We start from the raw sequence: 72,089 nt of genomic DNA on the forward strand, positions 1-72,089 counted from the left end.
GATGATGGAATACTATTGTTCTCAAAGGAATAATAAACTGGAGGAATTCCATGTGAACTGGAAAGACCTCCAGGAATTGATGCAGAGTGAAAGGAGCAGAGCCAGAAGAATATTGTACACAGAGACTGATACACTTTGGTAAAATCTAATGTAATGGACTTCTGTACTAGCAGCAATGCAATGACCCAGGACAATTCTGAGGGATTTATGGAAAAGAACGCTACCCACATTCAGAGGAAGAACTACAGGAGTGGAAACACAGAAGAAAAGCAACTGCTTGAACACATGGGTTGATGTGTACATGATTGGAGATGTAGACCCAAAAGGACCATATCAATGCAACTATCAATAATATGGAAATAAGTCTTGATAGATGACACATGTTAAAACCAGTGGAAATGGGTGTTGGCTATGGGGGGAGGTATTTAGGGAGGTGAAGGGGAAAGTAAGAACATGAATCATGTAACCATGGAAAATTTTTCTAAAAAATTTTTAAAAATTAAAAAAAAACAACCTCAGTACAGCTGGGACTATTCACCCCTGAGAAAAGTATCCCAGACTTAGCTTACTGATAATAAGATGGCTAGAATTCAACCTTGGACCTTGCTCTATTCCAGGCTATCACTACCCTGAAGACTGAGGTTTTTTGTGTTTTGACATGACATAATTTGTAATTTCTGTGCAGCCGTAAATCTTTCTCTGTGCTTTAGGTGAAAGGGAGCTTGAATTTCATATATAATAAACTTGTGACTCAATGGCACTTCGGAGAAGCCTCTGTGAGCTGACAGTCAAAAAAAATGCCTGGAATTTATTTAGTAGATGATGTTGGCATCTTCAATGTCTGACCAAGCTCTAAGCACTTTACAGTGCTTGCTTCAACTGGAACAAATTGTTATCATCTACCCATTCCACTCCACTTCCCCTCCCTTCCCCAACTCACCATCAGTTACCATCAGCCTGGTTTAGCCCATCTGTATAAATGGTTTTACCAGGATGTGGCTATAACAACTAAGAATGTTGTAGTTTCTTGAAGCTACAGGTGGACAACAAAAGTAGATGAGTATCCCTGAAAAGGCCCCAACAAACCAACATAGCAGAAATGCTAGTGTGTTAGTATCATAAAGTTAGAATTAGTATAGTTATAATAGAACTGAAAGAAGGAAACATACTGAAAAGATGGACTTGGAGGATTTTTGTTATGGCTCCTATAATTGTATTTTACCTAGATTAATATTTGAATAATAATTGCCTAAATTTTTATTTTATTATTGTTCAATCATTAAAGTTGTATCCAACTCTTTTTGACTCATTTGGGGTTTTCTTGTCCTAGATATTGGAATAGTTTGCCATTTCCTTCTCAAGCCTGTTTTATAGATGAGGAAACTGAGGCAAACAGTCTTAAGTGACTTGCCCTAAATCACACAACTGGTAAGTGTTTGAAGCCAGAGATAGATAAACAATATTATTAGGAGGTAACTAGGGAATTCAGACACTCCCTAGCTATGTTACCTTGGACAAGTCACTTAACCTCTAGATTATGCCCAGGAAGCAGCTAAATGGCTCAGTGAATAGAGGGATGGCCTGAGAGGACTTAAGTTCAAACACTTAGTAGCTAGGTGATCCAGGACAAGTCACTCAACTTGATTGCCTTACAAAAAAAGTTTCACTGAATCCACTGGAGAAAGAAAAGAGAAACCATTCTGGTATCTTTGCCCAAAAAAATCCCATGGATAGCTACGGTCCATGGGTTGGCTAAGAGTCGGGCAAAAACATATTATGATATAAGAAACTGAGACTTAGAGAAGTTGTTACTCGCCCCAAATTACACATTTGAGTAAATAAGATATGTGCTAGGACAACAGATAATGGAGGTCATCTGAGCTCAGATCCAAGGATCTTTACGTTATGATGTTTCTAGAGGAGATCAGGTCCCCAAGTTTTAGCCCCCAACAAATAGGACAGAACTCTAGTCAACTGACTCCATAGCTAGTGAGCCAGTCAGACAACATTTATGGTTAGACTTGGAAATACTAACCTTTCGTGGTGTTTAGAAATTTGTGAATGACATTGGGTTTTTTATTCTGGAAGATGGAATTAAGAAGTCCTGTGCTCACCTGCTTTAGGCCTTTCACATTTATCTTTCAATACTGTAAATAGTCAGGATTAGGTTTTTCTATTTTTAATTCACATTTAGTGAATAGCACTGCATAAAACCTGGTTTTAAAGACCATATTTGAGAATTGCTTATTCCTGTGGACAGATAGTTTGACCCTACTTCACAAAATGTATGCTTTTCTAATAAAGAGATTAGTGTTCCATTCATTAAAGGAGTATGAAAAAGTAAATTTTAGAATTCTTTTTTTACCATGAAAATAAGAATTCATTTCAATAAATAAGTGCAAATCAGATGAGAAGCAAAAAGTCATCTAGGTACAATTAGCTGGTTAACTGGTAAGAAAATATTTTTTCAGAGTTGCCAATAAATATACCTACTCAATCTCCAGAAAACTCTTCCCCATCATTCAACATAAAACCTACCTTCACAAAACTAAGGGCTTTGAAAGGAAGACTCAAATGAGGGACAGACTAAAATGACAAAATTCTTTTAAAATGGTGCCAAAGATCTTTCTAACCTGTTCGATGTATTGCAATAGACAGGTCTTGTTGCTTCTAAACAATGTAAAATAAATAATTGAGCATAATTCCAGTTGTTCTCCAGTAGCTATCCAACAGATAAGTGGTGAAAAAAAAATCAAACAGGCAGTTTTCAAACAAACTTAAATGATCAAAAGTCACCTGAAAAACTGCTCAAATTTTCTAACAATTAGAGAAAAGAAGAGCACCTTTTAATACTGCTTTGGCCCGATTAAACTGTGAAATATAGTAAAAAGTGATCAAAGTCAATTTTGGCTGGGCCGTGGAGAACCAGACACACACAGTGGAAGTGGAGCTAGGAATTGTAGTCTTTTCTGTAAACAGAAATATGAAAATGTACTATAAGAGTTACAAAACCTTGGCTCAGTGATATTAGTACAATTCAAGAGTGGAACTAGATCAGGAAAAAAATTACTTAGCCTGTGTAAAAATATTTATAGGAGCATTATTTTATTCTTAATAGCAAAAAACTAAAAACAATCTATATGTCAAGTAGTCAAGGAATGGTTGAACAAAATGTGTTACCTGATGGGATATTATTACAGCCTAAAAAATGAAAGATTTGAAGAATTCAGAGGATTATAGGAAGAAATATGAAGTAGGGCTAAGTGAAGAAAGCAGAATCAAAGGAACAATAGACCTACAACTTCACCTATGTAAAAAATAATCCACCAACACATTTTATCAACATCTGAAAAGAAAACACAGGAACAAAGGAATTTAGAAGGGGACACGGAAGCAAACAAAATGGTAAGTGCCTGACCATGCAGGAGTTGCCTAATAACTGTTTATTGTATTGTTTTCTTCTTAAAGATGCTTTTAACATTAAAGATACATTTTAACATATTACACATGATTTATACAAAATGTATACAAGGCTATAATTTTGTATACAATTATTTTATATTTCTGTTTGTACTTCTAAATGGTTTTTTCTTTTTCTTTTTGAGAGTTAGAGTGAATGGGATGCTTCTGGAGGACTAACAGCTCTGGAATGTTGGCTTGCTGAACCCTTCTCAGGGCTCCTCATCCAATTTTGGTGTCCACTTGTCTCTCATCCCTCGCCTCTGGCTCCAAGAAGCTGTAGCATGCATAGGAGTCATACCAGGTAAAACCATCTTGGCAGACAGACTAAACCAGGTTGAGGGTAACTGATGGACCACAAACCTGTTGGCAAGTTACGGGGATGTCTGCTCCCAAGCATATGGTGACTTCTCTAGCAGAATGAGTGGATGTGAACAATTTGTTCCAGTGGCTATGGAGGAGACTGAAGCATGTGCTGTGGAGAGCCGAGAACCTGGTCAGACGTTGAAGATGCCAAGATCATCCAGTGTATCCCAGGCCATTGCCAGTCATTCTCACTTTTGTCTTGCCCCTGGACATAGAGAATGAAGCTGATGACTTTGTGCAATCTGACCTCAATTAAATCCAATATTTAAATGAGTTAAGACATCACCCTGGGATGGCATTGGTCCTCTTCAAAAACAAAGGACAAATGGTAATATAGACAAACACATATATACATATAGTTAGCCTTTATATGTAACATGAATACTTGTATATATAGTTAAGTCTTTTTATTTATCTATTATGCATTTATTTCTATATTTTCTATATATTTATATAGTACATTTATTTGTTATATATACATTATACATATATGTGTGCATATATATATATATGTATCATATTACAAAACCTTTGGCTCTTCAGTGTTCTAAACATTTTACAGTTTCCTGTGAACACAATTTTGTTGTCATATTTTCTTAGTAGATCAGACATTTGATCCCCTCCCTATAGTGGCTTTGCTATATTAATCCACCCAGATACCATTTTGGTCTCCCTATTTGCCTTTCCTTATTCTCTAAACCATCTTATAAAAACTAATAAAAAGTACTTAGGAAAAAAATCTCTCCAAAGGCAAGCTACTTAATCCCTTCTACCTGTGCAAACATAGCTCAGTCCCTGTTTTACATGTCTGGATTCCCACAGCTCTTGAAGTTACCTGGCGGAGGTTAAGAAAACGGTGGGCTACAATTATTCCCTTGGATGTTAAGGCCTTGAAATTTACTTTAGGAATTAAACCTCTTATTTTTTTCCCTAATAAAATCAGAAAACACTTCCCTCAAAGCCTAGCCCAACCAGGTAGTAAATAAACCATAAAGTTCTTTCCTCCAAGTGAGTGGTATGGAAGAAGAGCTATGGGAGAAATGAAAGTGACTGTCAAGTTGGTTCAATTCGACAAACACGTATTAAGTGTCTACTGTGTACAAAGCACTGTGCTAAAGAGAGAATATGAATGCAAGGTTTAGAGAGCCATAGGTCCTGGCTTTAGTTAAAGTCTAATGGGGCCATGACACATACACAAATAATCAGTGCTAGTCAATAAACATTAAATATTTATTAAGCACCTACTATGTGCCATGCATGGCACTGGGGATAAAAAGAAAGAAGAAAGGTAGTTCTAGCTCTCAAGGCATTCATAGTTTAGTAAGTATAATGTTGTTTGTCCTTTGAAAAGGACCAGTGACATCACTGGGGAAGATCTTGACTTGCTTGTGAATTGGATTAAAGTGGGGCCAAGTTGCACAAAGTCATCAAACTCTCTCATCCAAAGTAATGAAATTCTGGTGGCAAGACAAAAGTCAGGATGACTAGTAATATCCTGGAATGTGGTGATGACCTTGGCATCTTCAATGTAGAGCCAAACACAAAGGGCTCCACAGCACTTGCTTCAGCCACCTTCATGGCTGTTGGAACCAGTTGTTCTCATCCACCCATTCTGTTGGGGAAAAGTCTTCACATGCTTGGGGTAGATACTCCCCTAGCCCACCAACAGGTCTGTAACCCATCAGTTACCCTCCACCTGGTTATCTGCTGCGATGGTTTACTGGAATGTGGCCACTGAGCATGCTGCAGCTTCTTGGAGCCACAGGAGAGAGTTGGGTGGAAGGTGGACACCAAAGGTGGATGAACAGTCCTGAAAATGGCTTGACTAGCCTCATACCAAGGTGTTAGTCCTTCCTGAATACTCCATACACTCCAACAATGTAATATACACTATATTAATGATAATAATTATATAGCAGCATTTATAAATTGCTTTAAGGTTTGCAATGTACTTGATGTATTTTCTCACAAGAAGTACAAAGGAGAGATGCAATATACTTGCTAGACTCAATTGTGAACTAGATAAAAATGAGTAAGTGGAGGAAGGTAGGTAGCTCCATGGATAGAGCCCCAGGCCTGGAGTTGGGAGATCTTGGGTTCAAATCTGGCTTCAGATACTTTCTACCTGTGTGACCTTGGGCAAGTCATTAACCTCAATTGCCTAGCCCTTACTGTTTTTTGGCTTTGAAATCGATAGATACTCAGTATTGATTCTAAAACAGAAAGTAGTGTTTTTTTTAAAATGAGTAAATATTCTATAGCCTGAAGATAAGTGTGTGGGCAAGCATATACATTTCTGGCAAAGGAAATATAAACAAATCCACAAAGAGAAAAGCATAACATACCTGAGAGAGATAGTAATTAGTCCAATTTAGCTAAAACATAAATCATAGGTAAATGGTCTCATATGAAGCCTGAAAAAATTAAATGGTAGGAGAGAACTCAGAATTAGAGATGGAGATTTAATGGTCAAAGGATCCTCAATTTAGATCTGGAAGGCACCTCTGCCACCATCTAGTCCAACACATTTATGAGCAAAATGTCTCCCAGGAATGCTAAGTGAATTGTCCAAGACCATAGGTAATAAATACCAGAAGCAATATTTGAACCCAAGTCTCTCAACATAAGAGTTTTCCCCACCGTAAACCAGACTGCAAGGAATTGAGGTGAGAATTGGTGGAGAAGCAGGGCACACCTGATAGAGACAATTTTTTCATGAGGTCTGCCATTCAAGGGAGAAAGGATAAGGGATAATGGCTGGATGAGGAAGAAGGGTTCTTTTCTAGGACTAGGAAAGTCTGCACTTGTTTGTGGGCAGATAGGAAGAGATGGAGAGACAGAAGATATATGAAAGAGAGAGTATGATTGCTGGAGCAGGGTAATAGAGAAGAGAAAATGAGAAAAAAGACAGAAGTTTCAGTGGAACAGAAGAATTATGATAGCCTCAGTCTTTTCAGAATTATATATATTTTCATAAAATCCACAATTTAAAATTTTGTTTGAGAAAAATTTCAGGGAAAGAAGCTTTCTAACTCCTTGAATCCAGAAAATGAACTGTTTAGAGAAAGATGCCTGAAGAAACCTACACTGCATCAGAAGATCCAGAATGAACTTTGAGGTGCAATTGATTGAACTGAAGGGGGTTGAACACAGTTATTATGAATGTACACTTTTATGCCAAAGGGGACTGTTTCCTAATTGGCTTTTTGTCAATGTGCTTAGCAAACACTGGTTTTGCTGTCTCTCTCTTTTATTTGCCTCTTATCTCTAACTATTTGTAGTTTCCTCTTAGAAGGTGCAATTTTGTATGCTCCTGTAGCTAGAAGATTTTTTGAGGTACAAAATTAATGTAAATGATCAATTGGGGAGACTAGTTTCCCAAATGATCTTGGGGGGGATTATGCAGATGGGATTAATTTTCTTCTGCCCATTTTTAGATTTAATTACCAGAAATGTATATACCTCCCTTATCCTTAAGTATGGAGAGGTCTGTGACCCACATGTGCGATAGTGGGAGATGAATCAGAATCTACTGACTGCTCCCTGGGCAGTCCTAAGCAAAATGATAGCCGCAATTGATCCATGTAAAGTGGAAGGAAGGCACAGGAAGTGATTAAAGGAATGGTCTTTAAAAGTAGCAAGAACCTCCAGTGACCAGCTTTTTTGCCTTTGAACTTGACCTGAAGGAGTGCCAGCTTGGGACCTTGGACTGCTCTTTGATTTTTCCCTTAGAACTACCATGTGGGTGAATGAAAAAGGCGGATTCCCTTTCCTAGCTTTTCTGAGAGGTACTAGCCTCCAGAGAGGCCCCTTGTCTTGGAGGAGGCCTCATGACTAAAACCCTTGTTTAATTTACCTCTGGGACCCCTTTGCTGGGGCCTCTGAAGCCCTGCCTGTTTCAGACTGGGCCAGAGTAATTATCTACTCTCTCTCTGATTTCCTTACTTTCACTCTTTATCCTTTGTAAATAAACTACCATAAAAAGTCATCCTGACTTGAGTAATACTTTTTTTTTAAAACCCTTAACTTCTGTGTATTGACTCCAAGGCAGAAGAGTGGTAAGGGTGGGCAATGGGGGTCAAGTGACTTACCCAGGGTCACACAGCTGGAAAGTGTCTGAGGCCATTGAGTAATAATTTTGGTGATCACATTTTTATGTATTTAGTCCAACCTTTAATTTTTAACCCTTATAGAATGTATGCTTTTGTCATTTAAAAAAATTGTCTTCTGAATATGAAGATTTCAGAGGAGCATAGGAAGACATAAACTGATGCAAAGTAAAGTAAACAGAACCAAGAAACCAGCATACATAAAGATTATGACAGTGCCAACAGAAAGGAGGAAAAAAAGCCAAACAGCCCAAGACAGATGCTATGTAATTATAATGACCATTCTTTTTCCAAATGAAGGGATGAGAAAATACATTTCCCTTCCTTCTTGGTAGAGGTGGGAAACCATGAGTCTAGAATATGTTGATAGGTTGATTAGTATTTTCTCTTACTTTTTAAATCTTTGCTACAAGGGATGGATCATTGGGGAGGGGAGAAAGAAGAGATATATTCAGAATCAAGAGTGCTTAGAAAAAATAAAAGTTAAGACAAAATAAAAAACTAATTAATAAGTTAATAAAATAGAAATATACTTATTTATGCAAATAATGGAATATTTTAGAAAATATATAATAAAAATGAAAATTAAAATATTTTAAAATTAAATTTAAGATGTTATTAAAATATAAATAAAATAAATATTTATATAACTTTATTTTAATATATGAATGCATAATATGTCAAATAAAATTATTTATATAATTTATGTTTTTATATTATATGTAATTGATATAAAGAATAAAATATTTAAAGGATAAAAATAAAGTTATAAGTTAAAACATTAATAAAAATAATATTTATATAATTAATGTTTGTATATTTAAGTATTTACTTTAACTTAATATTTATATAATTAATGTGTAATTTTATGTAATATATGATAAAAATAAAATATAAAAATATTTTTAAAGTTAATAAAATATTAAACATAAATCAATAAATAATTGATTATACCCAGAGTCTGCTCTTTTTCTTACTCCTCACAGCTTCACAGAATTCAAGAGTTGATATGGACCATAGCAATTACATAGTCTAGCCTATACACCAAAAGAATCTCCACAATTCCATACCTTTTAAGTTCAGTCTGTACCTAAAGACTTCCAAGAGAAGGGAAATCTATCACCCCTGGAGATAGTCTATACCCCTTTTGGATAGTTCTAATTCTTAGACATTTTCTCCTGACATCAATCCTAAATTTATGTTTTTGCTACTTGTTCCTTGTCCTGCCCTCTAGGGAGAGAACATATCCAATCCCTCCTCTACATGAAGGCCTTTCATAAGCCTGAAGCCAGCTAGTCTTGTCACTCAAGAATTTTCTTTAGGCTAAACCTTCCTGGTGCCTTCAACTGATCTTCAGAGTAGTGGATAAAATATCAAAACCTAAAATTACCTAACCATAATAAACTACTGAATTGAATGCTCCTGAAAGACATCAAAACTATGATTAATCACCTTGTGCATCCTGACTATCGAATCTGTTCCAGTTAATCAGACAGCTCAAATTTGTAAAGCACCTACTATGTGCCAAGCACTGTGCAACATGCCAGGGATATAGAGACAGACAAAAAAACATTCATGTTCTCAGAGTTTGTTTACAGTCTGATAAGGGAGACAACATGTAAACAATTAAGGACAAGCAAGATATGTAGAAGATAAGAGAGGGAAGGCACTAAGATCAAGGAGTGGACTAGGCTGCTTGCTGAAGGTGAGACTTTAGCTGAGATCTGAAGGAAACCAGAGAAACTGAGAGGAAAAGACGAGGAGGGAAAACATTGGAGGCATGAAGACATGTGAACTTGTCTAGCACCTCCATTGAGTGCAGCCCAATCAGGCAAACAGGAGGTGGTCCCATCCAGACTCAGGTTTGCCTAGGAGTCCTGTGACAAGAGACTGGCTTCTGGGTAAAAATACCAATGCATTGATTAGGCTAGTATTTACCAATGATTAATGGTCAGTGATCTTTCTCAGTGATCAAAGACTCCAATTCCCCCTCAGCAGGTCTATAAATGTAGTTGGGGAGCTTGTTATTCATCCCCTCCCTTGGACATCCCAAGATGTCTCTAATTGGTGAATAGCCAGTGCGGATGTGTTGTTCCATCAAGACTCTCAACTCCTCCCCACACCCTCTCGATCAGAGGTTCCCAAACTTTTTTGGCCTAAAATTTTTTAAATGTTAATAGCAATTAATAGGAAAGATAAATGCACCTGTGGCCATCACCGCTTCCTGGATCGCTGCAGCACCCACCAGGAGGCGGTAGCGCCCACTTTGGGAATCACTGCTCTAGATGATGACAGTGATGAAGAATGAGATTCACTATCTCCCTTATCTATTAAAACCAGGCTTTATGGGGAGGAAACTTCCTATTCCTTGGAGTTCCTAAGAAAAAAAGGAAATATATACAAAAGTCAAAGAACTGACTGGAGTCTCATATTTAAAGCCAATTAAAAAAAAAAAAAGAATCCTTCCACAAAGAGCTATTCTCTTGACAGAAAAGCTCAAGACACAAAACCAAGAGAAGGGAATGACTCCAAAATACCTACAAGCAAAACTTCAAATAAAAATGCAGCTCAGACACAAGTGCAAACAGAATTTCTGGAAGAGATAAATTTTTAAAAATTGCTTAAAGAGAGGAAAAAAATTTAAAAAGAGATGAGAGCCATGGAATAAAGATATGGAAACATATCTTGGAATGAGATTCAAAAACCTTACCCAATAAAATAACTCCTTGAAAATTAGAATTGAGCTACTGGAAGCTAATGATTCATAAGGCATCAATAAATATTTTTTTAAAGTCAAAAGACAAAAAATAGAAGGTAAAAATAATTAGAAATATATGAAAAAACAAGGGACAGAAATAAGGAATAAGAGAGGCCAAAGACTAATAGAAGCCTCATTTCTTCAAATCCTGAACTCTTTCAGAAAAGAACTGAAAGGTGCTAGATGTCAAGAGCAGAAAGAACATCAGAAAGAACAAAATATATTCTATTTTAACAGAAAAAAGGGTTGTTTTTACTGTGAGTGACTTAGTTCTGACACAGTCTGATCATTAATTTATCAAAACTAAGATCAAATTTAGGAAAAATTAAAACAAACCAACCCTGAACTTATCCTAACCCCAACTTTAACTCTGAATTAAAACAAGTAGACAATGAAAACAAAAAACAACAAGAAATGGACAACCAAATGACATAGACATTGACCATAAGAACTTTATCCAGAAGTTTAACAAATATAAATTAATTGTCAACCTATGTGCCTAATCTTCTGTCACTACAAAATCCAATGACAATGAGAAGGTCATTGTCATTGAGGGCATGAGTCAGGAATAAGCAAATATTCAGAGTATTCAACAATTGACCATATTTTTACCATTTCACAATGAACCGAATGACATAAACAACATAAGACCTCACCGAGCCTGTGGTTTGTTGATTATGAAAAAGTATTTGATTCAGTAGAACTTTTTACAGCAATGTGTCACCTGTTCATACATATTTATCCAAGGTTTCTTGTAAGAAAAACAAGGGAAATAATCCTGTTCAATGGTCTTATCATAAACAGGCAAGCCATGAAACCCGAGGATTTATGCTAACCAAAATATTTTGTCATAGGAATATAGGAAAGCCAAATTAAATAGAGATTCCCTGTGGATGGTGGGATCCTGCAATTCTTTCTATTTGTGAATGACATTGTGATGATTGAGTCAAGTCCTAAAATACTATAGATACTTCCCTGGAAGAGAGATCTCTAATCCCTCAAAGGAACAATCCTGGATATGGACAGTATCTAATGTCCAGATGACAACATGCATTTGGAAGGATGCAACCTTCATTAGTACTTATGGCAGGGGCAGAGGGCACATTTGGACAAGTCAGGTGGGAAGGGAAAGGGGGCTGGATTGCTTTAGGGAAATAGCAAAGCTCCATTTCTAACCCCCAAATTCCCATGAAAGTAAAGACCTATCTTTTGTAATGCCAACATTTCATCTGTGTTGATCTATGGCAATAATTGTGAGACATGGAATAATTAATAATAATAACTAACATTTATATAGCATCCACTATGTGCTAGACATTGTGCTAAGGGCTTTATAGCTATCTCATCTGATCCTTGTAACAACCCTGGATTATAGGCATTGTTATTTATTATATTCATTTTATAGATGAAGAAATTGAGGCAAACAGAGGTGAGTGACTTGTCCAGAGTCACACAGCTAGTACATGTCTGACTGGAGTCTTCTGACTCCAAGCCCGGCTATGCCACATAGCTACTCTTATTGTGCTGGAATACAGTCTTTATCTAAAAAAATTAAAGAATTAGTATTACATAGAGTGCAATGGAGAAGCACACGATGGGTGTGGGAACCCTGAGACATAGAACCAATGAGGAACTCAGAAGGAAAGGATTAAAGGTGACAACAAAAAAAGTTTGTGATGGGCAGAGAAGATGGGCTGTCACATGTAGGAAGGAGGGATGACAGGCGGTCAGCTGGGGATTCATGGCTATCCACATGATGTAGGAGAAATTGAAGAAGGTGTCCACCATATTGGGTGAATCCTGGGACTGACTCAAAACGGGCTATGAGCTGCATCACTGGAGGGCTCCTCGGAACTGATGAATCACAGTCCAGTGGAGTATTCAGACCTACCGCATCTGTGTAAGTATTGATAAGCATTGTATATACATGGATGGATATTTCTTCTTGCTGCTTGATTTGGGAAAGATGACTTTATGTTCTCTTGAGATTCTGTTCACTTCCCTTCTATGCATCTGTCTTCTAGTCTTAACTATGAGATCTATGTGGGATCTAGCATAAGACGTTAGAGTTAAATTCCTGATGAAAAAGTTGTCTGACTTGGCTATAATTCTGATGAGCAAAGTGTCTGGGTAATAATTGCTTAATACGTTCAGCACACCTTTGCTGCTAGGTGGGGAAATGGATAGAGTGCTGGGCTCCCAATCAGAAAGATCCAAGTTCAAGTCCAGCCTCAGACACTAACTGGCTGTGCGGCTGAGCCAGTCACTTAACCTCCTTATTATTTTATAGGGTTGTTGTGAGGATTAAATGAGATGTCTGTAGAGTGCTTTGCAAACCTTGAAACACTACATAAGCTATTTATTAATTTATACTCCTATATTCAAAGGGAGAACTATGAGTATGAGTTATTGGTTAAAATGTGCAGCACACTATTAGTCCAGGTCAAAAGAGCCAGTTTCACTACTCCTACGATATGTAAAAGGACATCCAAGAGGAGTCCCGTTAGCATCAAGTTCTATTGTGTTTTTTTTTTTTTAACCCCTCATCTGTCTTAGAATCCATACCAAGTGAGAGCTAAGTAATTGGGGTTAAGTGACTTGGTCAGGGTCACACAATTTAGGAAGTGTCTGAGGTCACATTTGAACCCAAGTCTCCAGATTGCAAGCCTGGTATCCTATTCCTTGTGCTACTTAGTCCTTCTGTAGTCTCTTGATCTCACACTCATTTTAATTCATCACCTGTATATTTCTTCTCTAATCCACTCCCTTTGCAAAGCTTTTTAGTTTATTTTACTGATTGTCGATGCCATGTTTTTAACCCAGTTTTTCTTAAGTACTTGGAAAACTTACTCTGATTAGAATGAGGATGTAATTTTCTTCTGATTCCAGTAGTTTGTGAAAAAGAAACACATGGATGGCAAATTCCATTATGCTAGTTTACATAGTTTCTCCAATAAAAGGTGAGGCTAATGTCTACAAGTGATTCCTAAAGTGGGTGCCACCGCCCCCTGGTGGGTGCTGCAGCGATCCAGGGGAGTGGTGATGGCCACGGGTGCATTTATCTTTCCTATTAATTGCTACTAAATTAAAAAAAATAATTTCTAGGGGGCTAATATTTTTTCTGGAAAGGGGGCAGCAGGCAAAAAAAGTTTGGGAACCACTGGTCTAGAATAATCTGGACGCTAGTTCCAATCATCTCACCAAATGCCAACCCCTCCACTGTTACTTACATAAGACAATTTTTTTCTCTCTCCCTTTTGTAAGTGTAGATAAGCAAAACCAATATTGTCCTTTCCTGTCATTGTCATTGAATTTCAAGGTGCTCTATAATAATAAATGCATTAACTCCACTCTAGTAACATTTATTTGCAGCCTTTTTGGATTTGCCACAAGCTACTGCCCCCTCCTCCCAACATCAGGCATACATTCCCTTCTTGTTGTTTGGTCTTCATCTTCAGACTAATGATATCATGGAGAGATGTGATGACTTGCAAGAAATTTGATTTAAGCAAGGCAAAGTCGCAGTTGTCAGCCTTACTGTCTCTTCTAGCCATCTAAGTTCTGGGGCAAGACAAAAGTCAGGGCAACTGGCAATGGCTCAGGATGATGTGGAAGACCTTGATATCTTCAATGTCTGACCAAGCTCTAAATGCTCCATGCCCCTGATACAGCTGCCTTTCTGGCCACTGGAACAAACTGTTCCCATTTGCCCATTCTGCCATGGGAAGTCTTCACATATTTGGGGTAGACATCCTCCTAACTCACCAATAGGTTTGAGGTCTGATGGTTTAGCACATCTGCCAATGTGGTTATACCAGCATATGCCTGCTGGGCATGCTACAGATTCTTGAAGCCAGAGCTGCATTCCCTCCTCACTGCCAGCCTAGATCCTTAACTTAGTTCAACCCAGGGGCCATCTTCTCTATTTTTATTACTCTTTCCTTTCTTAGTGTATGAATTAGAATCCTTTCCTCCCACCCAACTGAATGAAAGATCTTGTCAAGGACCCCCTTTTTTTTTTTTGCTCCTAGTACCTTGTATATATATTATTCCATTAAAAAAATATGAATGATTGTCAATTTACTAATTTTTTTAAATTCAGTCTCAAAAATTAAAAAAAAGTCCTCCAACATTTAATCTTCCATCTGTTATTCAAAGAGTACAATTATCACATAATTTTCCCTAATTGGAATGATTTTTAAAAATTTAAAGTTTTCCCGTTTGCAAACCTTTTTCCTAGGATTGACTAGTTTAACATTGACATGTTACGTTCTCTAGTAACAGCTGCACTTAGAATAAAAATCCTCAAAATTTCATAACCCTTAACATTTCAAAGAGCCATGGTTTTGTGTAATTCCTTCTACTTATACAGGTTACAACTTCTCCATATCTTAGAACACTATCTTTAAAAGCTGACATGGCCAAAAAGTTTCTCATCCTGGAGCCTCTCATTTCTGGAGGTTGGTCCAAGGACTGCTGCTGGACCCATAGTGGTGAAATCTCTCAAAGCTTGACTGGTATATTCCTCAAAGCCTCAGTCACCTCCATGTGATGAAGCATCAGAGGAATTTAGTTAGCTGATTATTAACTACTAGAAGATAAAAACTTCTGACATTAGCAAGAAATGTTGAAGCTGGAGGAAATTAGATCTATTACCATTCCTGCACATGTATGATAAGATTCTTTGAAAAGAAATGGACAGGGATAATTGACTGAAGGATTATTTTAGTTTCAATAAAACACTTACAAAGTTTTCTCAGTGTGCAAAGTACAGTGCAAGATACTAGGTGAAATAAGAGGTTTCCCTGATGGTATGGAACTTTCATTAGGATGCAGATACCAAAAACATTAAACCAAACTAGAAGTGAATGCTTAATAGCACAGTGGATTAGGGTACAGAAATGTGAGACATCAAGAATGCTATTATATCTTAATATTAATACAATAAAACTTATTAGCATTAAAAAAAGTCAAAGGGAGGAATCATTGTGTTGATTGATGAAAGCATATGGAATGCTACTAGTCTTAGAGGTGGCAGGGATTTTACAGATCTTCTATTTTGAACTCCTCATTTAAGTTTAACTTCTGTTCTTCACCAAAGAGAAGAGAGATGCACAAGCTACCTTACATAAATAATTTATTAGCACATGGAACACAGAAAGCATATTTTATTCAAAGCCTTACAATGGCTAATTACTTTTAACAAACAGCCTGCAACTTACTGATTCCACATTTCTTTAAAATATAATGTAATCTTAGTCACAGAAAAAAGTTCCACATGCTGAATCATCACATTTCATTTACAACCTGATAAAAAAAATGGGGTACTGGAGACTAGTTGACTGAACACCAAACAGCAATGCTGTAAAACCTTCTAAATTGAGAAATAAAACAACTGGAGGCGAATTCTGACCTCAGTCAATTTGATTTCATTGGAGGATTAATTTTTGTAGCTTAGGTACAATTTCCACGAGGACTTCAAAAAACAGAATTGTTTCATATTCCGCGGTAAAGTTAGGTCACTGTCTAACTATAGTAATACCTTTATGATTATTTGTCTAGAGCATGTCAGTTTTGAAAAAAAAAGAGCAGTAGATCTGATGGCAGAAACAACACAGCACCTGTTAATAGCAATTACATCGATTTCTCAAATGAAAAAAAAAAAAACAAAACAAAAATCCAGTGAATATTAAGTCTAATGTGAAGTTATAAATATGTAAAAATAGGAACATCAGCAACATGAATCTCAATTTCTTATGTAGACTTTCCAAAATACCACTCTACTGGTTTCTAACCCTAAAGGACATTGCCACAAAGAAATGTGATTTTCTTTCCTTTTTATATTTGTTAGGACAAGTGCATAAAGTTAAAATTCCTTGAGAATGTCTCTTACCAGACAATAACAAAACACCCATCTCTTTAAAGACATAAAGGCAAATTAAAAGATTAAGAGTGCAAACTTCCAGTGTTGGCACGTGATTTAAAAAAAAAATTCCTCAATAAGCCAAATATGTCCAGATAATGCATCTACTTAACTATTTGTAAACATTAAAATGGTATTTCTCCTGACTGAAAAATCTTAATTACTGGCATAACAAAGTGCAGTGAAAGATTAATTCTGTCTATAGGACAGAACCCATTAATTACAGTAAAGCAAAAAGCAAACTGCGGAAATTGTGGACTGTGGGAAAGGTTACCACTGGGTAATCTGAAGCATGTAAATCGCCTTGAGCACATCAAATAGAAAGGCACTATATAAGTTGATTATTTGAAATAATCATTTACAAACCAACAACCTGTCTGAGCATTTATTTTTAAAAACGGAATTTGAAAATATCAACTTATAATCAAAAATTTCCCTTTTAAATCATCTAGGTGAAATTTGCATTTTCTTACTGGAAATCTGCTGATACCCTGGACTATTGAATTGCTTTCGAGTTTTAAATGAAATATCCATACAGCATTCTCAATCTATAAAGTGTGGGTGTGGGGAAATTAAGAATGTTACAAGTTCCCATTTGGAGAGTGGATTTTGCATAGTGACAAAATTCTGTGATTTGCTTCGAAGGAATGACTTCTAAATGGTGCTCCTTTTCCATTAAAATTAATGGAATTAGTAGTATTTGTCAGTGATTCTTTATGATGCAGGTCTGTACAAGTCAAGGGTTTAAAATTGTCCACTTTAACCCAGCATTAGAGGACCAGATTGAAGAACAATGAAAAGAGAATTTAAGGCTGACCCTTCCATGCTCTTTGCATTGAGATTACTGAAAGCATGTGCCAGGAACCTCATTTATTCATACACACAGATATTTATAAAGGCACATTTTAAAGAGAACTCCTTGAAGACATAATTTTACTGAGATCAGAGTGAACTTCTTTCATTGATTTCTTCTCTCTTTTAAAAAACATTGTGTTGAAGGGTCTTTTTTTAAACATTGAGGATTTTTCATGTTTTAGAAAAATGATGAAAATACCAGTCAGTAACTGTATAATATTAGAGCTGGGAGGGACCTTAGAGATTTATCTTGTTCAACAATTCCACTTTACAGATGTGGAAACTGAGGCTCAGAGAAGTTAAGTGACTTGTCCTAAGTCACATAACTAGTTTGTGGCAAAGGCAGAGCTAGAACCCAGATCTCCTGACAAATCTTAGGCAAGTGATAAATAATGCATGGCATATGACACTTTATGACTTTAAATGAACATATATTTGGGTCAGAAAACTTTATATAAATAGCCTGAGAACACAGATGATTAAAAAGCTGAATGGGAACTTTTTGTGTTACATATATATGGACTATTAGTTTCAGTTTTTTGAAACATTAGTCTCTTAAAAGAATAGTGAATCAATATTATTTATTAATTTCTTGGGGAAAATGAAACTTTAAGTATTGGAATGATTCTTTTCTTACAACAGATCAAGAAAAGTAAAATAGCCATTAAAATTAATTTTAAAATGCACACATACATTCAGCTTTAACACAACAAAGATATAATCCAAATGGGGGAGAAAGCTATTTGATCCTAAAGTGTCAATATGGAATGATTTCATATAGATATCTGGAATTTATGTAAGGTGCAGATTTAAATCCTAAAATAAAAATATCCCTGATTATAATGGAAGTTCTGACATAATTTAACCTACAGAAATGCTACTTATCCCTGCTAGAGTTTCACAGTATCTGGCCTATTTGATGTTATTATTTGTTAAGTCACTGGCACAGGGTGCTGTTTCAGCAGTTGGTATTCCAAAGCCAGAATCTGTCATGCACCATCAAGTGTGACAAGAGAAACACGAAAAAAACTTTGTGACTGAAACTGATGTCTAAACTTTTCTGGAAAATAAAAGTTGTAAATGCTTAGCAGTGACTGATAGCTGGTATAAATATTGGCAGCCTTCTTTCCAAAGATAAATAAGTAAATCAAGAGATCTATGAGAAATATTCAAATATTTTGGCAATGCAGAAGATGTAAATGTCCATGAAAATCCATGAGACGCTTCCAAAAATACTCAGTTACTTGACAATCCAAACTTTACTCTTTTGCTTAAAGAAGAAAAATCAAAATTCAACACACATAGCCAGTGGCAGTCCCAAAAGTGGCTTCTTATAGAGTTATTTCAATGATTAATCTTTGTGGGGTTTTCTTTTGGGTTTTTCTTCATAAGACTCTCCATACTCATTAACTCTGCTCTTATCCACAGGATAAAGCCTGAAATGAGATAATTTAAACAGAATTATTCTTTTCCATATGGCATTTAAGTTATAATTATCATCATCTTGGAGAGCCAGCAGAAAGTTTTACTTGATTCATTTCCCTGTATCTTCTAACAAACTATGTAATCCATCTATTGTAAAGTGGTCCTAGTTAACCAGTTTCAAACACATTAAAAATGTGAAATTTTCAAGACTCTGATGTTAATAAATCCAGGAACCTGAAGAGACATGATTGCTTTTGTTTAAGTCTATTTTCTTTTTAATGAGCAAAGTTAAAGTTATTAATTTTGTACCAACAAACTCATAAACAAAAGAAAAAACCACTCCAAAATTATTTAAAGGAAGGTGAGGGGTGAAGAAAGGAAAAAGTTGGAAAAGAAGCCAAACATGGTCAGGAGAGAGGAAACTGTTTTCAGTCTAAATTTTGCATTCACTTTTCAGTAGCTGGAGGAAAAAAAAAACAAAAAATTCCATAACTTTTGTTAATGGAGACTCATCAACCATTAGAAATTGAATGCAAACAACAGATTCAAACATGACAATCAGTAGGAGAATCAAACCCAGTCCCTACTTCCCATTAACAATGCAGAGCAAAGAAAGTTCAGCCTCCTTATAAAACCTCTTTTCTCTCTTCTGAAGTCTCCTGTATCAACCTCTTCCCATCACCTCAATTCATCCTTTACTGAGAAAAGAGACTATTTTTGCTGGAGCTCCCTCTTTTTCCCTTTTCTCCATCTCAAAATTCTTAAGACATCCCTACCCCATTCCCATTTCTCTTATAATCCAAATTGTAAGGAAGAGATGATGTTTTTTGCTTCCATTTCAAGTCTTCTCTCTCTCTTCTCTACCCTTTGCAAGCTGGCTTCTGACCATATCACTCTACTGAAACTGAAGGAATGGAATTCACACATTCTCTTTCTCACAACCCATGTCTTTTCTTCTAGTCACACTGGTTTACAACCTGCATGATCAGCGAGGTCCCTCACAACTGTCGAATTTTGGATTCTGTGCCTTTGTCTCCCATATCTGCACTGCGCTGTCTCCTCAACGCTGCCTCTTGGAAACCTTAGCTCAAGAATCATCTTTGACAAAAAGCCTTTTCTGATCTCTCCAATGCGTTAATATCCCACTCTAAATTGCCTTGTATTTATTTTGTAAATATTTATATATGTACATTTCCCCCCTAAATGAATGTAAGCTCCTGGAAGGCAGACATATATTTTTGTATTCCCAATAACTGGCAAATGATAGATGCTCAATAAGTGTTTGCTCTAATTGATTATAGTATTAGGAATATATAGCCTCCTAGTTAGCTGTAAAAGATTCTCTTAGACTGCCTCACTGAAGTTATACTAAAGGAAGCAAGGAGTGTAAATTGGTGACTTTTAAATCTTTTGGTTTTTATAATCAGTCCTATCATGTAGACAGAAATAATCCTAGAATGAAGGGCATTCTATAATGCTATAAAAACATAATTCACTTTTATTACCACACCTTCATTTAAAAATATTCAAAACCCTTTTTTCTCTAATTCTGTGCTACTGAGACAACCTTCTAATTTGTGGTTTGGTCTTTTGAGTGGACCTCCAGGAGGCAGTGCCCTATACAAATTATTCCCATTATGAGGTGATAATTTAAGATTCTAATTTCTACTAGTTTTGTGGTTTTTTTTTTTATTAGCTTGCCTAATTAGTATATAGATGGTTTACCTAGAATGGGATCCTAAGTGAACCAATGAAATCAAATCTCTAAACTTGCAGTACTGAAACTAGCACCTGAGCTAGTGGTACCTTTCACAAAGGTACGAAAATCTCATGAGTCCTAATGTGCGCAGAGTCTCTACCACAGCTTTTTTTTTTTTTTAAATAACCCTTACCTTCTTTCTTGGAGTCAATACTGTGTATTGGCTCCAAGGCAGAAGAGTGGTAAAGCTAGGCAATGGGGGTCAAGTGACTTGCCCAGGGTCACATGGCTGAGAAGTGTCTGAGGCCAGATTTGAACCTAGGACCTCCTGTCTCTAAGTCTGACTCTCAATCCACTGAGCTACCCAGCTGCCCTCTACCAGTTTTAATGGAAACTTTCTGCTATATAAAGATAGGTGGGAGCAACATTTCTAAATTAGGAAGAATTATTTTTGAGTCAAATTACCAGTGCTTAGGAAACAAACGAATGTAACTATGTATGGAACCACTGCATGCGAATGCTCATTTTTAAAGTGTACAGTGTACGTATGCTCAAGGTCTCACATAGAAACATACAACAGCACATTAAAAGCACAGGATGAAAACATGGAAGTAAATGGGGAAAAACTCACCATCTTTGGTAAAGGTAAACAAGAAATACCACATCATCCCTAAAACATGCCAGCCTATGTGATGTTGGCATAGTGATGATAAAAGCAAAGATATCATCGATGAATGTATTAAAAGCCTGCAAAAGTAAGAGAAATATATGTTAAATATTTGGTATATCCATTTTGGTAATTTGAGTGAATAAGCCTGAATAATAACTAAGTTGAATATTAAGATGCTGGAGTAGAAATAGAAATACTTCACATAGCAGAAAATGAGCACTGACAACTGTATCTTCTTCCCTTTATATGATTACCTGTCATCTTCTAGTGTATGATATTCTCACTTGTTTTAGTTTGAGAGTAAAAATGATTTTATCACACTAAAAAATTAATCAAAGGCAAGAACACAAAACTCTTTTATCTCTAAAAGTTAAGAAGGAAAAATGTGCCCCAAAGTCTAAAATATTAATAAAGTTCAGCTCAAGTTTTTTTCAACTAAATTCTAAAAGGTATCTCTACCTTTGGCGTACCAGCAGCAATTTCCTAGTTAATTTAGTTCTTACATCATGCAAAAAACCTAAGCCTAACAATACTGGATGTTTCCCTCGTTCTGTTAGACTACATTCCAAAGTGACCAACCAGCAAACTGGTATGACATGCTCTTGTTTTCTATAACCAAATCTACTTAACCCAAAAGAAGGCTGAAGCAATCTGAATCAGTTTGCAGGGGGTGTGCAAAAGCTAGTTTAAGGTTTTTGACAGACAGCAAAATAGTTGTAATCTTATTAATAAGCTCCCAGAAAAATCCAATGAGCTGACAATGAAATACACATTTGGAAATCCCAAAGTAGACAGGTGCTAAGTTGCTTCATTGTTCCTCTCAGATAACTTTCTAGGCCTCAAGATTCAAATTTCTGTATCTTGACAAATTTCTGTCAAAGTACAGAAAACACTGTCCCAACTCAAAGAAATGTTAACCTATCAGCATACAGTTTACTTTGCTAGCTTTTCTAAGAGAAGAAATCACTCTCCAGAACACAAGGAACTACTGTGCTCACCAATGAACAGAATGAATGAAAACAGATCTGGGTAATATTGTGTATTCTTATAAAAACAGGTCATTAACAGGACTTAAATCCCAAAGAATGATGTTATGCTACAATCAAATAAATGACCCTCCCCCCCAACAAAAAACTTAAAAGTACTTCTTATTCTAAAGCTGGGCAGGGTTATGCTTTATTTATTTTTTTAACCCTTGTACTTGGGTGTATTGTCTCATAGGTGGAAGAGTGGTAAGGGTGAGCAATGGGGGTCAAGTGACTTGCCCAGGGTCACACAGCTGGAAAGTGTCTGAGGCCAGATTTGAACCTAGGACGTCCTGTCTCTAGGCCTGACTCAATCCTACCCAGCCACCCAGCTGCCCCCCAGGGTTATACTTTAAATAAAAACTCAATCTTACTATCTCTTTTTAATAGTAAAATCTTTCTTGATTTCACATAATGGTAGTCAACTTTCAGAATTATGCTTGGCACTTAGAAGTATAATCTGTTTGGGAATATGACTTGTTTATTTGGATTTCTGATTTGTGTGTTTTATTTATTTATTTTTTTTAATTTGAAAAACCCTTACCTTCCATCTTGGACTCAATACCTTGTATTGGTTCCAAGGCAGAAGAGTGGTAAGGGTAGGCAATGGAGATGAAGTGACTTGCCCAGGGTCACACAGCTGGGAAGTGTCTGAGGCCAGATTTGAACCTAGGACCTCCCATCTCTAGGCCTGGCTCTCAATCCACTGAGCTACTCAGCTGCCCCTGACTTGTGTGTTTTAAAGAAAAAAAAGACTTTAAAAATACTTTCCTAAAAGAAATTGGGAATGTACTTAACATTTAGAAGAATTTATAAGATGTCAATATTGTAAAATTATTTTTGGTTTAAAAACTTTTCGTGTGTATTTGGTATTAAAGGCTAATGCTCTACAAACCACCAGAATTGGAGGATGATTTATAAGTTATTGTAGCGAATTTCTTAAAAAAGAAAATTGTATTTAAAAATCTAGTTATATATCAAGATGATCATCTGGTTTTGGAATATCCTTGAGAATTACACACACACACACTACTTAAATCTTGCTTAATATCAAAAGACAGACAGTCATAGCTAATATACTAGCATGATACACTAACTTTTAGAAATAAAAAGTTTTCACCCTCTCTCCCTTTTTTTGCAAATATGGGTGACTTTGGGTAAAGAACACTGCCTTATATTATGTCTTCACTTAATTTTAATAAGCTTTCTTTTTTATTCTATAAGTGTAATATTTTAAATTATGAGGCTGCTTGTAGCTCAATAATTTTATTATATCAAAAGTAGTAGTAGTAGTAGTAGTAGTAGTAGTAGTAGTAGTAGTAGTAGTAGTAGTAGTAGTAAAGAGAGGAAAAAGTAAGAGAGAGGTAGAGAGGTACTTAACCTTTCTAAGCTGCAGACGCCACGGTGGACCTATAGCTACAACCCAGCAAGGGTCCACTCTGTTCCTCTATGCACATGCCAAAAGACCAAGACAAGCTCCTGGTCTGAACTTATAAGCTATTTTCTCCACCCACTAACTCTTACACATCACATATCAGGAACCAACCATAGTTTCTTAATTTGCTTGGGCCACCCAGATGGAAGTGCCTGTGGAATCAGTTTCCTGTCTTATTGGTTTCTTGGTTCTTTAACTTCCTCTTCTGAGGCTTGTCTATACCTGAAGTTACTCAGTGGTATTTGACCTCTAGGTCACTGGGAGATGACATAAAAAAAGGTGAAACTGGAGAGAGAAATTTGCTTCTGACAATAAGACCTTCTATTTAAAGGGGAGAGGAAATAAGTTTGGAAATAAAGGGGATGTAGAAACAAAAACAATTAATACCTTAGAAAAGAAATAATGCCTTTACTTACTTTGTATGTAAATGCCTTCCAAGGTAAATGTGCAACAGATTTCATCTAGAATAAAAAGCCAGAGATTACTACTGGACGACATATGGAGAAAGGAGAATTGTGAAATGGGGGAGGTGGGGTGTGAGAACCAAGCAGAAAACAACCTGGAGATGACCTAAATAAAAACATGTTGGTGTCTTACCTTATAATTCACAAACAGCTGGGGCAACATAAAGAGAAAGCCAAAAGCATATACTCCTAAGGAGAAAATACAAACACTTGATGAAGTCTATGAAGTAGTCAACATTCCATGAGGGGTACAGTGGCACAGGGCAGAGAAAGCTAAGTTTGGCTTCAGGCATGACTGTGTGACACGAGCCAAATTTGGATCCTTAGGCTTTTAGTGTTCCAGTCAGCTTTCTAAGGCTGAACTGCAAAGTTTCTTACACCAATGAAATAAAAGGTGCCATGAAAAGAAATTACAGAAAAGATGTATTTCTTTAAATGAAAGATAATATACTTGTCTGTAGTATCTATTGGATATTTATTACCAGTGTAATACTGCAGAAGGTTTACAACTTATATTTCTGGCTTAAAAAAGCGTGCTGACTAGTAGATTTCAGCAAGGTAAAAATAACTTTCTGGAAAGTAATTTTTTACAATAAAAAAAACTTGTATAAGGTAATTGTGATTATGTATATGAGCTATAATTTTATGTAATTATAAATTTTAATGGATTTTTCTCCTAAAGCAGTCAGGAAAAAAAAAAGATCTAAAACTAAATATTTAAACCTTTACCTATACTTATATGTATCTGATTATTTTGCAAAATTACTATTCTAGTAACACCCTGTATGATACATCTCCTCAAGCATCTTATTTATGTAAAGAGTAATTTGATATAATGAAACAAGCTCCAGCAAAGAAATCTGATAATAAAGAGCTATTCTACTTCTCTTTTAGATAGTTTTTTTAGATAGGATTTTCTGTAACTTTCTATAACTCTTAGTTACTGAGAAGCTATCTCAGAATAGACAGTTGTAGACAAAATATAGGGAGATTATATCCTCCCTCTCTGGCAAATTCTTCCTTTTGAAAGCTCAGAAAGGAGTACCTAGATATAAAAGGTTTTTTGTTTAGGAAGAAAGGTTAAGAGAAACTTTAATGAATTAAGATAAAACCCTGGGAGGACCTTACAAAAACAAAGTTAGATACTTATGTTTGGTCTATTTGAAATTTATACATTGGATGAAAATGAGGGAAAGGATTAGGAATAAATGTTAAGTGACAATGAAGAAAGATATTTAATTATACTCCAAAGATCCACCCCCCGCCCCCTTTTTAAACCTTTTTTTCCTTCTGCTTGGTATCACTTCTAATATAGAAGAGCAGGAAGGGCTAGGCAATCAGAGTTAAGAGACTTGTCCAAGATTACATAGGGAAGTGTCTGAGATCAAATTTGAACCCAGGCCCTCCTGCCTCCAGGCTTGTTGTGTTATCTAGTGGGCCCAAGGTTTCTTCTTTTCCAAGTCTGTCATAAAACATTTTCTTTAAATATGACGCTCACAGTTTGCTTTTATAAGCTCTCTCTCTCTCTCTCTCTCTCTCTATATATATATATATTTGATATACATAGGAAAGAGAACAGTATCACAAATCTGTGGGGTCTTCATTACGGTCAGTTTTAGGAAAGGCTTATGTCCTTGGAATTGGACCGACTACCCATGAAACACTGTCTCCTGGAAACTGCTTACTCACTTCTGGCTGTACCTCCATCTAGTGGCTGTAGGGATAATTCTAAAAGAGTTGGGTACTTTTGGGAATTGAATTTATAAAATTAAAATTAAGAAGTGACAGATTTTGCATGTCTGATTATCAAAAATCTAGGGAAACAAAAATAAGGTCACTCAATAAAGAACATAAAATATAAATGTTGAAAGACTCACCATTGACAAAGCTGTTGATTAACCAAGAATACCAGCTAAAAAAAAAAAAAGAAAAATTAGTATTATTTAATTTTGTATTTATCATTTTAATATTCTTTTTAAATTCAGGGAATGGAACCATAAATAATGTAGCAGAGGTATCCTTGTTAGTAGAGGCTATGATATATGAAGATGACTGGGAATAAATCCAATATGCAATAAAAACTCTAGGAAGCAGGACAAACATTGGTTAGATAACACAATGAACTTCATGGGGAAAAAAATCTATTCTGTAAAAAACCTCAAGAACCAAGGGTTAACTTTTTTTACTGGAGTGTCAATGTGGTGCTATAACCTAGTTTACTGATGAAAACATAACCACCTTCCCTCCTAATCTTTACATTTTCTAGTGGTTTGTGTTGCCAATACTAATTGGGCAAGGAATGAAAATGGTTTTTCTTCTCAATATTTATTCAAATTTCTGATTTCATCTGGTTCCCCCTTCACCCAATGGTCACCCACTCACACTAATGAAGCAGCAAGGTGGCACAGTGGATAGTGTTGGGCATGGAGTCAGGAAGACCTGTGTTCAAATCCAACCTCAGATACTTTTAAGATGCATGACCTGGGACAAATGATTTCATTGTGCCTCAGTTTTTTCCTCTGTAAAATGGAGTTAAATAATAATATCTACTTTCCAGAATTGTTGTAAGGACAAAATAAGATATTTCCAAAGTGCTTTCCCTGGCCCCATCCCTTGAAGGCAAGGGGTGGGGCACAGGGTCCCTAGAAAGTTCCAAAAGGTTTGCCATCACTGCCCTAGACCTTAACTACTAGTTTTCAGGATTACTTAATAAAATCCTCCTCAAGACAACTATCTGTTGGTTTTATTATCCAGATTAGTCACCTAGAATTAATTATCTTGGCTCCTTCTGTTCTTGCTCTTACCATGAACATCCCCATCAGAAAATGTGTAAGGAACTAATAAAAAAATGTCTAAAATCAAGCAATTTCACTACCTATGAAATAGCACTGGTTAAAAAGTATGATGGGAGAAAGATAGTAAATTAACTAAAATGAAATGTTTGAATTATTTTCACACCACGAGTAGTTCTGCCAATCGTGCTCATCCTTGCTTGCTCCTGATTACATCACATATTTGGTTAGTAGCAATTCTATTTACCATAGTGATGTTATAACATATCTCAGAATATGATTTTAACAAAGTCACAGTTTACACTTAATCATTTACACTCTCCACCGATTTACCTACAGAATTCAAATAGAATTCAAAGGACGATATTTCAAATTAATTTGAAATTCTTAAAATTAACACCCCTAAAAATCATATGGTAATTCTTTGTGTGTGTGTTACATACATTAACATCCTTCACTTGAGCTCTTGCACAGGGATAGATAAGACAATCTCTTAGAACTCTTTATTTACTATGAAGAAAAACTAGCTCTGTTGTTAAGATTAAAGATTTTTCTCATCTGTAAAATGAAGAGTTATGACCAGATGGGAGCAGTTAGATCTAGAATCAGGAAAACCTGATTTCAAATCCAGCCTTAGACACTTAAAAAGCTGTGCGATCCTGGGCAAGTCACCTAACCTGTTTGATTGAATACACTAGAGAAGGAAATGGCAAGTCATTCTAATATCTTTGCCAAGAAAACCCCATTCAGTCAATGGAGCCACAAAGAGTCAGACATGACTGACAACAAAAAGATCAGATCATCTCTAAGAGCTCTTCCAGTTCTAAAATTCTATGATTCAACCCAATAGTTTAGATAAAGTAACCTAAATTTAGTTATATGCATCAATGAATTATTTGTAGAGAGGACTACTTAATAGCAAGAACACTGTTTTACTATTACCTACACAGGGTAAAGTCATATAACTATGTCCAATTAATCTGTGGATATTCCCAAGTCAACTAGGAAGAAAAAATATTATTACTGATGAATGTATAGAGGTATTTTAAATTCATAGCTATCTCTATATATTGCTACTGGTAAAAAAGGTTAAGCCATCATACCACCTAGTCAGTGACTCAAAATGTATTTTCCACTGAATTTGTTATCAGTATTAAACATGATACTTTAAGGAATCTTACCTTTTATATTTGACATTTAGGAGTGAATAAGCTGCACCTCCAATACATAAAGGGTAAAGTAAATAAGACAAATATTTCATAGCCTGGAAAGGAACAAAAAAAACATTGGATTAACTGTCAGTGAAATGTTCAAAATATTTGAACAATTATGGGTAAGGAGGAAAGAGCCCAATCAATGGCAAATTAGTAATACAGAAAGATAGAATGAGGAAATATCTAGAATCACATTTACTAAAGAAAAAAGAGAATACATAATTTAGCTTTATCACTAGCTATAACTATTTATATTCCAGATTCAATTATTATAATTCCAGGTAAAACTGACATGAAAAGTGAGATTCATTATACACAAAGTAAAATATTTCTATTTGGCAAAAAGTGCTATTTATTACTCAAATTCATAATCATAGCTACTCAAACAGCAGCTGTTAAAAGATACAATAGTCCCACAAATATTGGGACCAGTTTTCTACAGATTACTCTGCCAATATGCTATAGTAATCATTATTTTCATTTCAGTGTTGAATTAGAAAAAATATAAACCTATGGTCTAGACCAATGATGACAAACCTTTTGGAGATCTTAGAGACTGAGTGCCCAGACTGCAACCTTCACACTGTATGTGAGCCTCCCCCTTACCGTAGACAGGGGGAGGAAGCACTCCCATTGGGCTGCTGGGCAGAGGGGAGGATCATGGGAGAAATGTCCTCAGGTGCACATAGAGAGGGGAAGAGGAGCAGCCTCTTCTGGCATGTGTGCCATAGACTTACCAACATGGGTCTAGACTGACTTGTAGTTATAATTTCAGCAAAAAAAGACTGGAATAGGTAAGAGAGGTTATGGAATCTCCCTCAGAGTTCAAGGCATTGGGAAAGTCTAGATAATCTACCAAAGTTCCAATCCAAAATGTAAATAATTTGTTATAGGAATAATTGTGTGGTGTCACTTTTTAAAATGGTCCTCATCTGTGATATATGTATACACATTTAAACAGAAAAATTTTCCAGAGTATACTGGGTAACATTTTAAACATGAATATTAAAATTAGATGTTTAAATTATTAGCATTATTTGCTAAATTATTCTTCCTTCCTAACCTTCTCCCTAAAAAAAGAAGCCTTTCAAATCAGTATCATATTGCTGATTCAATGCCTTGATGTGCACTAATACTCTCATTCAAGACAGTATCTTACCTGAGTATCATATTCCTCAGTTTTTCTTTCAGATTCATTATAAGCTCCAAACTATTTTAAATTAAAAAAAATATATAATTAGTTCATTTACAGTATGATTAAGCCTATTTAGTTATATATCTTAAGACTCAGTGATGTTTAATGGTAGGAAAACTCAATTCTTACAAAACTGTTACATATTAAATTTCATATTGTACATATTCATATCACTCACAGAGATTATCAAAAGACAACTAGAGAATAATTGTGAATCATAATTTCAGAGTTTATGGAATATCACTCTAGCCACTGTTCTAAAATTTGAGTACAATATATTATAACGTACACATATATATGTTAAAGTAGATGAGGCTTTTCTAAGTTAAAAGGTAAAGATAACATACAAATTATATTTTTCTATATGTTAAATTTAATCCTTAGGTGCAATAGTTCAATTTTAAGAATTATTTTTGCTAATTATATATACATCGACCATTGAAAATAGCAAAGTCTAGTAAATTATTACAACCAATAAAAAAAGCAAAACATTTGGTATATTACAAAATGAAAAAGTAATATTACTATATTCTAGTTTTCAAATGAAACTATAGTATTTTAAAATTAATGTTGAAATATTTTCTCAAAGTTCCAGGAAGTACAAATTCTAGATAGCTCAATATGAATAGAGGGTAAAGACGGTATTCTACTTCCTAGAAAACCCTCCAAGTCACAGATGGAACTATCAAGCTAGATTTGTCACTTCCCTTTTTTCTATAATCCTCTCTAGAGCTAGTGAAAATTGTGTGGGGAAGTATTTCTTTCTCTCTTTTTTCTGGTATGTTTCTGCTTTTCTTCTGACATCTTGCTGGCCTTTTAATGTGCAGGTATATACCAATCAACGCACACATGCTAAGTAGTTAAAATCTGCAGGTATGAGGGATGGCATTAAAACAGGATGCCATTACAACATGTGCTCTTAGTTTTTAGTATTTGACTTCTCCGCTTTCTTGGTTTTTAATGCTTAGTATTTCAAATCCATGTTATTATGCTAGATAAAATGCCAGTTTGATCATATAATTCTCTTGCTAAAAAAATTCTTCCAAAGATTCCTGCTGCCTAGACTTTAGATGAAATTCGAATTCGTTGCCTAGGTTTTTGCCTGATCTCTCCTTAACCATGTGAATCCTCAATTATGAACAAGTTGGTCTATACCTGCTGCTAAAACAAACTTTACATTTTCACTTCTGTCTTTGTGCACATTCTCTTCTTTGCTGTTCTTTCTTGAATTTAGTAACAGATGGAGTGAACATTGAATGAGCACTCTCCCACGTGGGGAGGGAGGTAAAAGACAAAGGGGACAAGAACTAGGTCCTTATGGAGCTTATAATCTAATAGGGAAAAAAAAAGAGATTAAATAGAAAAGAACTGGTATGCACAAATTATAGTATAAACTGCTATAAGAATGAGGGTGGGGCAGTGGAATTGCTCGTTGGCTATTGGAGGGGGGTGGGAGGAAGGGATGGAAAGAATATGAATCATGTAACCATGGAAAAATATTCTAAATTAATTAAATTAAGTTAATTTAAAAAAAAAAGAGGGGGCAGCTGGGTAGCTCAGTGGATTGAGAGTCAGGCCTAGAGAGACCGGAGGTCCTAGGTTCAAATCTGGCCTCAGACACTTCCCAGCTGTGTGACCCTGGGCAAGTCACTTGGACCCCCATTGCCTACCCTTACCACTCTTCCACCAAGGAACTAATACACAGAAGTTAAGGGTTTAAAAAAAAAAAAAAAGAATGAGAGTGTGGGAGCCTTCACCTTCTACCCTGCCACCTATTCATACCTATTTATCCTTTAAGTTCATATATCTATATCTATATCTATCTATCTAGAGAACAATTCCCATTTAGGGCAAATAATGAATCCTATGAAATGGTTGCATTAATTCACATTTACACTACATAGTTCTGTTGGGCTGGAACTAATTATATTTTACATAATTATAATTTGAATAGTGTGAATTCAAATATATGAAATCACTTTTAGGAATTCATCATTTGCACTAACTGGGACTGAATTATATAGCTTCATGAAGCTTTCTCTCTCTTTTCTAAACTATCAGTGGCTTGTCTGAACTACTCTTATAGCACTCATGTATATTAAATATTTAAGTTATTTGTGAACACAGCTTTCACCTCCTTTCTGCAAAATAAGGTCCTTGAGTATGGAAACTATTACTTTATTTAATACATTCTCCACAAACTATGGTACACCTGCACAAAGAGTAAGTTTCCAATATTTATTTATTAAGAAATAAACAAACCAGGGGGCAGCTGGGTGGCTCAGTGGATTGAGAGCCAGGCCTAGAGAAGAGAGGTCCTACATTTAAATCTGGCCTCAAGACACTTCTTAGCTGTGTGGCCTTGGGCAAGTCACTTCACCCCCATTGCCTAGCCCTTACCACTCTTCTGCCTTGGAGCCAATACATAATATTGACTCCAAGATGGAAGCTAAGGGTTTAAAAAAAAAAAAAAAGAAATAAACCAACCTCTCAAACCCCCCTTATTCCTCCTCCTTCATTAAAGGTCATGGAGAAGTAAAATAAATCAATACTCATTACCCAGTAAGAACTGAATAAATTATCACTTGCTCTACAGATGTAAATGGTTCATTTTCAAGGCTGTGTACACACACACACACACACACACACACACACACACACACACACACACACACACTCACACTCAATAATATAGATACAGCACATAAAAATGTTCTGCTGCATGTATTTCATCAAAATATTCAACTTTACCTGGAATATAGGTCTCAGGCCTTTCCACTGAACGGTCATTTTCAATGCCTTTTTCACTTTCCAGAGCTGAGGGAAAATGTCAATATTTAATTTCTGATACCAACAAGAACAAAAATAATACCAATATTAAGTAACATTTAAAGAAACAGATATCAACATATAGTCTTTATGGCATTTGGCACTGCTAAAAGGCAATACCCCACCCCACCTCACCTCAAGACTATCTTCCCTTGGTCTCCATGTGGTTATACTTTTCTGATTTCATTTCCTAAACTATTTACTCTTTTTTTTCTCACCTCCTAACTACAGCTATCTCTTCTCAAGCCTCTTCTTTTCTTTCTTTCTGTAGACACTCTCTTTAATAGCTCATTTTTTCTTATTACTTCAATAGTCTCCCTTCTTTGCTGATGATTCCTAAATATCTGTCTTAAGATTTAACCTCTCTTATATGCCAATTCCCTATTTCTGAATGGACCTGCTACTAACAATTCAAGTTTGACATCTCTATTTCTATTACCAGTTCAAACTGAGTTCTGGATTTGCCACTTATTCTGATCATAGCCTTTCTAAATCCATATATTTCTCCAAGTTCTCACTAAAAATTTATGTATTTAAAAGTAACAACTCAGATTTGTAGTACTTTAATGTTTATAAAGCACGGAGAGATACCCTAACTCTTCATCCTAGGAAAATTCATACTAGACTTTTATATAAGTTAGTGACCTTGGAGCTGTCTTTCACTCCTCTCTGTCATCCTTTCTATCAAATTAGATAAGAGGTCCTTTTATTTTTTTTATGCAACTTTCACTTAGATTCACCCCCTTACTCTCTATCCCCATTGCCTCTGTTCTCAAAAAGACCTTCCTCACCTCCAATTATTATAATTGTCTTCAAAATAGCCTAACTCTAGTCTGTTCCTTATAACTCTACCTATACTACTACTGGACTAATAACCTTGTCAAAACACTCCTTTTATAATACTGGTTCTTGCTAAATAATTTATGATGATTCCCTATGTGCCTATGGCATTAAAATTCTTACTCTTTAGCCAGACTCTCAAAGTCTTATTTCTCTTTCTTACTCCTAATTCAACTGTGTTTCCCCATTGCATTTCAACAAAATTTTTTATATCACATGTTGGGCTGCTCAGTTCATTGTCCAGACATGACAACTTGAGTTCTGTTTCCTGTTTATGAATAAGATTATATACATAGAGCTGGTTCTAGATCCTATTCTTTAATTTTCCAGTAATATTTGTTTTTCTTCTTTCAGAGATTTCATTTTGTAAGGGGCTTTATATTCAGATCAATATTATACTTCTTTTATATGAAGTCTAAATACAATGCTTGGTTAACAGGAGTCAACTATAAGTATATGTTGATTGGCTGGTAATTATATTTATATGCCCATAGACTACACAGAGATACTTCAGAAACCTCCAGATTAATTCAACAGTAAAAATTTCAAGACTACTATCTATTTTTCATCAAGGTGTTGGAAAAACTGTTACTATATACCCAATTTCTACATAATCATTCATGGCTGAAAAACAGTGTATTAAAAGTTTTATAAAGTTCACAAAAACATTTACTAAATGCTTTCATGCACACAATAAAAATAAATTAGAACAATTTAATCTCACAAATAAAATGATCTAGAAACTGTCCTCTAACAGCTGTTGAGAGAAACTCACTTCAATAACTGCTCCAATGCCTGCTGGGATCAGCACCAATAAACTTGTCTGCTCATCCAAAAGGAAAAGAAATATCACCACAGTACTGAAGCATCGCCAGAGCACTGTAGAAATAACCACACATTAATTTTCTATAAGAATGGTGAAGATTACAGAGTAATTTCATTGCTAAATCTCATATTTTGCATTTTTATTTCCAGGACCATGGATTGCTTATTTTATCCTTGAAATCAAATCACAACTCATTTTTAGGGAAGACTGAACCTTTCATATTTACACACTGATGATGGGAAGGGAAAGAAAGATAGGGGAAAAAATCTAGGAAAATTCAAGAGTGATTTATTTTCTCATAAAATTATTAGGAAAAATAGCATAGAAATTTAGCATATGTATAAAGCAAAATGTTTTAAAGTAAAATGCACTATGCCTATGAAAAGAGAACAAAGATGACTCATGCTAAAAATAACATATGCATATATGGTATTTTCATAGAAGTTTTTCTTTGCAATTTAGAAATAAATTTTGATTATTTTATTTCTTATTCAAGAGTATGTCAGGTATGATTTGGACCTGCCTTTTCTAACTCAAGAGTTCACAGCCTTCTCTACAATACTGCTGCAGAAATTAAAAGTAGTGAATAGAGGGCCAGGAATCAGTATAACCTAAGTTTGATTTCAACTCCTGAGAGACATAGACACACACTCAGTGCCCCAGGTAATTATTTAAGACTATCAATTAAAGATGAGTTGCTAATCTTCAAGTATTGAGAAAGTTTCCATACAATATGATGACTGGAAAGGTAAACGAGCACTATGTTCTAAAGATTCTATGATGTTAAATTTACATCCTTTCCCCAAATGTCACTTAATTAAAACTTCACGAGTTTCAGAAATAAGATTTAAAAGTTAAGACATAAACACAATTTTTTTAATGACAAAAGAAAATTATTTCTGTCTTTAGAAAGCAATGTAATTAGGGAAGTGATTTTCCAGTCTTTTGTAGATAATCAAACTAAGTTTTGAAAATAATGATCAAAATCTACAGTGACCCAACTGGATTGAAGAGCCATAGGTTTAGAATTGAAGGAATCTTAGATGTTATGCTTAGTCTAAATCTCTCATTTTACAGAAGAGGAAACTGGGTCCCAGAGAAGTAAAAAGAGACTTGCCCAATGTGATAGTTTTTCTGTGGTGAAATTTGAATCCAAGTCTTCCTGACTAAGAATCTAGCATCCTCTCCACAACAGCATATAGTGGAGCATTGCAGTTAATCCAAAATACTGGCAAATATTTTAGAATTTAATTGTTCTAAGCTTTTATGTAAATCTATTAAATATTACAAAGGGATAAATTTACAAAAATACTCTTTTTCAGTGTTTTCTAGGAAGCACAGATTGCATAATTTAACTCTACATTAATTATTAATTCAACATTTACTAAGGTGGATGTTGGGACTAGAAAGATCTAAGATGTTTAAAATCTAGTTATATTTTCATAAAATAAGCAGATCACTACTACTAGTAGTTTTTTGGGGGGGGGGGAAATCTCAAATAAAATTAAATTAGCAAGAGGACACAGAGCATCAGAAATTTTAAAATATAGCAGCCTCCTGCAATAATGCCCAAATTCTGTTTCAGGGACCCCATTAAACTATTTTCCTGGACCATCTAATCTTCTGTTCTCTGGGCTTTGCATCCACAAAGTAGCAGATGTGACAGAACATCCTGGAAAGCAAAATGACTAATATGGAAAAATGTTTTACATGATTGTACATGTAAAATCTACATCAAATTACTTACTGTCTCAGGGAGGAGTGGGAAGTGAGGGATAAAGGGTGCAAAGGAAGTAAAGAATATGGAATTTAAAAAAAGAATGTTAAAAAATAAAATAAAATAAATGGAAAAGGCTGATGGCTAGATCCAACACTATTTGGTGGCATTTTCCATCCTCTTGAGAAGATAGAGGAGGATAGGGTTGACCTGAAGATATCTGATATTTCCATGCAGGTAAAGGTCCTTCTAGTAAACTTCCTGTGGGGCCTGCCCCCTATACCTAGGCTACTCGCTCTTTCTTCCTCTCTGTATTCACATAACATTGATCGCACCCAGACTTTCTAGGCTTTGAGTAGCTCTTAAAGATTTTCCATGCCATTACTCTAGTACATCTTAACTTTAGTATCTCCCAGTTCCAAGATAAATGAAGTCCTTCCTAATGTGTAGTCCAAACTTCCTATCATTTGGAGAAGTCCTGAGACAAAAAGATCCAAGAACATCTTCCCTAGAACCTATACAATCTAGGCTTCCCCAATTCTAAAAGGTTATCTAGTACCCAGGATTCCCTTGGGCCCAGTTCTTCATAAATCTTATGGCAGATTGGTTTTGGAAGGACAGGCTAGAATGTCATTGTGGTCTGGATGAAATGTTGAATTTTATATTTGTTGTAAATGTTTGTTGAGTATGTTAAATTTTCTCTATCTATGCCCCCCTAGCCCTATATTCCCAGCCTGTACAGTCTATAGAAATTATATAAATTAATTTTTATGTATTAATAAGGTTCACTAGTTTTGGAAACATAAGTTTACACAGTAAAATTTTGAGGTAATCAACTGGGGATACCTGCTTTCTAGGCTAGAAATTCTCCTAAAGGGAAATTTATGTAGATCTTATAGAAGAAGAAAATATTGGCTTTGGTTGGGCAGTGATCTGATAGATGGAAATGATTTATATTCCTAGTGATCATAAAACTGGGAAGTAATTACATTGGCTGAAAAGGCTGTCATCTAAGGTCTCTCATAAGACACTTCCTAATTAACATTTTGCTCACCAACATGAACATATGAGAAATGGTGTCATTCTGTTCTTTGTTCAAGGTTGACAGATAATTTATCATTATTCTAAATGATATAGTAGGAAAGGGATGTTAAAAAACACATCCTACTACCATCCACCATCAATATAATGTATAATTACCTGCTTTAGTAGACATTCCAATCATATTCTTCTTTTTCTTCCAGAAGCTGATATCATTTTTAAAAGCCAGAAAGTCAAAAAGAAGCTGAAAATAGCAAGACATGATATAAACTTAAATTTAAAAATACATGTACAAGTTGAAATAAAATCTATTAACTAAGTCATATGGAGAAATTTAAAAAAATCAACAGCCATTTTAAGATTAAGTGCAAAATATAGCAGTAGACAGTAAATGCTTGGGTATTCACAGTTAGGAGAGTTCAATATAGGCGGCATTAATTAGGAAAGATTTTTTTGGAGATGGGATTTCAGCCAGGCCTTGAGGGATAGGAAAAAGATTAGGGTGTCAGAAAATATCAGAAATATTATAACAACAAAATCACGAGAGAAAACAATTGAAGAGCATAGCATGTCTAAGTGACACTGAGGAGATATATCTGTGTTGGAAAGTAACAAAATTGAAATGGTAAACAATAGCTAGAATGCAGTCAAACTGTAGATGTCTTTCAGTGTTAGAATAAAAGGGTTGAATTTTAATTGTAGAGGTAGAGATGAGGATGAGCATGATAAAAGAAGGGTTTCATAAATATTCCTTTGTTGGCAAAACAAAGAACAGTTTAGAAAGAGGAGAGAGTAGAGACAAGGAGAATTCAAGCAGGGATGTTGACATGGTAAAATGATTACATATGAAAACAGTGTGATGGAACAGAACATAAACTCTGGCTCTAGAGTCAAAGGACCTGGGCTAGAATCTCTTCTCTAATGGCTACTACTCCCTGTGTGACTTTGGGAAAATTCTTTTGACTTTTCTGGGGTCTAATTTTCCTCATCTGTTTTAGAGACTGAACTAGATGGCCTTTAAGGCCATTTCCAGCTCTAGATCTGTGATCTGTGATCCCAAAAGGATGGCAGGTTAAGTCATTTGATAAACATTTGAGGAATGGTATCAACAATACAGTTTTTAATTTAATATGCAAATTGGTTTGCTTTATGCTTTTCCTATGCTTTAGTTTTAGATCACAAAGTAATTTTCCTTAAACACCAGGCTGACAAAAAGAACTTTGATTGGTTACTGTGGACTCACAGTACAGGCCATCCCATAAGCCTGAAATGTATTCCTTTATCTCCACTGCAGAGTCTTTCTCTCTCTCTCTTTAAGACACAGCTAAGCATCACTTTTGCATTAAGCCTTTCCTGATTCCCACAACTGCTGGGAATCAAACTATTGGTTCTTAACTTTTTTGTGCATACATTTTTATTAACTTTATATTTATATTTATATTTATACTGTTTATGTATATACAACATAAAGTTTGTGTGTGCGTGAGGGAGGAGTGCGGGCTAGTAGATGTCTTCATCAGAAAGTAAGTTACCTCACAAAAGAAACTGCTTTGTTCTTTTTACCGGTACCCCAATGCCTAGCAACTAGTAGGTGCTTAATAAATACTTGTTGATAAACTGATTAGGTTGAAGCCAAAATCAGAGGGTTGGAAGTAATCTCTATTAGCTACACCATCTCTATTTATGGCCTCCTTTTCAAGCACTCCCAGGATTTTGGAGTTGGGTGGGACCTTAGATATTATATACTCCAACCACCACATTCCATAAATGAGGAATTGAGGTTGAGAGTCCAAATAACTTGACCAGCCTCACAAAGAAATGTCAATTACAATGCACACATCAATCTTCTGTCTGTAAATACTGAGTTAGAGGAATGAAATACATGGATATGGTGACTACATTCAAATCACCATTCATTATTTTGCTATCACATGCAAGAACACAGTACAGTTCCTTTCATGCTGCACTTAATATTGGTTTAAGTGTATGGTTAGGTACTTGGAATAATAAGGTGAAATGAGACAGTGTCACTTTAGGAGGCCATACATAATAGGATATAAGCCATGTGAGGACAGAAATAATTTCATTTTTATTTTTGTATCCCCAAGGCCATAACATAATGTTTGGCACATAGGCATTTAATAAATTCTTGGTGATTGCCTTATTATCCAATGTTTCTGTTATTGCTCAAAACATTTATGAATTTTTTTTTAAAATGCCTTCAGAGTCAATTTACATGTACAATAAAATCAGTCTTGCTATTTTCTAGACACAAAAAGGAGATCTGTCTGTGCTGGCTGGAACTAACAGGGACTGAACTATGAATGGAAGTCAAAGGAAACCTCACACAGAGAACATTAGGGTGCAGAACTCATTAACATTCACTGGTTTGTTACTATCTGTTGTAACTACCACAAGTAATAGAAGTAGTATAATTAGCTGCAGTTGAGTAAAATATGACACAAACGAATTATTTAAGTTGAGCAGTTCTAAGTCAAGGATTGCTACAGAAAAGATAATTGAATTTTGTTCTTATTAAAGCTCAGTAGTTCTGTGGACACTGGCATACAGGCCTTAGAAGGAAATGTTATAAAGGAAAAATTCTTAATTTAACACTCATATTTAAGTTCTATTACTGAAAAATTTATCATTCTTTATCAAATGACAGAACAAATAGCAAAGTATCAAGAATTCACTTACATGAAATGCTGCTACAAAGAAAGTCAAAGCTAAGAAATACAAGTTGGTATCTACAAAAATTCCTTTTACTTCATCTGCATCCTTTTCTGAGAATCCTGTAGAAAAACAACACAAAACCAGCATTATAAGTTTTTAGTTTATGATACTCCATAGATTTTATTAATCTATCAAAAATGGAAGTCCAATTGGGAATAGTTATAAATATTTGTTACAGTAGTTATAAGCAATAGTTACAAGCATTTTGGTTATTTTTACATTTCTTGTTTAAGAAAATAATAAGTTTACAAATAGTACACTTTCAAAGAGTTATTGTGGAGACAAATAATTGATTACAATGATTAAAATGAAATAATTTCTAATAAGTAGTTGAAAGAAGAAAAATAGTTGAATAATTTCTGCTGGAAAAAAAATAAGCTTCTGGATACACAAAAACCCTATATACCTAGTAGAGTCAACAAATAAATGATAATGCTCAATTATTAGCCAAATATTTTTTGAAAAATAATTTAAAATATTAGGAATTGCTTGCCAAAGACTAATACAATTAGGATTTTAGCTGTAGTACCATGGTCAGTAAAATTAAAAAAACAACAACATGGTAGTCTCAAAACATAAAATCATGATCACATATATCATAACATACCAAACTGCTGTAGGGAATATACTGCATCTTGCATGTGAATCCAAAAACGGAGCTTTCCTAATGATATCTTGTCATATGACACAGTCAGAGGTAGTTCAGTTGTTGAACGATTTATTACCTGCATGTGCCCCCCCAACAAATAAATCAAGATTCAAAAAAAATGTTGTATAAAGTGCTGAAGTTTTTTTAAGTAATCAAAACAATGTCTATTGATCATTTTGTTGGCATGGCAATTCTGGTCTTTATTCCATGTCTGGACTACTTTCCTTAACCCCCTACCTGACTGGAATGCTTTCTTTTCTTACCTTACCCAAATTGTACTCATTTTTCAAGGTACAGATTAAATCCCACCTCTTCCATGAAGCTCTACAATCATTGTACTATGAATTGGTCCTCTTGTCCTACCTCTGAATTTTCAAAAAACCTACTATTCATACTATATATTTATTTTCTGTCTTGTTAAATTATATATGTATGCTTGATCTTCTTGAATATAGTGAAAACTCCTTGAGAGTCTGACCAATGCCTTTATATCTTTCAAATGACTTAATATAGTGCTTTGCACAAATTAGTCATTTAATAAGTATTTTGATTAAATATAGAAACTGGTTATTAGGAATCATTACATTAATACCATCCTATGGAATAACATGATAATGAATAACTATTTTCAATTTGAAAACTTTTCATTCTATGTAGTTTGGATATTTTAAGTATTTGATATGGCAACTCTATTAAAAATGTCTTTAAATTTTTATAAATTATAATCATATCCAGGTGGACGTGGGCCATAATTCTGTTTATAATTATGTTCCAGTTCCTTATGGTTTATTTAATTCTCAAGGACATTTGGGGTTTGCATTTGTAGGATGAAGATTTGAAATCTGTTTTTAAAAGGCTTATTTTTCTAGGTATCTGGTAGATACTAAATTTTTGCAAGTTGTGGTGATATGTTGAAGATTTGACTATTTCAATGCAAAATACACATTAATCTAGGCTCGTTAAGATTAATCCTTCTGTAATTTTTGATGGCAATATGGTGCTGTGCAAGCTGGAACTGAGGATGTCATTGACAAAAAAGAAATATGAAGCTCCTGTCCAGAACTGATAAGATCAATTTCTAATTTTGGTTTATTTGTTTTAGTGGCCAGGACTACTTGCCTTTTCAACATGTAGAATATTGGTACTTTTAATTTGTTCCTGATATATTTGACATTCTTATACCAGGACACAAAGGAGCACCATTCTCTCTACCGTCCTCTTAGACAAAATGATTATTTCAATGGTTCCAATAGAGTCTAACTGCAATCCTATGCTGCTTGGTATATTTCAATATTTCATATATTTGTATTGGTTGGGGTGCAACATCAATCAGTGGTACTGCTAAAGCCCAACTGGTCAGTGTTTCAGGGTCCCAGAGTTTTTTCTTTATTATTATCCCATTCTCATCTTTTTTTTTTACGGGGTTCAAACAGAAGTTATCATTGGACAAGCTGTCATTCTGATGTTATTCTTTTATATTCAATATTATTACTATTATTATAAAGCCTAGAAAGAAATCACAATAATTATAGGTTATGGTTTCTATTCCTATTAAGCCTGTTTTTGCATTACTACATTAGTTTACTGGGCCCACACAAAGAAAGAATACCCCAAGACATCTCTTTGGATTATCTAATTTCTGTTATAGCCACAAGAAATTATGTTAACGCAGATATGTGTACAGATGCATATCTATACATTGGTATATGTATAACATGTTTTCTTCTTGCTCAGCATCAGTTGCTAAGCTGCCTCTTCTAGTATTCTAAATAATATCTACATAGTCTGAAAGGGTCAGCTAGCATGCTCCTTTTCTTAGAAAGAAAACCTTTGAATTACTAATTATGTCTTAAATAATAAAAGAATGAATCATTATTAAAATATTTAACATTGTAGTGCTTTACAAATTATCTTTAAAATAGTGAATTCTATAAGATAGTGAAATTCATTTTAGTGAAAGAGAAAATAAAATAGTGAATAAACTTACCATTAGATCTTTTACTCGGTTGCTAAGTTGATCAATAAATAGTATGGGCAAATAATGTACTGTTTTTCCTAATTGAACCCTGTGAGATAAAAAAAAATTTTTTTAAAGATTTTATTGTGAATTTGGGAATATTAATTTATCTAAGAAAAAATATAGCTTGACAATCTGACTCTATGCAATAAACTATTAAGTCATATTCTAGGGCATGACTATTCCTGCCTTTAGAAAATGAGTTTGGAGAACTCTTATTGGTCTAACTTGAAATATGTCTAAATTAACATAAATTCAGACACACTATCATACAACTTCTCAAGATAAATGCATTTTCTTAAACTTCCTGAGTCTGTTACAGCTAAATATAAAAAGCAATTCCATCTAGTGTCAGCTTTTATAACTACTCAGCTATTAAAAGGACAAAAGTGGGCAATCTTAAGACAGGAAAAGAGAAGATAATTTGCTAAATATTAAAAGTAGAAATAGTAGTCTCACTACAGTAATGATTTGAGAAAGCACAGAAAAAAAGAAACTCATACTCTAACAAATAATGCAAACATTCTTCTTCACAATAACTTCTTTGTCATATAGCAAACCTAAGCAAATGGAGTTTGTTTCCCTTTCCCTATCATAGTAACTATGCTAATAAGAGAAATATTCAAAAGGAATACAGTAGGAAGAAACCTGATAAAGATCTAGATAGCAGTCTTCAGAATGTTTAACAATAAGCTCAACCACTCAAGAATTGTAACCATTTTTCATTCTAGCTAGTAATTCAAAACACTTTTATCTAACTCATTCCCTCCAATGCCAGTTTAAACCAGCTTAAAGAATGCAAATTCACTTCAATTACTTGAAGCTATGAATTCCAAATAATTTTATGATCCCCAGCATTCTGAATTATTCTCATGTCAGTGGAAGTCTCTATTACTCTGGAGAATCTGGAGGTAAACACACTATTAATATTAATTTACTAACTGGAATCATCACTTACATCTTCATGTATCTATGAACATCAGCAGGGAGAGAGGACCCATCAAAGACAAAGTCATCCACCATCACATTGAGTGTTAACCTTGATCTCCAGTGAGAAACTGGCTCATCTAGGGCATTTGTTGGTTTCTTTTCTGCTTCAATTTGCTTGTAAATAAAAAGAACCATGTATTAATCAAAATCAATATGCACAACCAAGACTTTTTGGCCTTCCCGCCTTCATTCTTGTTGTCCCCTTTGCTATTCTTGCCTGTTGAAATCTCACCTATGCTGGTTCCAGTTTAACACTTGTACTAATGAATTTTTGCTTTTATCCCTATTATTGCTAACTGACATTCATAAAATGCATTATTATTATTTATAATAATATATTAACATGTTATTATATATTGATCTTAACAATTCTGTAAGATAGATGCTATTACTTGTCCCCATTTTCAAGGAGTTGAGAAAGGTTAAGTTATTTGTCCGGGGTCACACAGGTAAGTTACTAAGTGATGAGGCAGGACACAAATTGGCTCCCAGGATAGGACTCTGCTCTGCTACTCTACTTGGCAGCCTCCTTGTTCTCTGAGTGTAAGAATCTCTCCCTGAACAAGTGATTGGCAGATACTTAATAAATTTAATTGCTGAATTAATGGAAAATCATTATGTGAATGTCTATATTCTTATACACTGGCAAAAAGAAATAGCTGTATATGAGACTGTTAAATTTTGATAACAAGTTCATACTACCTGCCAATTGCTCAGTCTGAACATTCCATTCTAGCCCATTACCACCTAACTTGCCTTGGATCCTAATGTATTTTCTCTCATTTCCTGCTTCTCAGATGAAAAGGAAGTTGTAAGGATGTCATGCTTTGTGCACAGTTAACCTTTCTAGTTTTGAATTACTACAGGTTAGTCTTGACTGCTTTCAGAAAGGCCTCCGAGTCATTCTTCTTAAGTTCTCTGAGATGCATAAAAGACAGTGAAAGCACTGGTAGTTTATTGCTTTAACAAATCAGCAACTAAACAAAAAAGAAGATCCTTCCAAAACCAAATGTGGACATTATTTAGAAGGAAGAGGGTAGTTATTGACAATAAATCTTGATCAAATACAAACCAGAAAAGGAACTGGAAAAGAAATACTGAAGATAGTTTTAAGACTAAAAGAGAAAAGATTAAAAAAATGTAAAACAAAATGTAAATGCAAGACAGATATATTAGTTTCCTGTATTATTTTATTTACCTTCTAAAAGAAGGGACCTCAATGATTTTCATGTGAGAATCTTTGGAATCAGAGGCCAAAATTTTTCTTTGCTACTTCCTACCTGTGTGACTTTGGGGCTCAGTCTCCTAAACTGTAAAATGAGGGGACTGAATTATATCTTCCAAGATTTTCTCCAGCTCCAAATTTAGGATCCTATTATATCACCAAAGACATATATGGCCAGAAAGGAAGGTAGGCTAATCAAGACAGGAAGAGTTGAGCTGAGCAAGGTGAGCAAGAGTTCAAGTATGACACTGGCATCCATGAAAAATTAGGACATTGGTCATTAGATATATCCTTTATGGAGGGTTATGGGAGAAAAAGGACAAGAATTCTTTATGATGAAAAAGTTCACGGTTTTGCTTTCTACACTGGAAGAAAAAACTTCTATACTGATGAGATCACAGATCAAGTAAAATAGAAGTAACTGGTCAGTTTATTTTTCTTAATCGGTTCATCACCTGACTGACTTTATTTAGAACATTCTGTACAGGTCACTGATCTAAAATGCCCTAAGCAAGTGATTTTGTTCTAAAGCTCATCTTATTTTTTCTTTACTTTCATTCCTTTTTTTTTTTTGAGAAAAAATTTTTTAAACCCTTAACTTCTGTGAATTGGCTCCTAGGTGGAAGAGTGCTAAGGGTGGGCAATGGGGGTCAAGTGACTTGCCCAGGGTCACACAGCTGGGAAGTGTCTGAGGCCGGATTTGAACCTAGGACCTCCTGTCTCTAGGCCTGGCTCTCAATCCACTGAGCTACCCAGATGCCCCTCTTTCATTCCTTTTTAAGTCTATAGAAAATCTTAACAATTGCAGGGGGCAGCTGGGTAGCTCAGTGGATTGAGAACCAGGCCTAGAGATGGGAGGTCCTAGGTTCAAATTTGGCCTCAGACACTTCCCAGCTGTGTGACCCTGGGCAAGTCACTTGACCCCCATTGCCCACCCTTACCACTCTTCTGCCTTGGAGCCAATACATAGTATTGGCTCCAAGACAGAAGGTAAGGGTTTAAAAAAAATTGTATATAACATTAACAGCAAACAAAGGACCATACCCTTTTAGCTCTACTGTCCTATTAAATTGTAAAGTTATTAGCTGTGGGAGTAAGAATGAACCTCTTTTGAAAAGTACACAATTAATATTTCAAAATCATTTCTAACATGAAAAGTAGACTACAGAGGTTTCTTTAAAAATAATTTCATGAAATCTGGAGGTGCCATGGATTTGGAAAGTAGCTTGGGCAAACTATGTAAAAAGTTATTTCTCAAATTTTTTTGGTATTTCCTATCATCAAATATGTCATGAACCTTGCTAAATTTTTTTTAAAAAGGGGTTTATTTGCTTATGTAGTAGTTCAGTATGTGCAAAATGCTTTATATATAAAACCTCATTTGAACCCCTCAACAACTGAATGAAGTATTATCACTATCATCTTCTTTTTGTAGCTGAGAAAACCGAGACTCAGAGAGGCTAAAGGACTTGAGCAGTTCACACAGCTAGTAAGTGATTGACAAAGGCCTGAATTCTAGAAATTTCAAACTCTAAGTCTGGTGACTTATCTGCTACGTTATGCTATAATTTCATAACATATGACTAAATTAAAAACATTAACTTTATTTGCAAAATCACAGCATGATTTTTATAATTAAAATCTACATGATCCTTAAAAGACTTGCCACAACTCTAAACCACCAAGATTAATATAACAGAATAGATTTCATTCTGATTAGTAAACTAACTACTAAGCTTACCTGGGTAGCGGATTCTCCTGTGAGAAGATTGATTTCTTCTGGTTTGGGAACCATGTATGTAGTGAGAGGACTGACCATATGCACCTGCTTACCATCATGCCAAGGCAAGATCCCAGCATGATGAAGAAATATGTAAGCATACAATGTGCCATTATTTCTTGTTTTCTTTGGCACAGATACATTGACTGTCCTAAAATAAAAATATAGATAAAAATCACTAGCATAGTACGATTTAGTTTTCAATCATGGAGAATACTTAACTATGTCCATGAATAATAACAGCAGTTTCAAATCAACTAATTATAGTTTAGAATTACCTAAAAAGACATCTGCATATAACTTCACTAAAAGCAGTAGTTTCATAACTATTTTCATAACAATAACAACTTATATTTTTTACTTAAATTTTTTATTTCCCAATTATAATTCTATGATGTACTTACTGCACCTATAACTAACAACATTTTATAAAATGAAGTTATAAAAGTACTGATAAAGAACCACAAATATAGATCTGGGACATTGGAGGGCCATCTAGTCCAACCAGCTCACTGTAGAAATGAGGAAACGGATCTAAATAGGTTAAAGCAATCTGTCCAAGGTTATATAAGTGATGACAGAGGCTGGATTCAAATTCATACCTTGCCCCCAAGTTCATAGTTCTTTCCACTACATGGGAGGAAGTAATGTATGCATGATCACAGAGCTAATTAGATCTTCAAACTCTAAAATCAAGTAATTTAAGTAATTCAAATAGTAAGTGATGTTTCACAGAGGTCAAAATTTTAAAGGAATGAAAGTCTTAAGGAAACACAAACCTTAGTTTTAAAAGCATTTTCTAGATCTACTTTCTCTTCAATAGAAGTGGAAAACTTTTATGTACCAATATAATGCATTTGTAGCTTCACCTTTGTTTATAAGTGACAGCAGTTTATTAGAAACAAAAGAAAAATATTTATCTCTGTGGCAGGCCATTTTATCTTTGAATCAGTCAAGTTTAAATTGGAGGCTGATTAAATCATTGTTCTCTAAAAGTTTTTTAAAGGAACTATACAATTTTGTTTTATTATTTCAATGCAGTGAACTGTTAAATTTCTACATGCATACATTTTTATGACTTTAAAAAAATCTAAACATTTTAATGACTTTCAACACTAAGCATTTTTTATCTCCAAATAATTTTTATTCTAGTGAGAGGCACAATGAAAAATACCTCATTACTACTATAAAAAAATTAAATCCTCAGTGTCTAGGACTTTGCTACAAGCTTCAAAGAAACAATGAATTATTAGTATTTGTCTCATAAATTGCTCAAATGCTACTCAGGAACTTTTTTGATAGAATCATTCTACAAGTAAAAAAACATGCACTTAACAATAGTACACTGAAAAAAAAATTTAGGGTTCTATCTTCAGAATTTGAGTTCTTGTGACAAAAGCAAACATTCCTGCAACTGACACTGTGTAAGATAGGATGAGTCGTAACCTTACAATGGTCCCCCTAACTCTGGAAGATTGTCAGTTGCTAATTTGAATGGGTAGGGGGAAGTTTTCTCACTTGGGGGTTCTTAACACCAAGAAATCAAAATTCCAAACTAAAAAAAAAAATTGATTAGAATTTTATCACAACACAAACGGTCACTTTCTCACCCTAGTTGCCAGTGATGTTTTCCATTTAAGGACTATGAATAAATAAGAATCCTAAAAGTATCTTTTGCCTTTAAAAATTTGACGACTTGAGATAGAATTAATTTAAAGAATAATTTAACTTCACATATATGGACTTTTATTTAGTCTACATATTCAACCTATTTTTTAAATTTCAAGAAGTTACTTTTACATAGCAAAAAAAAAAACTAAGCCAAAAAAATACAAAATATCACTATCTACATGCACTATAACAATATAAACATACTCACACATGTAAACACTGTCATTCATTTCTGCCAAATTAGTTATTTTCAGATCTAGAAACAATCTTTTATATGTTTTTTCACTACACTCTGATTATTGAACTTATAGGTTGGAATGTGGCTGATTCTAAAGTTCAATTCTAACTAGACATAATGCACTCTGGAATGTTGCTCCGATACTGACTTCAGAATTTAGGATTATTTTGTTTTTTAAACCTGATAAAATCAAGGTTTTGTTTATTTATAAGACAGAATAGAATGCTACATTTATGATCTTAGCTTTTAAACAATGTACTTCAATAAGAAAAACCATCAAAGTTTCATTTAAAAACTTATAACACTAATATCTTACCGTTCAAATTTAGTCTCAATATCGAAATCTTCCACATTCAAAACTAGATCTATATTATTCTCAGCACCAAGATTTGACCTTGTGGTGGTATACACACTCAGCTGGCAAGCAATGATAAAGGAAAATTAGTACATAAAGGAACCTTGTTAGAAAATGTACAAATTTCTACCAACAAAGTTCTACCATTTCAAACACAGTACTTGTACCTTTTATAATACTTTTACCAACTAAAGGGACTGGCAAAAAGTTTGAAGTTAAGACATTATAAACTATGTTATAAATACAAAGAGACAAAATGTACATAACACCTGGGGATAATCTGATAACATATTTGTATCTGCAAATTTACAAAAGCTACTAATAAAAAGTACTTGAGAATGGAGGAAAGTTTATCAAAGATCTTTGCCCTCCTATAGACACAGTAAATCTCATTTATTTGAAGAAATAAAGAACAAACTCCCAAAGTAGAAATTTCTCTTCTCAAACAAAGAAGGAGGTGTAGGAAGTTATTTTCAGATCTAGAAAGGAGCAGCTTTCAGATCATTCTCATAACTGGAGCCCTCACTTTGCCTGATCACAGAGAAATGACAAAACATACGTGAACTTAGGGGGAAGGGCAGTAGACATCCTCTAACTGGGAGGTCAGTTTCACATGAGTGCATGTATGGATGATACATAGGTATAGATACACATGATGTTTTATATGTGCACACAAGTTGTAGTGGCACACATGTGTAAACACACAGGTTGTGTGTTCATATGCAATAGTGCCAACGTGCTGTACCTGTTAAATATATACACACAACGTATACATGCTATGTTGATATAGTCACACAACACACCCATGTTCTTTCTGTTATGTTTGCATAATATCAATTAGATGTGATTGTGTGCAAACACATTACATGCACATGACAACTATAGTACACATGCAGGTTCTGTCTGCCCTGTGTGCACATACACATTATAGCTGTTACATACGATTATGGATATATACAAACACAAAATACATGTTCTATGTGCATATATGCAACGAATCCATAGTTTTCTGTTGTGTGCATACACATATATAATAACTGTTTTAAGTGCTTGTGTATTACCTACGCTATATATGTATATATGTATTACGTATATGTACACACATACATAACACAACACTCCCTGAAGAGCTAAGCATGGAGTATTACGTGCACACATTTGGGAGGGTCAGGGGAGGAGCACTCACCTGCAGCTTGGGCCTCCGAGCCAGGTAGGGTTGGATGCAGTTGCTGTCCCCGCCGCACGGCTTAGTGTAAACGATCCCGTACATCACCCAACAGGTGTGCACCACGTACACCACGAACACCCCGATGATGAGGCTGGTGAAGGAGCTCCTGCTGCTCCACATGTCGCCGGGGCTACCTCCAGGGGAGATGACACCCCGACACCCTGCACGTGGGCCTCGGGGCTAGCCTGGGGCTGCAGGGCGGGGGCGCGCGCCCTCCCGAGTCCCTCACGCGCACACGCACGGAGGGGGGCGGGGGGGGGGAGAATGGAGGGGCGTCCCCTCCCCCAGTTCCAAGGCGGCGCCTCCCCCGCCCCGGGCCTGAGAGGGAGCGACCGGGAGCTTGGACTACCTAGGCTGCTTTCGTTGTTGTCGCCGCCGCCGTTTGCGGCCAATCACTGAGACGGCTCCGGGCCCCGCCGTGGGGACACGTAAGGGGGCCGCGCCCGAGTAGGCTCCGTTGCACCTCTCATGTTCCCAGTTCGTCCGCGGCCAACGGCGGCATCGCTAACCTGTCACTGCGGGATTCGCCGAGCCGGACACTACAGAGCGCTTCCGGGGAGGGAGGGACCGCTTTTCCGGAAATGGCCCCACCCTTCCTTCCGCCCCTTGGCGCGGCTCTACTAGTCCCTGGGAAGTGTAGTCCTTGCCATCGCTCCACGATTCTACCCTGTAGTCCTTGAACTCCTAAGAACGTTTCTTTCATTTTCAGTCTCTTGGTGCCTTTTCTCTCAATACCTCAAGAGGTATTTATATTATATTATATTATATTATATTATATTATATTATATTATATTATATTATATTATATTATATTATATTATATTATATTATATTATATTATATTAATTTCAAGAGAGAAATAAAAAGTTGTCCCACTCTCTCTGAACAAGGACAGGCATTGATGCCAAATCTAAGGTCTTTAGAAAGGGTTTTGTTTGTTTTACTATAAATAGATATATATGTATGTTACACGCACTACACTCACAAGCGCACATTCCTATTTATCTTGTTAAATATCTCTGAATTACATTAAAAATGTTTAAATATTTCTTAAAACTTTGAGTTCCAAATCCTTTTCATTCCTTCTTGCCCTCCTGGACCTCTTGAGAAGTAAGCAATATGCTATGGATTTATATATATTGTTGAGTCATATCCAACTCTTCATGACACCATTTGGAGTTTTTTGCCAAAGATAACAGAAGTGGTTTGTCTTTTCCTCCTCTTATCCTTTTCCCTATCTGGAGGCAGATAGCACTTTTCATTAAGAAGCTTTTAGAATTGTCTTGAATCAATGTATTGAGCAAAATAACTATCTTCCATAATTGATCTTTATGATATTACTCCTACTGAGTGCTGTTTTGTTTCTGCTCACTTCACTTTGCACCTGGCTTCTCTGAAACCATCCTTTGGGTAATAGTTATTAACCTTTTTGGTATCCTGGACATTTCTAGTGAAGGCCTTGGTTCCATTTTCTGAATAATCTTTTTAAACTTAGTATTTGCCAGAAACCACTGAGAAAACTGGTTAGCAGTCTATAAGAAATGAAATTTTAGATCACACCCCAATACTTCCCCAAAAGAAGATGGGTTCCAAATGGAAATGTGACCCACCTATAAAAGGTAACATTACAAATTAGAGGAGCAAGAAAGAAATTACCTTTTAGGTCTGTAGAAAAGGGATGAATTCATGTCTGCACAAGCAATAGAAAGGATCACAAGTTAAAATAGACTATTAAAAACAATTAAAAAAAATTTAAACCCTTAACTTCCTCTTGGAACCAAGGCAGAAGAATGGTAAGGGCTAGGCAATGGTGGTTAAGTAACTTGCCCAGGGTCACACAGCTGAGAAGTGTCTGAGGTCATATTTGAACCTAGGACCTCCTGTCTCTAGGCCTGGCTCTCAATTCACTGAACTACCCAGCTGCCCCCTAAAATAGACTATATAGACTATTTTTTTTTAAACCCTTACCTTCCATCTTGGAGTCAATACTGTCTATTGGCTCCAAGGCAGAAGAGTGGTAAGGGTAGGCAATGGGGGTCAAGTGACTTGCCCAGAGTCACACAGCTGGGAAGTGTCTGAGGTCATATTTGAACCTAGGACCTCCCGTCTCTAGGCTTGACTCTCAATCCACTGAGCTCCCCAGCTGCCCCCTATATAGACTATTTAAAAGGATTTGCACAAACAAATGTAGTGGTTAAAATTAGAAGGAAATAAGTAACTGGGGGAAAATTTTCCAACAAGTTTCTTGGATAAAGTTCTTATATGCAAAATAATTAAGGAAATCATTTAAATTTATAAGAGTAAGAGCTATTTCACAACAGATAAAAGGTCAAAGGAAATGAACAGGAAGTTTTTAAAGGAAAATAACCAAGCTTTTGTTATAAAGAGTAAGGTAATCTGAGAACTCAGTTTGGGTGTGGGGAAGGATAAAAGGGGATATTAGATGATTATAAGGTGATTTGGAGGAGGAATGAAAGTAAGGGAAGGTATGTAGGAGATAAAGGAAATGGGGTATGTAGGAGAGGGCAGCTCAAACAGGTTTATTCCCAGAGGCTTGAGACAGAGAATACAGGGAGGAAACTAGGGCCAAGTAAGAAATGTTTAGGTTTTTGGCGGGAGGGTTTCTCTTGTTAGTTTCTAAAGTCTCTTGAGGGAGGAGTCAAGAGGGCCCCTCCCTGCCAGTCAAACTGATGGCTGGAGGAAGTCCTTGGGTAGGTACTTCCTGCCAAGATGGATGCCCCCAGTTCTCTCAAGAAATAAAAAGAAAATGATTCCTTCCCTCTTTAGCCCTTCCCTCAATTTTCGATACAATGATTCACCAGAGGCTTGAATAAGTAACAAGGGGATTTATTAATACCAGGGTCAGTCAGAAGGGAGAGGGGTTTAGGATTTCTAACTGCTGCTAGGGAGGGATGATGGTGGGGGATGGGTCGCGGAGAGGTTTAGACTGAGAGAGCCTGACTCTCCCAGTTGGGAGATTCGACAGCCTTTTAAGTAAAGTCTTTATTGAATCACTAAAATTAGGGGTAACTTATTTGAGGATACTCTACTTGTCTATAGAAACTAAACCCACAATGTCTAATCACCAAGCCCTTCCTTCCACCCAGGGCCCAAAGGAAATTCAGGGGAAGGGGAGGGAATGTAGATGGAGAGATCAGGGAGAGGTCCAGAGAAATGAGATAGATTTAAATTTCCCCAAGACAAGATAAGCATAGGCCAAGGCCGAAGCAAAACCAAGCCAAAAGGCCCCAACTAACAGGCTAAGCCAAAGCAAAAGCCTCCACCCACAGCAAAAGCCAGAAGGCAAAAGCCCCGTCAGTTGGAACTTCACCTCTATTTATAGCTTTAAGTTCTAACTGACTTTCTGAAGATTCTAAGATGTTTAACTGACTTTTTGTGACCGTTAGAAATTACAGAAGGAAAAAGTTTCTGTTAGCCATAAACCACTGACAAAGAAATGCAAATTAAAGGAACTTTGAGGTTCCCCTTCACACCTATCAGACTGGACAAAGATGACAAAAAAAGGAAAATGACATATTGGGAGAGGCTGCTGGAAAAATAGTCACAATGATACATTTTAAGTGGATCTATGAATTGGTCCAACCATTCTGGAAAATAATTTGGAGCTTTACCAAAAAACCACTGACACCACTACCAGGTATTTACCCTTAAAGACATCAAAGAAAATAGAAAAGGACTGATGTATACAAAAATATTTATAAGTTCTTTTCATAGCAGCTAAAAATTGGAAACTAAGGAGCTGTCTTATTGGAGAATGGCTAAGTGAATGATGGAACATGAATGTATGTGGATATGGTATGTAAATATATGTATTACACACAAAATATATAAATATAATGGAATATTATCATCCCATTAAAAATCATAAAATGGACAGTTTCAGAGAAAATGGGAAAGATCTCTGTGAACCGGTAGAGAGTGAAGTGAGCAGAACAAAGAGAACAATTTATACTATGACAATAACATTGTAGAAAGAAACAATTTTGAAAGTCTTTAGAATTCTGATGAATGATAAACGGAGGATCCCAAAGAATGAATATGAAACATACTGAGATTAAGATTGATCTTGTATTATTTATTTATTGATCCTATTTAATAGGTAATTGATTTTGTCCTGTAACTGCTTAAGTCATGGTTCTTTGTCTCTGAACTTAGTTCAGAATTCAGCTTGTCTATAGTGGGTTAAATTTACAATCCATTTCTCTTGCTAATCCTAATCTATTCTTGTCTCAAGGAATTTTGCTAACCTTGGGGACTACATGAAAAAGAAAGGGTGTTTGGGCCTGATATCTTTACAATACTGTCCTATCCTTCAAAGATGTCTGGCTTGCTATCCAAAAATCTGGGCTATTAGCTTGTACCTGTACTCCAACCATAGGTACTTAGTCTCATGAGAGAAGAAGAGAAGTTGTTGCTAGCCCCCATTACCAAATTTCTAACCAATCATGCTGTTCCCTGCACCTCAGCTTTGTAACCAATCATTTTGTACTCAATCCCATGATGTCATCTACTCTGTTCTGTTCTTTGTTTTGTACTCCTCAAGATCTATAAAAGGGCAACTATCTTTTAGCTTGAGGTCTTTGACATGAATGGAAGCAAGCCACTGACCCATTTCCTGACAAGTAGCATGCCCCTGCTAATAAATGTTATCTTGCTGCCTCAGTTTTCCCTTTAAAAAAAATTCAATTGCAATAGTAGGTTTAATTGAAGCAATTCCTGACAAAGATGATGAATTTGAAATATAGAAAGACATATTTTCAGACATGATCAGTGTAGGGATTTGTTTTGTTTCATGTTTGTAATAAAGATTTTTTTCATTAAAATTTTTTTTTGTTTAATTGAGGAGGCAGTGGGAGAAACAAATTACAAAGATTTAAAACACATAAAATAGGATTAAAAAGTGAGTCAATTACATTAAAATGACATATATATTTTAATAAATTCATTTACAGACTCTGGGTTAAAAACCCCTGCTCTAATATCATACCCACTAGACTGGCTAACATGACAAAAAAGAAAAAGAAAATGTAAACATTGGAGGAGATGTGGAAAAATTGGGACACTAATATACTGTTGGTGGAGCTGTGAACTGATACAACCATCCTGGTAAGCAATCTGGAACCATGCTCAAAAGTTCATAATATTGCCTATACCCTTTGACCCAGCAATGCCACTACTTGGTCTGTATCCCAAAGAGATTAAAGATAGGAGAAAAGAATCTGTACAAAAATATTGATAGCAGTTCTTTTTGTGATGTCAAAGAACTGGAAACTGAAAGGATATCTAGCATCCAGGGAATGGCTGAACAAGTTCTGGTATATGGTTGTAATGGAATACTACTGTGCCATAAGAAATGACAACTATGATGATTACCCCCCAAAAAAACCACAACCCTGGAAAGACTTATATGAAATGATACAAAGTGAAGTGAACAGAACCAGGAGAACTTTGTACACAATAACAATAATAATGTATGATGATCTACTGTGAATAGCTTAACTATTAACAATAAGACAAGGATTCAGGAAACCTCCAAGGAACTCATGATGAAAAAGAATATCTACCACCCAGAAAGAGCAGACAGTCCAAACGCAGATTGAAATATGCCACTTTTTTTCCTTCATGAATTTTTCTCTAGTGTAAGTAATATAGGTCTTGTGTCATAACTTGATGAACATGGGAATAAGTATTGTATGATAATATATGTACAACCTATATCATATTGCTTATCTTCTTGGGGAGGGGGAGGAGGTAAAAGGGAGGGGAAACAAATAGTTTACAAAATATCAGAAAATAAATATTAAAAATTGTATTGACATGTAAAAAATTAAATAAGAAAATTTAAAGAACATCTATTTTATTACAGTTCTTAATTCTTAAAGAGGAACCAAATTTCTTTATGACTTTAAAGGCTTAGTATAGTATTTTGCCCATAAGAGGTACTTATTAAGAGCTTGTTGGATTGGAATAAAAGATATCACTTATTCTAGTGTGATGTTTTGAGAATTATAGTTAATATTATAATTAACATATATGTTAACAAAGTTAACATAGCCATATAACATATACAATTATTGATATAACGTGTAATACACACATATATATCCATATATATATAACATATATAATTATAGTTAATGTAAAGTCCTTTCAAAGATAAAGGATGGTTGCTGTAAGATGTCAAACTCTCAGATGGCTGAAAGAAATCTGCTGGACAGCCACAATTGCCAGAAAGGCTGACTTGGAGACTGAAGATTCAGAAAGTAGTACTGAATATTTAGGTAAAGACTATAAACTAATTTTGAGCCTAAAGAAGACAGCCTGTGATAACAGCAGCCAAAATTGTAATCTATAGATGGACTTTACATGTGGAAGGTACAAGGGTATAGTGGAAAGAGTACTAGATTTTGCATCAGAAGAGTTTGGTTCAAAGCCCAGATCTGCTGTTTTTTAGGGTAGTGGGGTGGTACAGTGAAGAGGGTGTTAGGCACGAAGACAGGAAGACCTTAGTTCAAATCTGGCCTCCATTATTTGATGATTGTGTAATTCTGGACAAGTAATTTAAGCCTATTTGCCTCAGTTACCTGAAAAATGAGCTAGAGAAGAGGATTGATTGAATATCAAGGAGACTTGGAGCAACATAAATCTAATTTAATCTGGAAGATTAACATTTCCTCCATCACTTTCATACATCTAGATGATCAGGAAAAAAATTAAACTCTTAATTGAATGTTTTCAGATTTCGGAGGTATTAATGCTCACAATGAAAAAGTAATAATTGGTTCTTACAAGCTCGTTCCAGCATACCCTTGCTTCTAAGTTTCCTTCCAGCTCTAAAATTTATGAACTTTGATTATCTAGTTCATTTTAATATACAAATACATTTGGAAAAGATGTCTCCCTCTTTTCCCATGCAGTCATATCTAGTATAAGGTACTTTTATATAATTCTATGATATTCACAGATGATTTTCTGCATTTTTATCTCACAAAAGAAGATATCAGAGCATCACTTAATTCAATCCAACAAATTCAACACACATGTGTAAAGTACTTTTTATTTTCAAGGCACTGGGGTAGGTAGTATTGATACAAAAGCAAAAAGTGAAACACTCTTTGCCCTTGATGAAATTCAATAAGTATTTATTCTACATCTGCTTGGTGCAATCAAAATCAACCAACATTTTATTAAGTGCTTGCTATGTAACAGGCTCTGTGTTAATGCTAGAAATACAAAAAGAACACAAAAACAGTCCCGCTCTCAAGGAGCTTGTATTAGAATGAAGGAGACAAGTATAAATTAGTACAGACATGAAAAATACTAAAATAGATGGAAGGTAATCTTGGAGGTGATGGTACTAGCCACTATGGAGACTCAGAAATGACTCTGGGAGGAGGTAGTGATAGAGTTGACTCATAAAGAAAGCCAAAGACTAAGTTAGAGGTTGGGAGGGAGAGCATTCTAGGCATGGGAATAGTTAGTGCAAAGGCATTGAGATGGGAAATGGAGTATCATTTTTAAGGAATAACAACAATGACTGTGTGACTGGATCATAGAGTTTATGAAGAGGAATAATATGTAAGAAAAAGGGAAAGGTAGGAAGGTGGTGAAGATCTTTAAATGCAAGACACTGGAATAAGTTTATAAGAAACTTACATTATAGTCTGCTAGGAAGATAGTGTAGTAAAATGGAAAAAAAAAAGCATTAGCTTAGAGTTCAAATCCTGCCTTAATTACTTACTTTGTCACCCTGGGCAAGTCACTTAGCCTTAAAAACAAAACAAAACAAAAACCTAGTCAATAGTAATTTCTGCAAAGGGAAACTACTCCCAGATGTTCTGATGGACTGCTCCCTTGGTCTTTTTGAGCTCAAAGTCACTTCTACTTCCAACCTCCTTCACTTAAAGCAAAGAAGAACAAATTTAGAGGCAAAGAACAGAAGCCCATATTTCCAGGCTACATGTTGGTGTGAGAGTGGGGACAGGGCAAGATCTCTTATTGTATTAATGCTAGAAATACAAAAAGAACACAAAAACAGTCCTGCTCTCAAGGAGCTTGTATTAGAATGAAGGAGTCAAGAGCAAGATCTCTTCCTGTACATCATTGTGTCTCTCCCACCCAAACTTATACTAGGCAGGAAAGAGATTGACCATCTATTTAATCTCTTTGAGTTTCAGTATCTTAATCTATAAAACAGGGATAATAATACTTATCAAATATTACAGAGCTACAGAAATCCAGGGTTATTTATTAGGGTTGCATTAGTACCCCAGAAAGGTTGATTCACTTCATAGGTATGACTGGTCATACTTGGAAAGCAGTTCACAGACCCTGGCTAGCCTTGACATCAGTTATCGTTATTGCAACACTTCAGTCTTAGCCTTTCTAGTGATTCTAAAGAGCAAAATTATGTTTAAAGGATTGAGTAAAGTGGGTGCAGCTGACAGGCTTGAACTGCAAATATCAGAGGTGAATCCATTCCATTACTCATCCCCCTATGTGGAGAAGAAGAAATATGAACCACCTTGTCTTGCCAAGAGCTGAAAATGTAAATAGCAACTGGGCAGCTGGGTAGAGAATATATCCTGACGTCAGAAGTTCACTGTTATTTCTCTCAAGAAGTCCACAAAAAGATAAGTAAACAACAATGGCCTTCTTAAAACAAGAGATGGATAAAGCAATACTTTGACCGTAAAGAAAACCAAGGGTTGGTTGGTTGGTTTTGTTTTGTTAATATATTACATGATTATGATTAATGATATTTTGCAAGATTTGTGTCTGTTTATAGTAGATATTTGTAAAGAAGAAACACAAAGAATTTTTATATAATAATTCCCCTTGATTTGTTGATTTCTTTTTTAAAAATGGGATATCAAAATGGTTTCTCCATTAAAAAATGATCATCTATTTAGTTTGGACATTGAACTCTCCTTCTTGAATTCAGAACTGTTCTCAGAATCTAACTCTACATTTATCTCTCCAGTTTTTAAGAACAACTTTTCTTTTAAAAAATATTTAAATTTATTTATTTGTAAACAATTTTCTCTTTTATTATTATGAACTCAATAAGCATTAACATAAACATTCAAAGAACAGAACAAAGATCTTATATGAAATTGTGAATCTCCATTCAATATGGTTTTAAAAACTATATATTTTAAATTCATCATGGTACTTCCAACAATACTTTGCTTGTTTGCATCCCATTCTTTGGTTTTCCTCAGCTTCTACCCTCCTGGACAGCCTACCATTAATTGTGGCAACCTGATCATCTCATTATAACTTAAAAAAAATAATCCCTTATCATTTCTAAGGCAGAAGAATGGTAAGGCCAAGGCAATGGGGGTTAAGTGATGGGCCTTGAGACAGAGCTAGGAAGTGTCTGGGGACAGATTCGAATCTAGGACCTGCTGTCCCCAAGACTGGCTCTCTATCCTCTGAGGCACCCAGCTGTCTCTCTCACTATAACCTAAAAGCTATGATCTCTGTTCATTTTTCAGCTTTTCTGAGCAATTTTCTATATCAAGCTATATGGAAGCTAAAGGCTTCTTTACTTTCAGGTTTGGGAATTTTTTACCTTGCCCATGTCCATTAGGAGTAATTAAATAATTTATTTTCTTTGTTTTAAATGAGAGGCACTCAAGAGGGACTAGAGCCTTCTGGGCAGTCTATGAGCTCCCGCCTTCTTCCACATTTTTAGTATTTTCTGTTAGTTGATCAGCGCTTCAGGGCCATTTAAATGATGGGATTCTAGTTATAGAATACAGGATGATAATTGAGAGAGAAAATGAAAAGGAATACAGTTTATTCTCTATACAGTTTACAGAGAGACTCAGAAGGAGATATATAGGGTAAGGGAAAGAGCAAAAGATACCTACATACTGGGACAGGGAAGAGATAAGCAAGTTGAATTTAGTTTCACTAATTTAACCAAGAGTATGGGTTGGGGTGGGGGGGGCAGCTGGGTGGCTCAGTGGTTTAAAAGCCAGGCCTAGAGATGGAGGTCCTGGGTTCAAATCTGGAATTAGATACTTCCTAGCTGTGTGACCCTGGGCAAGTCACTTAACCCTGTTTGCCTCAGTTTCATCCTCTATAAAATGAGCTGGAGAAAGAAATGGCAAACTACTCCAGGATCTTTGTCAAGGAAACCCAAGTGGGATCATGAAGATTCAGACAACACTGACATGAGTGAATACTAACAAAGCTTAAGAAACCCCACATCTGCCAGTGTTGGGGTAGAACAGGACAGAATGTAGTTTCAGTTTCTAGTCTAAATAAGAACAGAGAAATAGCAGAGGACATGAACCATGGCAAAGATCTGTGAGAGGCAGAACTATGCAGTTTCATAAAACCAACTCCTAGTATTATTTATTTGCTCAAGAGTTGTATTACTTCTAATTTTGTTAATTTCTCCTTTGATTTTTGGGATTTCCAATTTTTAATCTTTAATTGGGATTTAAAATTTGTTGTTTTTCTAGCTTTTTAGTTGCATGCCCAATTCATTGATCTGTTTTTTCTCTGTTTTATTGATGTAAGCATTCAGAGACATACATTTTCTGCTAAGTACTGCTTTGGCTGTAAGAACTATTCAGTTTAAGGTAGGAGTTTCCTATAAAAGGGAAATGGTTTTGAATGTAATTTTTTGTGGTGGTGGTTGGGCCAAGATTGTTGTATGCACTGGAATATATATCTATGGTAACTTGTATCTATTTGTGTATACAATATGGGAGGAATTAATAATAATCTCATTACATGCTTTTCTCCTTATTTTTTCATTTTTTGCTTTTCTCTACCAATTAAATACTTTGCTTTTTTTGCTTTACGGTTTGTTTCTGAGTTCTTGAATGGGAAGGTAGTGGATCTGGAAAGGCACTAATAAATTTAAGGATTTCTCAAATTAATAAAGCAGCTAGGTGGCACAGTGGATAGATTGTGGAGTCAGGCAGACCTGAGTTCAAATTCAGTCTCAGATACTTACTGGCTATGTGACCCTGAGCAAGGCATATAATCCTGATTGCCTTAGTTTCCTCATCTGTAAAATGAGCTAAGGAAGGAAATGGCAAACTTCTCCACTTTCTTTGCCAATGAAACTGGAAATGGGGTGACAGAGTCAGACAGGATTGAAAACTGAACAACAACAAATTAACCTGATGGGATTATAAGGCTGTTATTTGGAGCCAATAATAGGACACAGAAAGCCTATAATAAATAGCTTAGAAAAAATTAGCTTGCTATCTCTGAGACCTATTAAATAATAAAAATTTAAAAAGAAAATTGTTTATATTCTCCTATACTCTAGATGCCAGTGGTTCCCTTTTTACCTTTTCCCTTATGCCTTCTCCCAAAGTGTTTCTGTGTTTCTGCTCCCACAGTTTTTTCTCTGGATGGGGATAGTGTTCTTTCTCATAAGTCCTTTAGGAGTATCCTGGATCATTGCATCAAAGTAGTATTCTATACCAGACAGGATGGTACAGCCTATTGAGCTAGCAAAAACCCTACAAAAAACAAGGAAGAGGCTTTAATTAATGAAAACTGGAATGTACAACTGGTATTTTAAGCCCCCTAATGATAAGAGACTATATCTCTTTTATATTTTATAGTGAAAAGAGAATTCATTTGTGTTTAATAAATGTTGAGTGAATGAATGAAAGGACTAGATGTCCCAAAGGAACCCTTAACATTTTCTAGAGAGTGTAGTAATAATTAAGCAGGCAAATCAAGTACAAATGGGAAAATTGTGGTGCTAAGTGATTAGGTTATTTGGAGCATCTGAGAGCTGGAGGGAGAATAAAGGAGGATGAATGATACTCCTCAAGTTAGAATCATGCTTTTTTTGCACACTTTCCCTTAATTGGAAAAAGGAAGAGGAGCAAGGAGAAAAAGGAATAATTAGTGGTCAAGTGCTTTTCCTTAAAATACTCCCAAGGACACAGGTAGTATAAATTCTGACATTTCACTAGGAAGCCTAGACTTAGGTAGGTTGAGTACCTGGCCTATGGTCATACAACTGAGAAATATCAGAAATAGAATTTGAACCCAGATCTTCTGGCTCTGCATTTGGAGTGCTTGCCCACTCTGCCATTCTGTGAGGAGTAGAGGAAGTGGAGAGGGTAGCATGAGCTTCAGAGATAAGATGTAAACCCCTATTTTCTGGCTTAGACTCTGGAATACTTGTCTACTGTACCATGCTGTTTTTTTTTTTTAATATAAAAAAGTGTCCTGGTGGGTGAGGAAGAGAGTTAGGTAGATACCTTGAAATGGCTTTCTTTTGCTCAGAACTGAAAAATCAAAATTCAAATCACCAAACCCCTAGGCACCATCCCCCCTCACATCCACAGAACCCTGAAGAAGAGGATATGAAACCTGTCCCACCCTTTGCTCTGGCCCTCAATCTCTTGCCTTGACTCTCACAAATCCCTTCACTATGAATTCTTTAGCCCCTAAGGCAAAGGGTTATCCTTGATTTTTATTTGCACAGCCTATGGATAAAGAAATGTGGTTAGCTTTGAGCAAATGTCATGGAAGCAGATTTCCCTGAGTCAGAGGCCTCCAGCAGTAGAGGAGCAAACAGATCATATTACGTGTTTGTGAGAGGCATTGTAGAGAAAAAAAGGATATAAAGAATCCTCAGAAGTATTAGTGAGGTATATATCATTTTAAGTATTAATCTGTTTACCTACACACTCTCCAGGCTTTTGGAGGTTGACCTAGTCTGGCTAAAGTGGAGGTGAATTAAATGTCAAGAATTTCAAATGGGTTATTACCAGATTATGGTGTTTTTATATTTAAGTAGAGCAAAATATCATTACCTTATACACATTAGGGAAAGGTTGGTATGAATCATAAAAAAGTCAGAATGATAAGATATATTTAAAATATAAGTTTTGATGTCATGGAACACTGGATTTGAGGTGAGAAGAACCATATTCAAACTTTAACTATCTTACCGCTTTGACCTTCCTTGGCCCTATTTGAGCAACCATGGGGAAGGTATTCCTTTCTTCTGGGCCTCTGTTTTCTTATCAGTAAAATGAGGAGATTGTATTAACCATTTGTGATCCTAAGCATAAAAAAATATATATATGTGATCCTGATATGTTTATACATATAAATATGTGTGTGTGCATATGTATGCATATGTTTTTGTTCATCTTTTTTCAAAGAGGGGTGATGTCTTGACTTGTTCATGAATCAATTTAAGTGAGGAAGAATTGCCCCAAATCATCATCAGCCTCACTCTCTTCTAGCGTCATTGAAGTCCAGTAGCAAGAAAAAAGTCAAGATGGCTAGAGATGACCTGGGATTTGGTGGATGACCTTGGCTTTTTGATGTCTGGCCATAGCACTTGCTTTAACCAAGTGGCCATTGAATAAATTATTCTCATCCATCCTTTCCTGCCAGAGGAAATCTTCATACGCTTGGGGTAGATATCTTCCAACTCATGGCAGGTTTGAGACCTAGAGGTTACCATGACAGTTTTATTGGGGTGTCACCATTGTGAATGCTCTAGCTTCTTGGAGCCACAGGTAAGAGAGAGGTGAAGGGTGGACACCAAAGGTGTGTGGGGTATTCCAGGAAGAGTAGTACCACTGGTGTGAGGGCTTGCTGAGCTCTTTTCAGACTTACTCATGTGCATGTGTGTCTGTAGGCACACATTGTATAAATGTGCCTATATGTAAACATATATGTATATAAGGCAGCTATGTAGCACAGGGGATAGAGTAGTGGATCTAGTGTGAGGAAAACTCCTCTTCTGAGTTCAAATCTGGCCTCAGATACTTATTACCTGTATGAACTGGGGCAAGTCACTTAACTTTGCTTGCCTTAGTTTCCTCATCTGTAAAATGAGCTAGAGAAGGAAAGCGCAAACCATTTTAGTATCTTTGCTAACAAAACCCCAAATGGGTTCACAAAGAGTTAGACACAACTGAGAAATAATTGAATATATGTATATGTATACATATATACACACACACATCTAGAAATTATTGACATCTTTATGAATGGATTTAATATTTGATTTGCCCTTTAGAAACTGAAAGTCCTATGAAAGTCACTAACATTTAATATATTTTCATCACTTAGGGACTGTTACTATTATTATTATTACAGTAGCAATTAGTTAATCTCATTGCACCAGAAATGGGAGCTGTATACTGGATGTCACAGAAAAAACAAAAGGGTTAAAAGGAAAAGGGAATTAGATAGCCTGAAACCAGTGACAAAGATGAAGTTTTGGTGCCACCTAGTTTCCTGCAAGCAGAATAACCAGGAGAGCCAATGAGTTTAAGTAGATGTATAAACTGAATATGTTTCAGCAGGCAGAGTATTTTCTGGAAAAAGTCCTAAGATATATCCAATTCCAAAATTACTTAGTATATTAGAAATAACTATGGATTGAAAACAGAGGTCCTGGATTTGAACCCCAGCCTTCTTACTAGCCACCTCTGTGATGCTGTGTAAGTCCCTTAACCTTTGTGGGTCTCCTTCATAAAATAAAGATATTGCCCTAGATCAGTGGTGGCAAACCTATGGCACACATGCCAAAATGGCACACAGAGCCCTCTCTGTGGGCATACCTGCAGTCAGCTGTCAGAGTTTGTTACTAGAAAACCAGAGGGACTTGGAGCAGAGCTACTCCCTTCCTCCTCTCCATGCAACTGAGTACATTTCTTACTTCATCCACCCCTCTGCCCAGCAGCCCAGTGGGAGTGCTTCTTCCCTCTTATGTCTAGGGTAAGTGGGAGATATGGGGAGTGTTGTCTTTGCAGGGATTCCATGCTTTGCATCTTCACACAACAGGAGTCAGGTGAGGGATCAAGCTCAGTTAAGGGAGAGGGCAGTACCTGACACTCTGCCTCTAAAAGGTTCACCATCACTGCCTTAGATAATCTCTGACCAAGCTCCCTTCCAGGTCTAATATCCAGTACAGCCCAGAATATTAAGCCTTGGACTAGTACATGTGGTGAGTGTGTTGATAGTCTAGAATATCAGAACTGTAAGGGACCTTACAGGTCATTTAGTTCAGTTTTTTCAGTACCAATAAGAGAAATGAGGTTCAGATAGAATAAATGAGTTGTTTAGTATCACATAATAATTTCAGAGAATAGGAGGGATCCTAGCATGCTTTTCCTAGCATATAGAAAGATCACAGACCACAGAGTCAGGAGACAAGGGTTCTAGGCTCCTCTCCTCTGAAACATGTGCTGGGGAGCACTTAGAGCTTCATCAGACACAGAAGATGCCAAGGCCATCCCCTGCATCCTAGTGAGCCATCAGTTTTCCTGACTTGTCCTTCCATTGGACTTCAATGACTGGAAGAGAGAGTGAGGCAGAAGGCTTTGTGAAACTCTTCCTCACTTAAATCCAGTTCAGGAGTGAGTCAAGACATCACCCTGTGATGTCATTTGTTCTCTTTGAAAATGAAAGATGAACAATCAATAGTGCCCCCAGTGCACTCTGCCTGCTTTCTCAGTGATTACATAGTGGCATGCAGAATACATAATAAAGTCCTGAGATGTTCAACAGACTACTGTATTGATACCATCTGGATATTTGGGAGCAGAGTAAGGATCTGAAGAAATGGTAACACAAATTTATAAGACTTTGTAAATGTATCTGTGAAAGGAGACTTAGCAGGGCAGCTGCATGACTCAGTGCATTGATAGCCAGGTCTAGAGATGGGAGATCCTGGGTTCAAATCTGACTTGAACACTTCCTAGCTGTGTGACCTGGGCAAGTCTTTTAACCCCCATTGCCTAGCTCTTACCACTCTTCTGCCTTGGAACAAATACCTAGTATTGATTCTAAGGAGGAAGGTAAAAGATTTAAGAAAAAATTAAAAAAAAAGAAAGGAGACTTAATAGCATCTTCTTATATCTTCTCTGATTTTCAAAGCCTGAATTCAGTTCAATGATTTTGAATGATATTAACCATCAAAGATGGTTACAAAGGGAATAAATAGTCTTGCCCTAGACTTGGACTAAATGATTAAATCTGACCCACTGAATAGATAAGGTTTGGAATGTCTACAAGATCAAAGCTGAAAAACACGAATATTGATGGGTGATGAATATCAGAGAGTATATTAGCACTCATGTCTTTATATATCATGTATGTACACATATCTACATAGATATGTGTTTATATATATATATACGTATATATATCTATATCTATATATATATATATTTGCATATAATTTGAGGGATAGGGAAGGGCTGATGAGGGGGTAAGAAGTATCAGTAGATAAAATGTCTTGAGTTTTCTCCAAAGAAATTCATGTTTAGATCTGCTCAATTCTTCATGCTAAACACTTAGACTTGTCAAGTCTGTCAGAGGCTGACAGTGTATTAGTTCCATTTTCTCACTGATATTTAAATTTCCTCCTGGAGGAGAAATCAGTGCAAATGAAGGTTTTGGGCAAGCAGCTCTGAGCCCTAATCATTTCATTGCCTCGCAAAAACACAGGCTGTTAGTGGGAAACACTAACATTTAAATATGACTTAATGTCAATATTAAGTGTTTTGTAGTTACCTCAGGAAACCTCTTTTCGAAGCAAATGGAAAGCTAAACAATGTGTAAAAGCCAACAAAGTAATGGAAGCTGCTCTTTGCTTGGCAGGAGAAAATCGATTCTGTGTTGTTGCCACATATTATCAAACAGCTTCTTTTCTGTGTTTATGCTTTTAGCCCCATCTTTCAACCTGAGGTCTGTGATTATTAGCCTAATTGCCTCTCTGGATGGAGAGCAGTAATCGCTGCTCTTGATTTCCTATATTACCCAAACCACAGTGTTAAGGTCACTCTCCCCTCCTGGGAAAGGCAGGGCTCCAACTAGCCTTCCCAGACTGCTAAGGAATTCCTCAAAGAGGATAAGAAAGCAAACCATTATCCTACACCACCTCACTGTTTAAAGTCAAGTGCAAGACTTCATTTGCCACCAAAAACATAAATAAAATGTTCTTTAAAAATCTTGTCCGTTTCCTCAACTTGTGGAGGAGCAGACACCCATGTATGGGGAAAATGTGTGCCTTGCGGCTCTGAGTTCACCTGGACTAGACTCAATTCCCCACTAGTCAATCTATTTTATTTATTAATTTGTTAATTTATTACATTAAAGTTTCCAGGTATTTCCTTTCCCCTTTCTCTCCCTCCTCTCCCCTCCCCAAACTAGAGAAAGCATCAATGGACAAAAAGATATATGTGTAGATAAAATTCTGTCTTGCTTGTTTCTGTTTATTAGTCCTTTCTTTGGAGACAAATACAAGTTATTCTTTTTATTTTTTATTCTTTATGTTTTTTAATTAAATTTTTTTATTTAGAATATTTTTTTGTGGTCACATGATTCATGATTCTCACCCTCCCACCCCCTGGCTCTTTCCTCCCCACTCCCAAAGCTGATAAGAAATTCCACTAGGTTATACATGTATCGTTGTTCAAAACCTATTTCCATGTTATTCATATTTGCAGTAGAGTGATCTTTTACAAGTTATTCTTTTAAAAAAAACCCCTTACTTTGTCTTAGTAACAACTTCTGGACAGAAGAGCAAGGGCAAGGCAAACAGGGTTAAGAGACTTGCTCAGGGTCACACAGCTGGAAAGAGTCTGAAGTCAGATTTTAACCCAGATCCTCTTGACTCCAGGCCTGGCACTCTATCCACTGCACTATCTAGCTGCCCCAAACACAAGTTATTTTTCATACAATATTTCTGTTGCTGTATATAATGTTCTCTTGGTTCTGTTTAAATCTCCATAATTTCATGTAGGTTTTTCCCAAAAAAATTATCCTGCTCCCACCAATCACTCTTTGCCTCATGATCCCACTCAGGTTTCTGCTAAGAACTTCAACATTTACCTTATTTTTTGCCAACCCTCCATTTTTTTAAACCTTTACCTTCCATCTTAGAATTAATACCTGTGTATCAGTTCCAAGGCAGAAGAACGCATTGTGGGAGACAAGGTGGCAGCTTAGTAGCAGCAGAAGTCCAAGGCAGAAGAATGGTGAGGGCTAGGCAATGGGGGTTAAGTGACTCACCCAGGGTCACACAAGTAGGAAGTGTCTGAGATCATATTTGAACCCAGGACTTCCCATCTCTGGGCCTGGCTCTCAATCCAATGAGCTACCCAGCTGCCCCTCAAACTCAGATTTTTAATAGGAACATCAGAACTTGGCTATTATCCAGGAAGAACTTCAACCCACTATGTAACAGATAAATACTCAACCCAGAATAACCTTTATTTCATCTTGGGGAAAATCTGAAAAATTGATGGACTCACAGAAGCCAATCATAGTGAAGACAATTTTCTTTCTCTTTGGTGAATTTTACCTTCCTGCAGCACCCTACTGCCACCCTGTGGCTTAGATTTGCCCCAAAGGGAAATGCAATACAAATTGATAAAGGTGACTCTTGTTCCAGTGACACACAATTTTTCAGAATTCCAGGGTTCTGTCAAACTTGGGATTGCCCCCATCCCAGAAAATTTGCCCTTCTTATAAGATTTTTACAATTTGCATAGCTCACAGTATCATGAAGGTCAAGCATCATGCTTACTAGTTCCCCATATCTGGAAATGCAGAATTTGTATAGGGTCCAATAAGAAAGTGCTATTCCTTAAACCTTGGCCAGGGACATGACTGCAAGAGCTCCAGTTTAGTGAGGTCCTTGATGCTAAATTCGATTGGCTGCACAGGAAGATTAGATAGTCTAGAAATTCTTATGTTGGTTGGGGTGAGCAATACGATTCAAGCAGGTCAAGATAAAAATCAGGCAGATGGAACCTGCCAAAGGGAACAAGACCAAAGCCATGAATTTCAACAAGATTCAAGAAGTAGACAATGAGAGGTGAAGATTAAGGTTCAGGGTCTGAGTCTAGTGAATCTGGCACCAGCCTGGAACTAGACTTTTCAGATTGCCATAATCTCTGGGCCCACAGGAGCCATGAAATTTTAGGCCAGGCAGGCAGTGACCAGTCTCATCCTTCAGTCTCACTCACTTTCCTTTAGCAGGTGTTCTTCCCGGGAGTTACTTGCTTCATTAAAATCCATAGCATTCTAGGAAGCTATGAGGCAGTAAAAGAGAGCAAAGGTCCACAGAGACCATCATTACAAGAGAGTAGTTATTTATTTATTTGTTTGTTTGTTTGTTTGTTTGTTTATTTTTTACTTTAATAGCTTTTATTCACAAAAGAGGTGAAAAGAGTGAAAGCAGAGAAATACAAAAGGGTAGAGAAGACATTAGCCTATCTAATTAAATATTGCTTTGGTGATTGACTCAGCCAGGACTTGTTGAACTTCAACAGGAATTAAACTCTCTCCAGAAGACAGGAAGAAAAAGCCAGCACTCCGCTCACCCAAGTTCCCTCCAAGAGGCAGGTCAAGACAATGGAGACTAGCTTTTTAAAAGGCCAAATAGGTGTATTTTCTTGGTTCCATATTATTATATTTTTTATGTTCACTCATTTGAGTTGAAGAATGCCCTACACAACTGAAATTATCTCAGTGGCCTTTCTTCAATACCCTCTGCTTTGCTTGAGAATCAATAGTAAATGAGAAAATGTATGCAAACTCAAAGGCTACAAAGGGAATGAATATGTTCAAAATTATATGGCATTAGCTTGGAAGAGAGAAAATCAATTATTCCCTAAGTATGAGCAATTATAGTAGACAATTCAATACCCTCCAATAAATACTTTACACAAAATTGACATCAAATAGAATCCAGTCTTTTTGCTGTTATTATCTTAGATTTGTCATACAAAGATGGCTTTATAAGGACCAAGAACTCTCCGTTGTGAAGTGATAATTGCACCCACCAGTTGGAACTTAGGTCTAGTTTTCCTTTCAATAATTTTAACAATAAAAATGTTTGATTTTCCTTTCCTCTTAATTTCAGGAAGAACACTGTCCCTAGGTGTGAAAGGGAGACTAATTCCTCCTGCTTCATGAAGTTGCTTGGCTCCTAGTTGATATTTTTCTCTGAGGTTTATGAAAGAGTTTTGCAATATAGTATACTTATGGAATATGGCTTTAGTATTCCACCGAGTCATTGGAGTTATATGGTAGGTAGTTCCATATCCTCTGTTTTAGAAAAAAATTCATTTAAATTTTACATTTTTTTCCAATTATATGTAGAAACAATTTTTGAAAATTGTTTCTGATATTTTGCAATCCAGATTCTCTCTCTCCCTACTGTTGCTCCCACCTCCTCAGACAGTAAATAATTTGATATAGGTTTTATCAGTGCTGTAAAAAAATAAATATTTACATATTCTTACAAAAAAGACACATACATATAAGAAAAAACTCATCAATGAAATAAAGTGAAAAATGCTATGATTTGATTTGCATTTAGACTGTCAGTTCCTTTTATGATTGTGAATAGCAGTTTTCATTGTAAGTCCTTGGCTGGGGGGGGGGGTTGTCTTGGAACCTTGCAATGCTGATAATAGCTTAGTCCTTCACTGTTAATCATCATACAATATTTTTGTTACTGTATACAGTGTTCTCCTGGTTCTGCTCACTTCACTTTGCATCAGTTTATATGTCATTCTGGGTTTTTCTAAACTCATCTTGTTTGTCATTTCTTATGGCAAATGGTATTTCATTACAACCATATACCATAGCTTGTTTAGTCATTCCCCAATTGATGGACACCCCTCCCCACCCGTTTCCAATTATTTACCACTACTGCAAGCTATAAATATTTTTGATCACATATGTTCAAAGAGTTTTTTAACTCTTACTTTCTATCTTAGAATCAGTACTGGTTCCATGGTAGAAGAGTAGTAAGGGCTAGGCAGTGGGGGCTAAATGATTTACCCTGGATCACACAGCTATGAAATGTCTGAGTTCAGATTTGAACTCAGGACCTCCCATCTCTACACCTGTCAGTCAATCCACTAAGCCACCTAGCTGCTCCTATTCTATATATTCACAGCCTATTCCTTTGTGGAACTATAGGTATAAGAAACTGGGAGAAATATCTCACATTCTTAATAAGGGTATGATGGCAAGACAGAAAGTATTTATTTCCTGTGAGTATGGGGAAGAGTATTTTGCAAATTAATGAATAATCTTCTATTTGTACATCAAATTAGGTTATTGATGGTTTTATTGAAGCAGATAATAACTTTCTAACAAACCATAACTGCCTATTAATAAGTGAAATTGTATTTGTATTTTATGTGTAATTTCCATAGCAAAGAGTCAAACATAATCAATACTTTCACATGGAAACAGCTCTGATTTAAGTATTAAGCCTGGCAGGAGTAGCAATATGGTTTAATGCAGTAATGTCAAACTCAAACAGAAATGCATCCTGCTCACCTCATATTGGTTTAGAAACCATAAATTAACATGATATATGCTATAGTGTATTTTTATTTGTTTTGTTAAATGTTTCCCAATTATATTTTATTTTGATTCTTGCCATGCTGGGAAGTTTTTCAGGCCATCTGCTGCTTGCTGGTTCCAGTTTGTGGTCTAATGGAAAGAGTATTTAAGTGGAAGTTAGAAGACTTGGGGATTAGTCCTAATTCTGTAGCTGCTCATTTGATGTACAACTGACATAACCGTTTGGGGTTTAATTTTCCCCATTTTCAAATGGAAATACTTACCTTTCCCATATTTATGAAAACTTGAAAAAGATGAATTGATGGGGGGCACCTGGGTGGCTCAGTGGATTGAGAGCCGGGCCTAGAGACAAGAGGTTCAAATTTGGCCTCAGACACATTCTAACTGTGTGACCCTGTACAATAACCCCCATTGCCTAGTCCTTACTACTCTTCTACTTTGGAACCAATACACAGTATTGATTCTAAGATGGAAGGTAAGAGCTTTTATGAAAAATAAAAAAGATGAATTGATAACATGAGTATTAAGAGATAGAATCTTCTTTCTCCTTTTCCTGTTTGAATAACTAAAAAACTTAAGTATCTTCTCCAAGAGATATAGTGATGGATAGGGATGATAACTGGGCAAGTAACTGAATCTGGAATGGGGAAGAGAACCTATGCTGAGAGTGGAAGGAAACAAGAAGACAAGACTAAGGAATTTTTGCCTTCATCTTTAAAAAATTTTTTAAAAATCATTTTCAACTTATTTATTTATTTTAAAAATGTTTTTTTTGCATGTTTACATGATTCATTTTCTTTCCCTTATTTCTTCCCTTTTCCCCACTCTCAGAGCCAAGAAATTCCACCGAGTTGTATACATATTATCACTTGATACTTATTTCCATATTATTCATTTTTTCAACAGAGCAATCTCTTAAAGCCAAAACCTGAAATCATATACTCATATAAACAAGTGATGTCATATGTTTTTCTTTTGTGTTTCTGCTCCCATAGTTCTTTCTTTCAATGTGGATAGTGTTTTTTTTTTCTCATAAGTCCCTTGGGAATGTCCTAGATTATTGCATAGCTACTAGTAGTAAAGTTCATTATATTGGATAGTTCTACAATGTTTCACTTTCTGTGTGCAATGTTCTCCTGGTTCTGCTCCTTTCACTCTGCATCAGTTCACTGAGGTTCTTCCA

General features: G+C 35.8%; 1 protein-coding gene across 1 annotated transcript; it reads right to left on the reverse strand.

Annotated features, from left to right (window-relative positions):
• Window positions 1–18,031: 18,031 nt before the first annotated feature.
• On the reverse strand, window positions 18,032–49,651 carry CLPTM1L (CLPTM1 like). Its single transcript, XM_044657863.1, has 17 exons — window positions 49,490–49,651; window positions 48,265–48,365; window positions 46,001–46,190; window positions 43,003–43,148; window positions 42,015–42,093; window positions 39,986–40,103; window positions 39,343–39,437; window positions 36,802–36,886; window positions 33,834–33,937; window positions 32,141–32,206; window positions 29,354–29,404; window positions 28,162–28,244; window positions 26,066–26,100; window positions 24,322–24,377; window positions 24,141–24,185; window positions 21,226–21,341; window positions 18,032–18,906 (listed from the first exon to the last, which is right to left on the reverse strand). The coding sequence occupies exons 1-17, from the start codon at window positions 49,649–49,651 to the stop codon at window positions 18,822–18,824; spliced, it is 1,617 nt and encodes a 538-aa protein (XP_044513798.1). The 3' UTR covers window positions 18,032–18,821.
• Window positions 49,652–72,089: the final 22,438 nt, after the last annotated feature.

Source organism: Gracilinanus agilis, chromosome 1 (genome assembly GCF_016433145.1).
Source record: "Gracilinanus agilis isolate LMUSP501 chromosome 1, AgileGrace, whole genome shotgun sequence".
Taxonomy (NCBI): Eukaryota; Metazoa; Chordata; class Mammalia; order Didelphimorphia; family Didelphidae; genus Gracilinanus; species Gracilinanus agilis.

Bases quoted from the DNA above. Each gene is read 5' to 3' on its own strand.
- CLPTM1L (XM_044657863.1), bottom strand. From the start codon at position 49,651: ATGTGGAGCAGCAGGAGCTCCTTCACCAGCCTCATCATCGGGGTGTTC. The intron at 28,245-29,353 runs GTAAGATACTGT...GTTCCTTTCCAG, and splicing joins CTGAGGAATATGATACTCAG to GCTATGAAATATTTGTCTTA. The intron at 24,186-24,321 runs GTAAGACACCAA...TTTTTATTCTAG, and splicing joins AGCTGTTTGTGAATTATAAG to ATGAAATCTGTTGCACATTT.